Source organism: Artibeus jamaicensis, unplaced genomic scaffold (genome assembly GCF_021234435.1).
Source record: "Artibeus jamaicensis isolate MK-2021 breed Jamaican fruit bat unplaced genomic scaffold, CSHL_Jam_final contig_475, whole genome shotgun sequence".
Taxonomy (NCBI): Eukaryota; Metazoa; Chordata; class Mammalia; order Chiroptera; family Phyllostomidae; genus Artibeus; species Artibeus jamaicensis.
In genome coordinates this window covers 403,774-475,370 of record NW_026521852.1, presented here as the reverse complement: position 1 = coordinate 475,370, position 71,597 = coordinate 403,774, and the positions used below count along the sequence as shown (strand labels likewise).

General features: G+C 45.1%; 1 protein-coding gene, 1 long non-coding RNA gene and 1 other non-coding gene across 4 annotated transcripts in view; 1 reads left to right on the top strand and 2 right to left on the bottom strand.

Annotated features, from left to right (window-relative positions):
• Positions 1–15,120, bottom strand: part of LOC128627842 (uncharacterized) — a 21,715-nt gene extending 6,595 nt beyond the window's left edge. Inside the window, exons 1-2 of the long non-coding RNA XR_008392152.1 lie at positions 14,995–15,120; positions 13,643–13,934 (exon numbers count right to left, since the gene is read on the bottom strand). This is a non-coding gene — a long non-coding RNA (uncharacterized LOC128627842). The remainder of the gene's footprint in view (positions 1–13,642; positions 13,935–14,994) is intronic.
• Positions 15,121–29,221: 14,101 nt separating this feature from the next.
• CD34 (CD34 molecule) lies at positions 29,222–51,952 on the bottom strand. Of its 2 annotated transcripts, none has more exons than XM_037156985.2 (8): positions 51,713–51,950; positions 41,875–42,066; positions 41,017–41,270; positions 39,950–40,030; positions 31,446–31,596; positions 31,145–31,197; positions 30,660–30,824; positions 29,222–29,854 (listed from the first exon to the last, which is right to left on the bottom strand). In XM_037156985.2, the coding sequence occupies exons 1-8, from the start codon at positions 51,789–51,791 to the stop codon at positions 29,669–29,671; spliced, it is 1,161 nt and encodes a 386-aa protein (XP_037012880.2). In that variant the 5' UTR covers positions 51,792–51,950; the 3' UTR covers positions 29,222–29,668. The 2 variants fall into 2 exon arrangements, with proteins under 2 accessions (XP_037012880.2, XP_037012881.2); XM_037156986.2 differs by lacking the exon at positions 29,222–29,854 and adding an exon at positions 29,861–29,995 and having other exon boundaries at positions 51,713–51,952.
• Positions 42,173–42,274, top strand: LOC119058035 (U6 spliceosomal RNA). Its single transcript, XR_005084184.1, has one exon. It is a non-coding gene; the product is annotated as a U6 spliceosomal RNA (small nuclear RNA).
• Positions 51,953–71,597: the final 19,645 nt, after the last annotated feature.

Sequence of the window (71,597 nt, the reverse complement as noted above, 5' to 3'; positions counted from 1 at the left end):
GCAGCCTGTCTGTGTATCAGATACATGACAAACTCCTAGAGGACAGGAAGTCTGGTTTCCTCATTTATTTTTTTAACTGAAGGTACACAGAACTCTTCACAGGAATTTTTGTGAGGACAGGAACAAAAACAATCCCATTTTAAACTATCCTCAACCCAGTCATTGTACTTTCCCAAGTACAGCCCGTGAGATCTCGCCACCTCCTCCTACAGGCAGCCCTCCCTCATGGATCAGCACAGCTAAGGAGTCCTTCCAATCCTGTACCATGGTGACGTGAAACTCTGACAACTCCTGCCCGTAAGCACTATCCCCAGAAATGCAACACACTTCTTCTCTACATCTGTAATTACCACTTGGCTGAGTATCTCAGTTGGAAACCAGGTCACAGAAAAAAGAGAGCATTCCATATTCTGAATTAGTAAGTTTTACAGATTCATTATTTTCTACCTTGACTCAGGTACACTTTTTTGTTCCCCGATAAACAGAGCAAACACTGGAGCTCTCTACTCTTGTCAGTGCACAGAGACTCCCCATTCTCCATGGCTTCCCCAAGCTCATCAGAGACGCTGTAGTGCCTGCCATTCATCAGTGCCCTTAAAACCTGGAAAGTCTACACAGTGAACACTCATCTGAGTCAATCCCCAAAGACTCCAGGGGAGAACAACTGTCTGATCCCGTTTTAAGAGCTGACAGCTCCCCCAGCCTATAGTGGGATCTGTAAATACTCTGATGGCAGATGCCGAGCCGCGCTGTTGTGGGATTTTTTTCTTGGAGAAAGAGACTATGGTTTCCTTGCAATTCCAAATGAGAACTGGCATAAAAAGAGGTTAAGAACCACCAAAATCCAATTCTCAGGAATTTAGTTGGTCAGGGCCCTTCTGAGACCACCCTACGTTTGCAACACATGGCCCCTTCCACCACATACACCCCCTACAAGAAAGTGGACCACCTTCTCCTGAGTCATTTCCTACTTCATCCCTGGGCCACTGCCTTGTACTTTTGTGTGAAGAAGCCCCACTCTTCCCACGCCCAACTGTTAGCAGACACATGTTTACTGAGCACCTGATAGAGACTATGCTAGGCTCTGAGGATTTCACAACAAGGTAGACGAGATGTTCTTGCATTCCAAAAGACACCCTCCAATTCCCAACTGTCCCTTGTGGCTGATACAACACTTTCTACCCTCCCTCTGCATCCCTTTCTCTGCTTTGTCTTTTGGCACAGGCGCCTGTCTCCCTCACCAGCCATCGCTCCCGGAGGACAGAGGCCACATCTTGTCCACACTGGCACATTCCTTCCTTTCCCACCCCAATCCCCACTCCACCCAGAAAGACACAGCTTTTCACACAGGAGGCCCTGTACAAATGTGCCTCAACGAATGGATGCTGATCAGTTAGCTAGGGGTCTAAGCAGCAAAGACTGGCCAACTGGGGACAAGCCTTGCTCATTGAGCAGGATCCAGAGGACGTTGGAAGATGGCCTCTATGCAACAGAAAATGCACAGGGCCTCTGCCCAGCCAGCCACAGCCTGTGGCTGTCATCCCAGACGTTCATCTTTTAAATTGTGCTTCTGGTCACGGCAGCTGAAAAATAACCCCAAGGGAACGTATTCAGCTGACATGCCTCCTGGACTGTCAAGGCAGATGAAAAGTGTATTTGCACAAGCATTTTCAGCATACAGGTGAGCTAACGGAAGACATGCCACAGTGCTTCAAAGACATATTACCTCTCTCTTTCAAAACAGAGGTGGCTCCTGCAGCTGCCTGGGCCATGCCTCCCAGCAACCTCTGCCAGCTCACTTCCAGAGCAGTGCCGAGCACAGTCACCCACCTCCTACATCGCCCGGTGGTGCCTGAAGCAGCCACCATCTCTGCCACCTGTCCGATCCAGAATGAGGCATCAAGTGTATGATGCTGTTTTCCCGAATGTCACCCATGCTTTCAATACTACTGAAGATACGGCTCTAGAAGCCACCGCAGAAATCTAGCTGCTGGACTTCACTGTCTAACAAATACAATTTTATAGTGCTGAGATCAGAAAGTGCATCTATTCCCCAATACTCTTCGGTCAACAAATACTGGTGAAAGGCTGGCCATGAAGGCGAGGTTAATATGGAAGAACTGACCAGAGCAACCACCACTGATGTAGCAGGTACAAGATCCATTAGGATGAAGAATTAGGGTGCCTATTTATTTTTATTTAAAAATAAGGGAGTAAGCTTTAGTATTATTTAATATATGAACTGCCACAGCACACTCCCTCGGTTTGTGTCAGGTGGCGCCCATCATTTGAGGGACATCTTGTGTCTGAGAAGGGAGATCCGAAACACACAGGCCAACCGCGGCTCCCCAAAGGTGTGCGGACTGCACTATTGTTTACACTCAGCCAATTCAGCACATTTAAGATCGCATCTTCGATGGATACAATAAATACGTCGTAGTAATGACAGATGAGCGAATCACCTGGCCACACGGGTGTGGACTACCCCGTGGCGACGTCCCCAAAAGAGATGCTTGACTCAACGACTTTCTTTTTAACCAGAAAACAGGGTTCCAAAATTTGCTGACCTCTTCTGTAACGGGTGCCTGTCAGTAGAAGGCTACTTAAGGAATGTTTTTAAATAAATAAACAAATATTTAATCTATCCTTTTAAGGTAAAGGTGACATTTTAAAACTGGGTAAGAAAGCATTTGGTTTTTGAAAGAGACGTGACGGAAGGAACATTTCAGAAACAGACATTTGGAAGTCATTTCCACCGTTGCATGAGGCCAGTTCCAAATTCAATGCAGGGACGTTATCTCTACAATCCTGTATCTATGCACACACTGAGCACAGCATTCTGGAGTGAAGGGGGGAATGGGACAACTGTAACAGCCTGATCAATCAAATATATTGATAAAATAAAAAAATAAAAATAAAATCCTAAAAAAAACAGCCTCCAAACTTTAAAAAAAAATGTCTCAATGAAATGAATAAAATGCAGTGTTTCCTAGGTCACGAGTGTATTTATACTACGAAGCAAACCCATAATAGCCTCTTTATAAAAAGGTCTGTTTCAAAATACCCTGACTTAAACCAGACCTTCAAACTGCTAGACTGCAAAATATGACCCCAATGTACTGTGAAAAAATGAAGTATATTCGATTGCATGTTCTTACTAAAAAAGAGTAATTCTTCACAATTCATTCCATTTAATTCTTCAACATCTACCGATCTCTTACTGTAGCAGGGAACAAAACGGACAAAAAACCCCTGCTCTCATGGAGCTCACATTCCAGCGGGGTGAGAGAAAATACATGACGTGACAGAAATACACAGTATGCTCAGTGACGACGGTGCTATGGAGAAGGAACACTGTAGGGAAAGGGTGCAGGAAACTAGCAAGGCGTGGGGGTAGGGGACCCCGAGAAGGCAGAATCTGAACGCAGACCCAGAGGAAGGAAGAGTCAGTCTGTGTGAAGGAAAGCGTTCCAAACGGAGGGGACAGGAGGTAAAAAGGCCCTAAAGAAGGATATGCCTAGTTTATCTGAGGAACAGCAAGGAGGCCCGTCGGGCTGGGGCCCAGTGAGAAAAGGGAACAGCAGCGGGAGGTAGGGACACGGAAGTGAAGCAGGGCCAGACCACGTAGCCTGCATTTCCCAGAGGGTAGCCAGTAGGCACATGAGCACGTGAAACGCACCTAGCCCAAAGTGAGATGTTTTATGAGTGTCAGTATGGTAAAAATGAAAACCATGCAATGCATATCAGAAATGACAATACACGGATGGGCAAAAGGAGGTAAGGACTCTGGGCCCAAGTGTGCTGGAGTACAGCGAGGAGACTACAAGAACGTGTGAACAACGAAGGCCAGAAAAGGGAGTATAAACAAGACTGCACCTACTAAGTGCACTGTGCCACTGTGACACTCTGTTAATAAAGCCTCTGTAAAAATCATAACCTGCTTGTCTTTCTCCATCTGAGCTATAAACCTGTTTTTGCCTGCCCCCTGTATACTTTCCATATTCCTTATATATTGGGGTAAATACATTATTAAAATACATTCCACCTGTTTCTTTTTCCTTTTTTTATTTGGCTACCAGAAAATGTTACATTACGTATGTGGCTCTCATGTGTAACTGGTAGAATGCTCTCAGTTTGGAGCATGTTAAGAATGAAATGTCTATTAACACCCAAGATGAAATGTTAACCAGACAGATGGAAACCAGCCAGGTCTATCGTTCCGGGGAGAGGCTGGGCTTGGTACAAATAATTGAGGGTCATCAAATGTAGATTTCATTAACTTTTCATTCTGGAAATTTTCAAATATAAATAAAATTAGAAACAGTATAATAAATCCCCAGGTACCCATCACCTAGCTTCAACCCTTATGAAGACATGGTCAAGCTTCCTTATTTCCCAGGATGACTTTGAAAGAAATTCTATACATCATGCATCTGTTCTAGGTGGTATGTAAAACCTCAAGAGAGAGAGTCCCCCAAAGAGAGAGAAGATGAAGAGGGGGGTGCCCGGGGCCTTCTCATGTTTAGAGGTCAAAGAGATGAGACGCTGAGAAGGAACAGCCAGTAACATGGGCAGAAAACCAGAAACAGGTGCCCTGCAGCCATGTGAAGAAAGCTTCTAAGGAAAGGGTATAACCACTTGGTCAAACACTGCGGAAGCTCCTCTGAGGAAGACGAGGAGGTGACCACCAGATTTAACTCCATGGAAGTCACTACCAGCCTTGTCGGGAGCCCCTTCATCCAGAGTGGTGGGGAAGAGAGCAAGGAACAAAAACTGTCTAAGGGACAGAGAAATAGCCAGTAGTTGAAATCAGAGAAGGCTTTTTTCAAATGATAACAGTATATATATATATATATATAGAAGCAATCCAGTAGAGAAGGGAAAACTAATGATGCGAGGAGGAGGGGGGAGCCCTAGAGCAGCCGCTGAATGTGGAAGGCCAGGGGCTGCCCTCAGACTGGACTTGAATGTTTCCCTGGGAAAAGGCAGAGAATATAGCATATCACAACCTTTTGTGTGTGCGCGCTTTTCTAATGTAGATAACGTATCAGTAGAGCTATGCTATGTATAAATTATAAATATACACACATACATAAGGGGATTTCTCAAAAGTTTTAACCAATTCCTGGTCAGGGCACACACCTAGGTTGTGGGTTTAATCCCCAGTCGGGGCACATATGGGAGGCAACCGATTAATGTTTCCCTTTCATATCAATCTCTCTCTCTCTCTCAAAAAAAACCAAGACGCCCTGCCAGCGTGGCTCAGTTGGTTGGAGTGTCGTCCTGTAAGCCGAAAGGTCATGGGTTTACTTCCTGGTCAGGGCACATGCCTGGGTTGCAGGTTCAGTCCTTGGTCAGGGTGCGTACAAGAGGTAAATGATTGGTATTTCTCTCACATCGATATTTCTCTCTCTCCCTCACTTCCTCTCCCTAAAAACAATGAAAAAATGTCCTTTGGTGAGGATAAGAAATAAAAGATAAATAATCTTTAAAAAAGATTCAGACACTCTAATCCAGAAACTGCAATACAGTTGCATTTGAACTGCAAATGAAAAAAAAAAAAAAACAGAAATCATGATCCATTATCAAAATCACAGTGTCACAGGGACCAAATCTGAGCCTGATTGTTTATTTACATAGAGAAATATAAATTAGTTAATAGTTTTATTAGCAAGGGAGGCCTGAATTGTACCATTGGATTCTGCTATGAGACACCATGGTTACCCAATACCATCCTGCTTGGCAAAGAGCAGCAAACCGAGAAAGTGGGCCCCACTAGGTAAGGAAGCTAAATCAGAACAGGCAGAGCCCCAGACCAACCTGAAGTGTCCACAGAGACACAGAAATATCCAAGTTGCTGAAAGAGCCTGTCAGCACCACTTGGCGTGTGCCAAGCCCTGTGACAGTTCAGGGCACCTTTGAGATGTTTTGGTTCTGCTTCCCTAGAATCTGCCAGTTAAGGAAGCTCTCCATTTTAACTCGCTGAGCTATAAAGCCTCAACCCACAGTGGCTTGCGTAAATGGACAGATGCAGTCAGTCGATGACACTGCTACAATCCCAGTCCCACGGCTAGGAAACAGAGGCCTGCCACAGAAGCCACCGTGAACATTCCAGGGGCAGCCCTTACCGACCACATAAAACAACAGCAAGAGAACATGAACACTAAGTCCTAGAATGTGGTAGATCTCTCGGCACAGAAACGACGGTCGTGGTCGCCCAGTGTGGGGGAAGGAAACAACCAGCAGCCCTGACATGGTCAGACCGGAAGTTCCAGCACAGCAGGGCCCTGTCTGGTTTTTCAAAGCTGCATGCCCAGTGCCTGGCACAGAGCAGGCTCTCAGGAAATATGTATTAAAGGAAGAAAAAAGTGACTAGTTACATTAAACCACAAAGACAAGGTATAATGAAGAGTGCTCAACATTCACAAAATGGTTCAGGGAAACTCAGGAAAACTGGTGACGGCTGCTGATTGGAGGGAGAGGGGGGCAGCTATCTAAACATAAAAGACAGAACTGCAAAACATAAATTCTTTTAAGAATGATCATAATCTTCACGGACAGAAACTCAGATTAATCATCAACTAAAGGAAACGTGTGAATCTTGTTTGTAGCCTGATTCAAACAAAACCAACTATGAAAAAAGTTGAGACAAGCAGGAAAATTTCAGTACTGTTGGGTTTTTGGTGATATTCAGAAAACACAGTGCTCCTGCAAGGGGCAAAAGTCCTACTAGGGTATGTCATTAAAGGATATTGTGTTCTGGAGACACATAATGGAGTATTTATGACAAAATACAATGCCCAGGATTAGCTATAAAATAATCTCAGAAGCAAGTAAGAAATAAAGCTGGGGGGGGCATAAACAAAGCGAGAGGGCCACGTGTTGATACACTGAAGCTGAGTGATGGAAATACTGAGGTTTCTTACACTAACTCTTTCTACCTTCATAGATATGTGAAACTTCCCACGGTAGGGAATATTAAAGAAAAAAGTAACCATGATCTCAAGCTGCAGTTAATTTCTTTGCACCTGCCCCACTGCAGGGCACGGTCATTTCCAAGGAGAACTGTAGATAGAGCTGAGAGTCCTGTCTTTTCTTTGTCACGGCCATCATGTTCGCCTGGGACTCTCACCTGCTCAGTTCTGCTTTAACTGTCAGCCTGGAGACTCCCCTATGGGTTCTAGGTTGTTCCACCATAAATATCTTTGCTGCAAATCTTTTCACTATACTACTAATTGGCCATAAGACAATTTCACCATAAAAGATAAAAAAACTGGTTGACAGTTTGGTTTACATTTGGCAGATTTCATGTACTTAACCTAATTGTCCATTTGGTTTCATTTCTCCACGGACAAAGTTCTCACAATTACTCCCATTTTTATATTATAAAAGTCTCAGCCCTCGTAATGGTTTACATGGTGATGAGGAGGCACGGTGGTCTTACCCTAGCGGATGACGATAACTACATATAAAGCAGACTGCGAAGCTGCATATACGGCCAGATTGCACACTCTGCCAGAAAATGATCACAGATCAGTTTGTAAATCCTTCAGTGAGCCCAGCGAGCTCCCATCCACCAAAATCAAAATCAAAAGTTCACCATGTTATGCAAATACGCAAGAGGCGGCTGCTAATTCACAGCAGTCTTCCCGAGCATTAGTTATCGATTCTTTAGTTGGAAACTTGGCACCTCTCTTCACGAAGGAGGAAGAAATTTTAGTGGAAAAGAGAAAAAGTCCCACTCTGAGATAAATCAACAAGGAAAAAAGAAAATATAAAATACTATGAATGGAAACTTTGAAGACAATACATTTTCATTTTTCACAATAAAATCTTAATTTTGTTATTAATTTGTTCATGCTGCATTATACCCTTTTAAATGTCCCTCTTTTATTTTTCATTCTTTTATATTTTATAATGAAACTGCCCATTAGTTCCAGGCAAACATGTTTGGGGTGAGGTGTTGACGATGAAACAAGATGCAGCCTCTGTCTCCTTTCACGTAGGTTTCTACTCTCGCGCCCCAGTCTCACCTTCCCTGACACTGGCTCGTTCTTCTTTCTTCCCCAGCCCTCTGCTTTCTCCAATGACATGGGTGCCACCAACCCACTTCTTTGTACTGGGTCATTCATTCTCCTCCTCCTCATCATCCTCATGCCCAAGGATTCTCTCACTCCCACCTGGGGTCAATCTTTCTATACCCTTTTCTCTTTAATGGCATTCACATCACCAGCATGTCCAGGTGCGTCCCATCCCCCCAAATGTGTCACACACGAGTGAGCTCCTCTCTTCCTCCACCCACCTCCTCAGATCCCTCCTGCTCGTTTCCAGAGCAGACCAAACAAGGATGGGTGATCCTTAAATGTCTGTGTGGCTACCCAGTGTCAAGCACAGCACCCACGCTGGGTGGCAGCAATGAACAAGACGGACAAAGACATGGGTGCTTGAAGCTTAGGCTAGCACAGATCGTCTTCTAATTGGATCAACTGTCCTTATACCTTCCAGACCAGCCTGTGAACCCTTTATTCACTCTCTGTCCTCCCTACCACACAGTGTTCGACACACAACAGATCCTTAACCAATATTGGGTAAATGATGGATTCTCCAAGTCAGTGCCCTTGTCTCCACATCAGTGCAGTAGAAGGTCACCCTAAACTCTACATAGAAAGGTATCCAGAGGACGGTTTTGATGAGGACCTTTCCCTGCCCCGCCTCGATGGCTGATGGCCTCTGGGGAAGTGTAGGGGAGGTTCACGTTAAGTAAGACTCCTAGCACAAGGCTTACCATTACCAGCTAGAAGCAACTCCAAGTGTGCTTAGCTGCTGTTCTTTGCTATTCTGGGTTGCATGCTCCCTCCTCGCTCTGCCACCCTCCTCCCTTCCAACTGCGATGGTAATAAACCTCAGGCACCCCCTGCCACCCGCTGCTCCCAGCACACAGTTTCCCTCTGCCACCAGCTCAGCCCTGAACAGAAGCAAGCAGATTGTTGTGCTGCTGTTTTGTAAAAGCAAGAGCTTTAAATTAGTCCTGTTCCTGCCAGGAGTTTCAACAAGACTCCAGCTTGAGGACCAAGTCAAAAAAGGTGGAAGCCAGGACACAAGGGGACTCCGCAAAGGCTGGTTACAAGGACAGTGACTAGAGATTCTGGTCCCAAGCCAACACAGACACACACCCCACCAACTCCAAGCCGCAGGGCCTTGTTCCCAGAGTGGATGAGCGCCAGGTTCGGGCCGACACACCAGGCTGGGTCGCAAGCCCTCGCTGCAGCTGCATCTCCAAGGCTTTGGCACTAAAGAGACAATGAGACCGGAAGTGACAAAGCAAAGACATCAAGAAAAACAGGCTGCAGGACTCAGCAAAACCAGTGACCCTCTCCTTCCCCTTACCAGAAACTGGGTTTGGGTTTGTCCACTCTCTGCAGGGCCCTGGGAAATGAGAGAGAGGCCACCTCGTCACATTAAGGCCATACCCCACCCCTGTGAGGAATTCAGGCCTCTAGGCCCAGAGAAGTGTGCGTGGGAGAAGGTTGGGGTGACACCCTCCAGGTTCCAGAGATAGGACTGAAAATGAAAGGGGTCTCCCAGATCCCAGATACTGTCCTCAGGCGGACTACAGAAACCTACTATCTCAACTGCCACATCATCCCCTCATGGGATCACCAAAGTAGACCCAGGGCAGACTCTTCAAGAACTTTAGGAATCTGAACCGGCCACAGTAAGCATCCCCAGTGAAGATGCAAGCACTTTTGTGGTGGCAGATGGCAGGGCTGGCAACCGTTTCTTAAAGGGCAAGACAGTCAATAGTTTAGGCTTGCAGGTCACATGGTCTCTGTTCCAACTACAGCAAGTCCTCACTTAAAGTCACGGATAGGTTCTTGGAAACTACGATTTTAACCAAAATGATGTATAACAAAACCGATTTCACAATAGGCTAACTGATATAAATAAGAGTTAAATCCTAAGACTTATTTCTGGTCACAATATCATCACCAAACTTTAAAGACCCAAAACGCTTCTAATATTAAACATTGAAATAAGTGTGAGCTATACATACATTTAAGAAAGATGAATACAAACAAGAAGGATCATTATTTTCCAACCTGCCTGTTCCCATTCAGGGTCATGGGTGACTGGAGCCTCTCCCAGAAGCTCAGGGAGCAAGGCGGGACCCCTGCCTGGACAGGACGCCCTTCCACTGCAGGGCCACTCACACCCACACTCACTCAGAGTGGGACAATCCAGACACACCAGTCCATCTCAGGGTCACATCTCTGGGATGCGGGAGGAAACCGGAGCACCGAGAAAACCCACGGAGACGTGCGGAGAGCATGCAGACTCTGCACAGGCAGTGGCCCCAGCCAGAAATCGATTTTTTAATCCTCAATGACATTATGATAAAAACAACATCGAACAAAACATTACTACAGGACCTGCTACACTCGACTACACCAAAGCAGCATGAAAGCAGTCACGGACAAATAAACAATCAGCCTGTCTGTGATCCATAAAACTTTATTTACAAAGGCAGGCATCTGGCCCACAGGTTGTAATTTGCCGACTCCCGATCTTCTTGTTTTTCCACTTCCAAGTACCAAGAGGAATAGAGGTCACCTTCCACCTGGAGGGCTCCCACCCACTTTGGAGACAGGGTCCTACCTGGGGACCAGGCCTTCATTTCTGCTACTCCCTGTCACAAGACACCAAAGAAATTCGGGCTGCTTGCTGGAAAAGAAAAGTCTGGCTTGCATCAGAAACCTGAGCTAAGGAGTTATAATAAAAGCTTTGGACATCAAATCCAAAGGTTTTAAAGCTGGAAATAACTGCACCTCTTACACCAGGCAGTAAGGTTTGGAAAAGGAAGTGACTTGCTGGAAGTGACCATGTACCTGGCAAAGGCTCCTGACTCTGCCAGGTGCTCCTACTCCTCTAGAGCAGTGATTTTCACCCTGTTTCTGCTCATGGCACACATAAACTAACTGCTAAAATTCTGTGGCATGCCAAGAAATATACTTTTCACTGATATGACAAAAATAGGTGTAATTTTGATTTACAAACAAAGTTAGTAGTCATTACCTACCCTTTTTGCTCCACTTTTTTTAAAAAAATCAAGTATCTATACTTATATATAAGGATTTCTGGTACCGAGAATTAACCAACCAGATACTTTATTATGCAACATGACCAATAAGGTACAACTCTATTACATGATCTATATACGTATGGTTCAAGACAGAGCATTCCCACCAGACAGCTATTGTTATGTTGGCTGTTGTCATGTTTTTTTAATGTGACAATCTAAGGGAAAAGAGGTCAGCATCCCTCACTGAATAGTCAGGTGTTACATGTTTTAAAAATTCTTGTGGGACCCCAAGAGTGGGGGACTGAAAAAGAACCAGAACCATCAGCCTTGCTGGTGGAGATCACGTACGGACCTGTGACGCGTCTTTACCACATCCTGGGGACTCTCAGCGACTTCTAAGTGAATGGTAGAGCAAAGGCCAAGGACAGAGTTTGGAAGGGGTAATTTTATCTATCTTTCCAGGACATATCCTCCTGGGCATAGTTATTAAGGAAAAGAAAACTTAGAAACGTGAACTTCAAAAGGGGGTGTGGTTTGGTAAAAGGTGAAAGATTTGTTCATTCTGAAGAGAAACCAGAGTATGAAAGGGGCCACAGTTTGATAGGAAACGTGGGTGAGTGTTCCTGAGCGGAAACTGGTCCAGCAGTCTGGGTGGGCCCTGGGGTGGGCCCTGGGATGATAAACAAGTCCACCGCATACAGCCTTACCCAATGCGAGGCCAGTGCCACAGGCCCTGGGGTCTCTCTCTAGATGCTTTTGCTGCAACCTTGCACCTTCAAGGCTTCACAACAATTTCCTCCAAACCTCCTTCCAGAATTGACTTCCCTTGCAAACTTTATTTGCCTGACCATAAGCATATCTGTCCAGATGCCTGGCCACCGTCTTGAAGACAACATGTCTAAAACCAAAACAAACATGACTCCTCCAACGAAGTTTGAACCCTGATTTTTCTATTTCTCTCAATCACTAAGGTTCAAAATTTCAGCACCTGCTCCCCACCATGTCCTGTCCTCAAGCCAAAGTGGCTCTTTGAACCACCTCTTCTCTGCATTCTCATAGGCCCCACCTCATCCATCACTCCAGTCTGGTGTGCTGCCAGTCTTCTGCCTGGGGCCGAGTCTAAGCTTGAAACAAGGCCAGGCTGATCTTCCCCCATATTCCCTTCCTCCTCTTCAAGGTCAAGGTCCAGTCCTTGATCTGTCTTCCCAGCTCCTAGAACCTGACCTAACATGGCAGGTACCCAATAAATGATGAATGACTGAATCCTAGCTTTCATCAGGAGCCATGACCACACAAGAAACCTCAGGGCCTTCCTATTTCAACTACGGTGAGTCCAGAGTGCCGGGCTCTGCAGACCTCCATCATCCCACCCACCCTTCCTACCCACAGCTCCTTCCTACCCACAGCTCCTACCATCTCAGAAACAAGTTGCTTCAAGCTGATGGGTGCCTGACCCTCTTTGTGTGCCCATCACTCCTGCATCCACATCTCTGCTCTCCTGCTCTGCAATGACGTCCACGCCCTTCCCCCTCCATCCACTCCAACTCCTATACAACTGCCCAGCTCTGGGGGAGACAGGGGATGCGGGAAGTGGGGAGATCATTTTTAAAAATTGGGGAAAGAGGGTATGACGAAAATATGCTGAGGTCTCTGATCTCTGGAGCCATCACCCACCCAATGGGTCACAGGCGATTAGAGAAGGCAGAGGCAGGAGGAGGAGCCAGATTTTTCCACTGAACGAAAGGCATGATTTTCATCACTGCTTCTGTTGCCCTGGTAACCAGGGACAGCCCAGTGGAGAGTACAGTAAAAGAACACCATGTTTATCTTTGCTTTCTGATCCACTTCCCTATACACCCTTCCCTGACTTTTCCCCAGCCCCAAGGCCTGCACCAAATTTCTTACACTGCTACCACCATCCTTCTAGTCACTCTTGCTCAAAACCTCAAAGGTAGAGCTAATTTCTGCCTCTCTTTATCCACCACTATGAACCACATATGCTTCCTCAGCAACATTCTGAGGGTCACCACACCCATGTGCCACACCAGGGGACCCCAAGAACAAAAAGCTGACCTCAAAGCACAAGAGTGGCATCCACTCCACCTGACAGTCCCTGGGGCAACAGGGACTGGAGAGCAAGAAGGTGAGGAAGCCTGCCCAGCCAACCCCTCTTCCTTGGCCCCAGGCAGCTGGTGTGGAGTGGGCACCTGTTCTGCATTCCCCCTCCTATGCCCGGGATCAGGAGAAAAGCCAGGTGGGATTGAGAATGGAGGGAGTATATCCACCCAGAAGCTTCCACAGATCCTGCCTCCCCCATGGACACAGTGTCTGTGTGACCTGAGAGCAGAGACAGAGTACATGCCCTGGGAGATTATATAAGCGTTATATAACATGGTGGCACCAATAAGCACATAGCGCCAGAGACAGGCCAGGGGTGGAACCAAACCCAAGGGGCTGGAAGTAACAGCCTTCTTACCACCAATGCCAAAGCAACACCAGGCCCTGGCTGCCCCGGCCCTGTCTATACCTGCTCCTTCCACCCCAGACGACACAGAGAGAGACTTGCCTGGCTCTGCATTCTTCTTCCCACGCTGGGCAACAGGGAGGGGCCGCGGCACCATCACCACCCTGGCCCATGGCAGTCTCTATTCATTCAGCCTACGGTGGCCAGGCTGCCCTTCCCACAGGGGAGCAGCCAGGGGGCCACAGGCAGGAGAGGGGGTGTGAGCCAGCAGCCCCCTCCTCTCTGTCCTTGCACTAGAATGGGTTTGTTTGGGGAAAAGTGCTGCAGCAGCTCCAGGATTGGCTAGGCCAGCCGTCCCTCTGTCCCTCTGGTCTGTCATTTGCTGTTCCTCTAAAAAACAAAACAAATCGAAAGGGAAAGAAAAAAATTGTACACATTTGGAAAATAATGAATCCCAAATTTTGTGTCTATGGCTACAAATAAAGCTAAAAGGAGTGGGACATAAGGGCATTACCCAATTTCCACAAGCCCCCTGTCTCCCACCATATTCTGACCAACCCACCATCTATGGACTTGGGGCTGTAAGCCTGGAGACTGCCCCCGGCCTCCCTCATTCTCTCCCTCCCTGTCAGCCCCTATCTCCAGAGCTGGCTCTATTGCTAGAGCTTGAATCTACGGCATTCCCGCCCCCCTACCCCAAGTCCCTGTACAGTGCTCTGAGTATGGGGCTCCCGGATATGCATGCAGGAGCCAGGCATCTGGCTTGGGTAGTTTGGGCAAATTCTAGGCGAGGTCTTCATCAAACTCCTCCACTCTCACCATCACACCCACTTTATTAATATTTGGGGGGGCGGGAGGGGGTGCCGGACAGAGACAGAGCCAAATGGCATTTCCCGCAGCACCTGCCCTCTCCCGAACTAAGCCTCTGGCCTTCCCGCCTCCTCTTCCATACGCACCTCTGCACCCCCTGAGGAAGGGGGGGAGAGAGAAATACGCATTAGTATCACGAGCGCTTTGCGCACCATCCCTCGCCCCCTCAACCACCTGTCTCTGCGCTCTCCATCCCCCACAGCCTTCCACAACTCCGGGCGCCCCCTCTGCAGCAAAGGGGCACCACGCCCACTGCGGAGCGAAGCAACGCAAGGTGGGGAGTGGGTACGGGCTCTCGGGCCGCCCCAGGGGGCTGTCCCTCCACCACCCCCGCCCCGCTGGCCCCCGCCCCAGAGCCGGGAGACCTCCGGAGCCTCCTCCAGGCCCGGATCCACATCCCCCACGCGGCAAGGGCAGCTGCGCCCGGACGCGCACCGCAGCGGGGGTGGAGCACGGCCAGAGCTCAGCCCTGCCCGGAGCATCGCCCCCAGGGGCCCACCCCTGCCCCGGGGCTCTACGAGCCCGCCTGCAGGCCTGGCCGGCGGTGCACCCACCCACCTGACCGAAGCTCTGCTCTCACCTCCTGCAGCGGCTTCCTTCCTAGGGTACTGCGCCACCCGTGCTGCCGTCCCGCGGGCGCCCCGCGGGAGGTGCGAGATGCGCAGCCGCTGCGGACGCCAACCCCACCGCCGCCGCTGCCCCAGCGTGTGAGCTCAGCCCGCTCGCGCGCCCGCGCTTCCCACGCTCGGCGCCCGGCGCCGCGCCACCCAGCGGCCGCGGTTGGGCACGGCACTCTGGCGTCCGGGAAAATCTGACGCAGCCCAGCCGACTGATTTGGACGTTGCCAGAACTTCACCATCTGTTTGCTGAGGGTTGGAGGACATACTGGCCGTTCTGACCATCTCCAGCCTTAGGGCAGAACGTCTCCCACCCACCTTGTCTCTGAAGGACGTTCCCTGATTCCCCCACCCCTTCCTTTGACCTTCCTTCCATGTCTCTCTCAGGGCAACGCAGACTGGTGAGGGTGGTGACTACTGTTACAAAATGGTGGGGATCAGCGCGGGGGCAAAGGGCAGGAAGCTGGGGAGGCTGACATTCCAGGGCCTCCTCGGTCCTGTCTAGAAATATGAGGTGTGCACAGGTCACTTTCCCAGACAGCATTACTTTTAAAGACCCAGCCCACCTGTAAATTCTAATTTGGGAGATTTAGAGTACTGTTTCTGAAACTTTTTTTCAGCTATATACCCTTTGAGAAATGGAAAAGGGCCGTGGGCCCTCTCTCCAAGAAAGCGCACGTGCATACATCAGTACAATTTTGCATAGTCAGAATTCTCACAGCTCAAAGCTCCATGGACCCCAGCTTAAGAACTCCTTCTGTGCAGATGCCCTGAAATGGCAGGAGACTGAGCTGGTGACTACCCGAGTCTGCTATCTTTGCTCATGCTGTTTCCTCCTTCAGGAACTTCTGCTCCATACCCCAATCCTGCATTTCTGCCTATAGAAACCCCACCTCTCTTTTAAGACCAGCTCTCAGTCTTTTCCTCCCTGATTTTCCCACTCAGAAGGCCATCTATGACCTGTGTTTTCTAGGAGCATGTCCTTTATGCCATTTAAGTCTGTTAACGCTATACGTGAGAACCTATAGCTATTTTTGTGGTTGGTTTTCTTATTGTTTCTTCTAGATTATAAACTCTTTTAGAGTCAGTTTCCCCCTTTGCAGCTACTAACGTGCATTACATGGTATACCCTTGACAAAAAGCTCTTAAATACTCAAAGGAAGTTGGGGTGCAAAAATAGGAGGTCCACAGGAGGCCTAGGGAGATGAATGACTTTATTCCAGAGGAACCCAACACTCCTCCTCTGCCTTGATGCTCCACCACCACCATCTACCCATCACAGGCACACCTTGGCAACTGGCAAACAGAAGTCTCAAGTTGGCAGCATCTTTCTATGCATTCCTCTTCTTCTGGGTAAGACAGCCATAATTTAGAGGTCCCTGGATGAGGTTGGGCTACAAGTTCATGCAGGATACACCTGCCAGATACCAGATGTTCTACAGCCAGTGTCCTCTAGTCCAATAAAGAACACAATCACCCACCAGTTGCACATGCCAGAAACAAGCTGGATGTCACCCTTGACTCCATCTCATTTCCCTCCCTCCATGCACATTCCCATCAATCACCACAGTCTGATTTTATGAGTTTAATCTATTTCGAATTCTTTCCAGGCCCATGGCCCCATCTTGAGCTCAGACCATCACTGTTTCTTGCCTGAATTTCTGCATCTGCCTCCATCCTAACTGGCCTACCTACCTACCTCCAGTCTCACCAGCTTAGATTCAGTCTGCACATCCCAGCCAGAAATATCTTCCAAAAATATGACTCACTTTCCTGCTTAAAACCCGTAGGTACCTCCACATTTACTAAGAATGAGGTCCAAACTCCTTCACCCAGCTCACTACGCCTCCAAGCTCTGAGCCTCACTAACCCTCCAGCCTCCTGCCTTACCACTCCCCTCTTACTTTCTATGCTTCCCTCATCCAAAACATCATGCTCTTTCCCACCTTGAGGTGACAGCCCTTTCCTGACTTTTTATGCGGCTACGTACTACTCATTCTTCATGTTTCCCCACTGTCTCCTCTTATGCCACCCTGTTTTTTTCCTTCTATGGCATGCATTGCACAGTATTATGCCCCCCTTACGTATGTCTACTTTCCCTGTCACACTAGGAGCTTTGCAGTAGTATCCCCAGTCCCTAGAAAAATGCCCAGTGCCAGGTAGGAACACAGCACGTAATTATTGAGTGAATGAAAGCTTTGAACGTGACACAGACTCAGATGAGAATGCTGGGGTAAATGCAGTGATTTTCTCAACTGAAAAAATGGGGATAATAATCCTCAGTTTTCCTGTGAAAGTTGCCAGAGATATATGTGGAAGTGCCTATAATTTTGACGTTCTCTCTATCATATATATGTACTATATATTATAGATAGCAGCATTATATTATTATATGTCACATATATTACATATAATAGCAGTGTTATATTACTTCCCTTGATCCTCACAATAACACTTTAGATAGGCAACTGTCATTTTCCCACTTTGCATAAGAGGAAACTGAAGGAGGACAATGTAAAGCAATTTGCATAAGATCACTTAGCTAGCTGCCAGGGAACAGAGGCTTGTCACTGGGTCCCAAGCCCAGGCTCTCTCCACACATCCCCACTGCCCCTGCCTTCATCACCAAACTAAGAAGCAATGTTGTGACACGTGCATGTTGACATCTTGTGGATCATGCAGCTTGCAAATGTCACCGCTTACCATTTCTGAAGGGTCTTTGGGTGGTGGTGGTGGTGATGATTTGTTGGTATAAAGTAATAACAACAGCTTTAGGGCAGAAGGGAGTGGGGTCAAAAGCAATTGACCTTGGGACTGACTTTGTACTCCCCATCTCTTCCGTTTCTCCCACCCTGGCAAGGTTACCTTGACTGATAGCCATTTCGCACCATGTGTTTGGACCTCTGCTGGCTCTGAGGTTCCCAGAAGCTGGACACCTTCATATTTCTGATACCGCCTGTCAGAAGATATTTCCTGAGCTCTTGCTAGGTGCTTTGTCACTGCCTGTGGAAGCCTGACCAAATGACTTAACCCCTCTGAGCTACAGTTTCCCCATTCTGCAAAATGGGATCAATAATCACATGGCTGTTGTGCAAGTTACACAAAATAACAGAACAGCTGCCAGTGGGCCATTGCTAGTGGAGACACCTGCCTCCAACACTCCACCTTGTGTCTGCTAGTTTTCATTTGAGTGCATGGAAATGTCCGTTTGGTAACTGGGGGAGGATGGAGAAGAGCTGAGGGGCCAGAAAAGATAGGAAAGGACTACGAAGGCCACAGACCTCCCTACTGTGACCTCCCAGGGACGTGGAGAGCTGTGGGGCTCAGAGCCTGTTTGAACTGTTCAAGAATGACTTGTGAGTTTCAGAGTCCTTTGAGTTTATATGACACAGTTTGTATGAGTCCCTGTGATAAGAAGCTATTCCAAGCTCTTGGTGGGCAGGGGACTTGGACCATGGAGAACCGGGAGGAAGGGGAAGAACAGAGCAACCATTTTTGCTGACCCCAGCTGTGAGGGCTCATCTGAGGCTCCTTTTGGGGACCTCACAGTAGTAACTCTAGGGCACTCTAAGAATGTCAGTGAAATAATCAAACAGGATATTAGCAACATAAAGTATGAAGGTGGTGCCTGGCACATAGTAGGAACTCAGTATGTGTTTACTTACCTAAGATGTGCACTCTTCAGCATCAGGGCATAGAGTCCCCATGATCCTGGGTCTTCTAATAACACTGCCTTTGCACAAAGCATGTTTGTTTCTCACTGTGTCCAATGCCCCAGGGAACACCCAGTGGAACTGCCCTTCACAGGTCCCCTGTGTGTGGTTATGATGGTTCTTCTCTTTAAAGATTAAATCATTTTTTTCCCTTTTCTGTTCAACAAAGACAACAGCCTTTCGGTTTTTGATAAACGTTGCTTTTCTAGTAGCAGGTGGATTTGCCCCAGGCACTAAGAACTGTGCTTTTAAAACATACACATGCCCAGCTGTTTGAATCTGCTGCTTCTTATTTCTCTTATCTTCTGCCCTGGGGGCTGAGTTTTCTCTGCCTTAGCAGGCTGATAACTTGCAGAAGGATGAGAACAGTTTTAATTAATAGACTAATTAGTGATACAAGCCTTTAATAACTGATTATGGGAAAGCCATTCCCCACCCCCCAAGTGATTGATTTATTTATTGCTGTTGTGTTTCATTATAGCACAATAGTCAGCTTCTATTTATCTGTTGGTCGTTTCATTGGGACTTTTCCTCTCTTCATTTTCCTCCTTCCCCTTGCTAATGGTGGACACAGTCATTATGGGAGAACTCAGATCAGCTGACAAGGAGCTTTGCACAGAAATAAATGTTGGGATTCTGATGCCACTCCAGCTTGAGAGCCCATAGCTAGAAATGGTATAGAAGGTATCAGAAAAAATAAGAGACAATCCTACCCATATTGTTGGCCCCATGACCCTCCTCTCTGGATTCCTCCTTGTTGGTATGCAGTAGTTCACACGCATGTCAGTTACATTCAAACACAGCCTGGTGTGGAGCTTAAAAGCGTGCACCAAAACCGACTACCTAGGTTCAAACCTTGGCTCTCCCACTGGCTAGCTATGTGGTCTGAGCAAGTCACCTAACCTCACTTCGCCTCAGGTTCCTCATTGGTAATGTGGAAATATAATCGTTCCTTCCTTAGACTGTTGTGAAGATTGAATGAAACAAGACCAGTAAAGCAGTTAGCACAGTACCTAGCATATAGTACACCCTCAATAACATTGGCTATGAAAATCACTACTGCCTGAAATTATTTAACTTACCTAATGCATAGAAGGAACTTGATAAATGTTAGTAGAATAAATAAATGATTATATCATTATTTGCAAGTAGATCGTGAGCCCTTGAAGTTCAAATAGGTAAAGAAGGGTCAGGAAATTGCTCCCTAAATTATAAAAGAGACTACCTTTAGTTGAGTGCTTATCCTGGGCTAGGCTCTGAGATAACTGCTTTATTCTCTCACTTAGTCCTATAATCTGATTTTTATCAGCCTTCTTGGATCATGTTTTACTTAAATAGCCCCAGTTCCCACACCAAATTTTTAGGGATGTCTGTCTTTCCCCCAAGATTTCTTGGGTGGTGGGCTGACATTTCCATGATTGCTTTTCTTTATGAATTCCTACTCTGTCTGAATTCCAGCTCTTTCACCTGCCTCCTGACAATGCCAGCCTCCCATCCCATTAATGTCACTCATAGCAAGCTGAGCCCCTTCCTTTTGTCCTTTCTTCTATCCCTAAAGCCCCCGGAACATAGGGCCATATTGTGTGGGAGATGTTTACTGAAGGTCCAAGGCTATAAAGGATAGTTACAGCATCACTTAGAGTGAGTGATAGCTAGAAATCACCCCACTGCAATGCCCTACGTCCCTTGTCCCAGTGCCCACTCTCCTGGCTGTTCCACTACTCAGAGCCCTGCCTATAGTCATTTTCCCTCCCAATGTCCTTCTCCTCCATCTTTCTGCTGTCCCCGACCTTCCCCTGAAAACGGAAAATTGCTATTACTTTATAATACATAAAAATTTAGCTCTTTGGAACAATATCTCCATCCTGGGCTCTTTTCATTCCCAGGTCAGAGAAGAAGCTAAGGAGATGGATGAATGTGAAGGTGCTCGGCTGTTTTTCTTAGTCACAAAAGTTTACCAAAGTGTTTTCCTCCACAAAGGAGCCAAGCACCTCTGAGATGAGTCCTGTCCCAGCCTAGAATGAAGAAATATGGTGGGTCATATTTTTACACAATTTTTTCCTCCTGTTACACTTGAAATAATGCTATGAGGTAGATATTATTATATCCCCACTTTTTATCCAGATGAGGAGACTGAGAATTATAAAAGGTTTATGTTATTTTTTTAAATAACCTACTCAGAGTCGCATGGCTCATATCAGAGCTGGATTCTCAATACAGGCCTCTCTGATCCCAAAGCCGGAGAGAATGACCACGACACTGTGTGGTCACTTAATGCAGCTCAAGAGAGTCTGAAGTAGGTTGCACTCACAAGGCAAAGCTTTCTCAGGCAATTTTTCTGTGGGGGAGGTATTGTGGGTCGTAGAAAAGTAAATTGATTGACTGAAGGCCAAAGACATTAAAACAGAGTTAGAGGTAGAAATAGCTGTATGTACCTATAGCTTCATGTAGGAGACCCAAGGAGTTGTGCTATTAATCATGACTGAGTGATTACTCTGCCTGTCGTATTTGTTGGTGCTGCAGTTGCTGGTTTTTGTTGCCTTTTACTCAACCTTGGGTAGGGGTCTCCTCTCTAGAAAAATAAAGCTGATTTCCTTTGTCTGTAGACTGCTGACTTCATATGTAAAACATCATGTTGGTTGCCCATCCATGTTTAATTAAGAAGGCTGGCCTGGTGGCTGAGGATCTTACAAATAACAGTAAATAGTGGAATAAATGAAAGAATGGCTCTTCACTCACTTTGTCAATTTTCTCCCCAGAACCTAAGGCAAGAGGGATGAGTTAGGCAGATGGAGGCGAGTCCTTTCCAGCTGGGCAGATGGCTGAGATACCAAAATTTTCAGGGATGCAAGAACCTCCCTGGGAAGGGTGAGGTCACCAAAGTGGAGGGGGAGGTGGCAGAATTTACCATGACATAGCAGTGTGACCTTGGTTATCTCATCTCTAAAATGGGGATTATGACCTTATCACTTGATTTTCCCCCAGTTGAGTGTGGTAATGGAAATATACTGTAATAGCTTTTATTATTACTTCTTCAGTCTACTATGATCTGGTTTCTGCCTTCTCACACTCCACTGATTGCTTTCACCAAAATTACCAACCAGCCCCTTTTAAAAAATTATTAATCAATTTGAGAGACAGAGATTAATTTTTTGTCCATAATTATGCACTCATTGGTTGCTTCTTGTAGGCACCCTAACTGAAGATTGAACCCACCACCTTGGTGTATCACAATGATGCTCTAACTAACTGAGATACCCAGTCAGGGCCTCACTCCTGTTTTGAAAATTCCCTTCCCCTACTGCTTGGTAGCATTTCACGGTGTATTCCAGGCATGCTTCCATGACACAGTCTCTTCACTGGTCTCTCATGACCACATTCTCAGGGTTTCCATATCTCCATGACCGTTCTAAGTCTCCAGTGAGGCATCTTTATTATTTATCTGCTTCTGCATAACAAATTACCCCCAAATGCAGCAGCTTGAAACGGTATTGATTACCTCATGTAGTTTCTTACAGTCAGGTATTTAGGAGCAGTTTACCTGGATAGAGCATCTCAGCTGGGTTGTTTTGCTCTGAATCACTCATGAGATTGTAGTCTTATTCACTCATTCACTTATGAAGGTCTCCATCCAAGCTCACTCCCTCATGTGGCTGTTGGCAGGAGGTTTCAGTTCTTCACCACATGGAGCTCTCCACAGGATTTCTGAGGACATGACTGATAGCTTCCCCCAAAGTGAGTGATCCAAGAAAAATGAGTGTATGTGGCCATGATGAAAGCCACAATGTTTTTGTAACCTAATCTTGGGAGTGACGTAGTATCACTTCTGCCCTTGTCACACGAACCAATGCTGCTACAATGTGAGAGAGGCTTATACAAGACTGTCAATACAGGAGGGCAATACCAGGGGTCATCCTAGAGGCTGTCACCATAGCATCCTTCTTTGTTGACTCTTAAAACTCAGTGTTCTCCATGGTTCCATCCTCACATCTCTCTTCTTATTTTCCACACACATTCTTGATACCACAAAGCTCTCCAGAACCTTCAATTACTATTACCAGATTCTAAAGACACCTAGTCCACATCTCTAGCACAGTTCCCTTTGGCAAGCTTTGGCTCGTGCACTGCCTATTGTATCCCAAAGGCACCTCAAGGCTCAGACATGCTATACTGAACTTGACATCATCTTCTTGATTTTGTTTCCCCTCCTGGGTTTCCCTCTCTCGAATAATGACACAGTCCACTCTGTTGTCAAGCAGGAGGCCAGAAGATTGTTCTTCACTATCCTTTCTCCTTTCTCTCATATCCAATCAGTGTGGTAAGCTTCTTTGTTTTTTTCATTGTTCTCTCCATCTTTTTCTTTTGAAAACTTTCAAACCTACAGAAAGGTTCAAAGAAGAGTAAACCGATCCCTGATTGACCAGATGACTTCATGTAGATTCCTAGGTGCTGGTTTTTTGGTGTCCCCTTTGCTTTCTCTCCCATTTCCCTCTTTCCACACACGTGCTTCATTCCTAATAATACTGAGGTGCTACTTGCTTTTTCACTCTCATTTTCTCATAGATGTACAACATTTGTGTTGTTTGTATGCAGATATGCCATATTGTGGAGATTATGACACTTCATCCCTGAGTACTTCCACGCATATCTCCTAAGAATAAGGATATTTCCCTATGTAACCACAATGCCATTTTTACACCTAAGGACCAAAGCCATTTGCTTATATCCTCCTCCCTCCCCCCCCCCCCGTGTCTCTGATTTCGCCACTTTTCTTCAGGCCCCAGGCGTCCCCTTTCTCCCATAGCTCAGTCAGTCACCTTCCAGGTGGTTCGTTCCTCCTTCATTTGGGCTCCATCTCCTGCCACAGTGAACTTTCTAAAGTGCGTATCTGATTACGACACTTCCCTGTGTCAGACTTTTCAGTGGGTCCACATTGCCCTTTATTACTTTAAAAAACACCCACACTTCACCTGGTCCATGAAGCTTTCCTCATCTAGACCCACCTGGAGCAGCGCTACTCCATGGAAATATAATATGAGCTACAGATGTAACTTTAAATTTAGAGTAGCCCCATTGTCAAAAGTAGAAAAACAGGTGAAATTAATTTTTGAAAAACATTTTATTAAGTCCAATATACTCAAAGCATTATCATAGACACATAAACTAAATATAACAAAAATCATTAGTTAGATTCTTTTTTCTAAGTCGTCAAAATCTGGTCTATACTTAACATGTACAGCACACATCAATCCAGAGGCTAAGTCTTCAGGGGCAACAGTAAAATGTGTTTTTACTGAACAACCAAGTTGTATTTAACAAAACGTTTTTTATACTGTTCCTGTTTTAAAGTTTGGATTAATCAAAATGAAATCAAATGGAAAGTTCTGTTTCTCTTTCACACCAGTGGCGTTTCAAATGCCCAGCAGTCGTGCGTGACCCTGGGCCACTGAAGGAGGGCGACTCCTGAGCGCTTCTCCAGGTGTGGTCTGGGGCCTTCCCAGGACCCCTAAACATTTCCAGGGAGGCTGCAAGGTCAAACCATCTTCATAATAACATGGAAATGCTGTTGCTTTTTTCATCGACATTCTTTCACTAGAGGTCACCTCACATGCAGTATGACAGCACCTCACATGTTGTATGACAACAAAGTGAACACAGACAGGTAAGAGAATCAGCAGTTTTCTATCCTGCCAGATATTGAAAAGATTTGCCCAAATGTAAAACAATGCCACTCTTCTCCCTAACTGATTTTACTTTGGAAAAACTTTTTTTAAACTAAAATATGTTACTTCTATGCTCACATAATGAGATAATATTATTTTAATGAATATTAGTTTTAGGGAATAATTTAAATTTTTCTTAGTTTTAATTTCAGGGACAGTAATTATTTATAGATATAACTTTCAAAATCAGAGGCTCTCCGAAGTCTTCAGTAACTTTTAATGGTGTCAGAAGGCTTTGAGAATAGCTGGTCTAAAGCCTGCCTAACTCTCCAGCCTCATGGCTAATAATTCCCCCACCCCGTACCCCTCATATTTTTTGCATGAATGTCCAGTTTCAGACAAGATGAGGCAGATGTATTTCTTCCTATTTCCCTGGCTAAGTACTTCTAAAAAACCCTGGGCATTTTATATAAAACAAATATAAGAAGACACTGAAAGGTAAAAAGAAGGTGGTCGGCAACCTCTGGGCTCAAGGCATTAGAGGTCACCAGGTGGCATCAGCAGACACCTAGTGGGGAGCCCCAACTTTCTCTCAGGCCCTGAAATTACAAGACACCCTCCCCCAACAGGTGTCAACTGCTGAATAGGGGAGCCTGGCCTTCCACCCAACCTGGTGGTAACCCAATGGCACTCCACCCGTGCAGTCTGAAAGCGACGTGCTGCTAAAACAGAAGACTGAAATAAGCTCCAGAGTCTCCTAACATCAAACTCCAAACGTCCAAGACACAATTGAAAACCACTTGTTCTACCAAGAACCAGAAAAACTTCAACTTGAGTGAGAAAAGATCATTAACAGACACCAGACTTGAGATGACAGAGATTTTGAAAAGGCCTGACAAGGCTTTTGAAACAGCTATCATAAAAAGGCTTCCATGGGCAGTTATAACATGCTTGAAATAAAAGAACAAATAGAAAATCTCAGCACAGAAGTAGGAGATATAAAGGGGAGTCATGCTCTCCACTTGGACCTTGAGGGAACCACTCACATTCCTGGAATGACAGCCCTCTTGTTGCCCCTGGGCCAAGGCTCCTTTCTCTCCCTGGAACACCCTTCTCTATCCTCTTTTCCCTGTTAAATCCTGCTTGTCCTTTAGGGTCAGCTGAGATGTCACCTCTTCTGGGAAGCCTTCCAGGGCTTTCATGCCTTCCCCACTTCAGAGTTGCTAAACCGTAGTACTTACACTCAGTGCTACTTCTTCTGTCACCTGTTCCTCCCACTGCCAGTATAAGGTCTTGACCGAAGGGATTATGTCTTATCCCAGGTGCCTGGCTTATAATAAGTACTTAAAAATATTTGTTGAAAAAAATGAATAAATCAGTGAGTAAATGGGAACTCTTCCATGGCTCTCTCTTTCCTGCTGCATAAAATCAACCCCCATGGCCTGCCAGTAAATGCCCCACATCTGACACACATCTTTCCGGTACTCCGTCTCCTCTCTCATCCTTCTCGGCTATACTGGGAACACACTGTTTTTTGAAAGTGCCTTATGCCTCCCATCTCAGCATATCATGTGTGCTCTTCTAACAGCCTCAAATGTTCTCACCATTTTCATCGCCCAAGTCTTATCTATTTTTGCAGCCCCACTCAGATGGCCCAGCCCCGGATCTTCCCGGCTAGGTGGAGTCCTGCCCTTTTCTGCATATAAAGCAACGTTAGTCTTTTCTTGTGTTGTTTCTCACTTTCCGTCTTGCATCTGTTTCTGTTTATTTATTTGCTTGCATTAGTGCATTTGTAGTATTCTGGGTTCAGATAAATTCCTATCTTACTGATTTTTTGCCTCTGCCACTGAGCTTCTAGCACAGCCCCTTGTTACTCTCTGAGTTTCAGTTTTTTATTCTGAGATAACAGTACCTACTTCATAAGGTTTCTGTGAATATTCAATAAGATACACTATTTATATTTTGGTATAGCCTCCATTTTGATACAGTAAGTACTCAATAAGTGTTAGTTATTATTATTATGATGATGATCTGGAAAAATAAGTGGACTGAGCAAGTCCCTTTAAATTCTACCTTCAAAACAGCTTTTAAATTCTGCATCATCTCACCGCTTCCATTACTATCATTCTGCCTCCAGCCATAAACATTGTTCTCGCTGTTACCACTGTAGTCCACCTGCTTGCCTTCCTTCCACTCGTGCCTCTCCACCTCTATTCTCCACTAAGCAATCAGCATGATCTTTTCAAACAATAAAGCAAATCATATTACTTCCCTGCTCAAAATCCTCCAATGGTTTCCTGGTCTACTAATAAAATCCAAACTCCTTACCAAGGCCCAAAGGTCTAATGTAACTGGCCTGCGTCATTCACGCCCTCCCACGTTCTGATGCAGCTGCGATGGCCTTGTTGCCGCCTTCATTAGCGACACTTCTTGCACTTCAGGCTCTACATCACAGGGCTTCGAACTTGCTACTTCCTCACTTTATTTCAAGTGAGCTATGCTCTCCATTCCTACCTCCTTGAGAGTAACTACTATGTGTCAAATACCAATAGTTACTCTCAAAATTTTTTATATTTTTTGTAGCTCTTAATACTTGTATATTTACTTAGACAAATGTGTTGGTTGATTGTCTTTCTCTTCCACTAGAATTGTAAGCTCCGTGAGGATTTGTCCACTGCTCGTCCCCCACCTCTAGAACAGTGTGTGACCCACACTAGGTGTTCCCTCAGTCAGACTTGCTGAGTGGCTGAATACTGGCTGTGAACTCTTCAGATGGGGACTTAAGGAACAGGAACAGCATTCTGTCGCTGGCAGTTGCTTACCTGCCCTGGGTCTTTATGAAGAGGAATAGTGGGGTTGATCTACTTAAAGGGGATGGGACAGGGAAGACCCATTTATCCAGACCTAGAGGACATTCCTATTTATCCACTTAGATGAAAATACAGCAGGAGGTACTTCCAGGTATGCACTCCATAAATAACGATGCAGTAGGTACTCTGTAGTTAGTACACAGCACAGGTAGCTGAGCCTCCCAGCTGCCTGGCATCTTCAGCTTCTCCTTTGTCCCAAGGCCTCCGGTCCTGCCAGGCTGGCCAGGCCTGGAAGGCTGCACATTGATGAAATGTTCCAGAAGGGAAGCCCCCAAAGTATCTGCCCTCACTAGGCCCACATGATAAGTATCTGCCCTCACTAGCTTCATTACATCCAACTGGAGGAACCCGGAGGCCTGGCAGAAGCGTGGGGTGAAATAATGAAGGGAAAGCTTTGAATTCAGGACACCAGAATGCCAGGTGATCTGGGGAAGCCACATGCCCTCTATGGGCCTTATGTTGTCTTCACCTGTACTATAAGGGAGTTGAGTTACTGCATATTTGAAGTCCTCTCCAACACTGATTTTCTGAGTGTGCTTCACATATGAGATCGACTGGACTAGGCTGTTGGAGGGTGAGGTGGCAGGGGACAGAAACCAAACACGGAGGCAGCTGAGCCGAAGCTTAGCAGTAGGAGCCCAGCAGGGCCAGCAGGTGGAGCCATTGCTGCACCAGGATGCTTAGGCCCAAGGGGAAAGTTTGGAAAGCTTGTAAGACCCTTCAGTGCAAGCAGTCTGGCGGTGGGAGGGAACCAGCCTTCACCCTACCCCATCCCTTAAATACACGCGAGTGCACCCCTTCTTCCCAAACCTTGTGCACTCTAACAAACTCAGGATAAAACACCATTTAGGTGGCTGGGCCTGAGGCTGGAGGCCTTTCCAAGATCCAGGTGCCTTTTCTCCTCCTCTCCTGTTTCCTGGGAGCCTGTACGTGTACCCACCCCTTCACCCTGCCACCTCTAACTGGCCAGACGCTCATCTGGCCACTCTCCTGTCAGGATGTGTGACTAGACAGATGAAGGCCAACCTGACTCCTCTTTTCATGTTACCACCTTTCCCTTCTCCCAGGCCCACTCTGCCATTGCCTTCTGGGTAAGGCTGTAGATCTGCCCCCTCTTCCCCGGGGGAGGAACCTCTGGTGAGGGCAGTTGGAGAAAGCAAGGGGGGAGAGGAGGTGGGGCAGGGCTCAAGGGAAAGGTCTGGCTCTGGTCAGATAAGAATGGAAGGATCCTTTGTTCGGCCCCAACTGCCTCTGCCACTGTTGACACACTCGGGAGGGTTTCCTGAAGCTACTCAGTTGTGTCCGGCAGCTCAGCCTCCCCCACTTCCTACGGTCTGAGGTGGGGGTGGGACGTCTGGGCAAGGGAGGCGCTGGTGTGCCCACACAAGATTTCGCAGTTAGGCTGCTGTCTCGTGCTGATGGTGGAGACCACCCGTCCTGGAGTCCTGCACTGGCCGCCTACTCTCTACTGCAGAAGCTCCCCACGGTTCCATTCCACCCCCAGCTAGGGGCAGGGGAGTGTGGGATAAGAGAGGGTGCACAGGTGGGGCTCCTTTACATCGTTTTGCATATTTTGCATCCAGTCACCAAAACGCACCTCTTCTCAGAGAGGTATTCACGAAGAATGGTATGGCTCCTTCACCCTCAGCACGCCACTCCCCGTCCTGAAGGCCCCTGCTGCATTTGGGTCTGCCTTTCTGTGACTAAAGATGGCCGGCTTCCCTGTGAACCTTCCCGGTCTCCCCCCAGAGAGGGGAGTCGTTGGTAGGTTTACCCCCAGGGGTAGCACCCTGGCGGGTACCCGTGTTCCCTGAGATGGTCCTCGCTCTTCCCTGGCTGGGCCCTCCCTGCTGCACCACGGCACAGTCCAGTCAGAGCTGATGGAGACACAGACCACTCTGGCACTCAGCACACACCCAGCTGGATCACAGCCACAGAAGAAAATGTGTTTCACTATCACTTTAATTACATTATTTACACACCATTTTTTATTCAGAAAAAAATCCACCCAATCTTCCTATCTCTGGAAATTTCTATTTCCAACCGTCATTGAAATCAGGATCCCTGCTCACCCCTCTGGAAAAAGACAAAAACGAGGACCTGGGTCACCCGCAACAGAGGCGGCTTGTGGTGGGGGTGCTTTGGAAGACCAGAGTCTGGGTTCAGGAAGCTGAATGTATAAGGGGCAGGGTTACCTGCCTCTCCCCAAGGTGGAGAGAACCCCTCTCTGGTGCAGTGCAGGGCCCCAGGAATGGCCTTGGGGATGGGGGGATGTGCAGTGGCAAAGGATAGAAGGCAAGGGGTGGCACCTCCAGCAGGGAGGCCACCTGTGGCCAGATGCAGGGAGGGCCCCTTCCAGGACATTGCCCAGCTTTGTCCCACCCAGCCGAGTCACAATTCGGTATCAGCCACCATGTGTTGTCTCGCTGAATGGCCGTTTCTGGATGTGGCCTGGCCGGTCCCGTTCTCCTGAGCCCCTCGGTTGACACTGGCCTTTCCCTGAGCCTCAGGGGAGGCCCCAGGGCCTGAGCTATAGCCCTGGCCTCCACCGTTCTCCGTGTAATAAGGGTCTTCGCCCTAGACGGTATATAAATAAAGGAGCATTATCTGGTAAGCAGGGGAGTGAGACACTGGTGGGGGAAAAACAGGAGGAGGGGAGATGTAGCTGCATGTGCAGACAGACTCCTTCTTTCCGGAGAGCAGTCAGGGTTCCAGCTCCTAGAGGAGAAAGGACAGAGGCGAGGCACCACACCATGCCACTGCAGCTGAAAAGCCAGCTCCCGTCAGAAAACAGGCAGTCCCAGGGTGGACAACCTCCCCAGGCCAGAGACCGCAAGTCAAGCCCCAGCCTCATCCTTCCTTATCCAGAACACTTCAAACATTGGTTTTCCCTTCACATAGCCCCTTGTGAGCCAAGCAGTGCCCATGGCCGTTTAAAGCTGCAAATAAGTGGCTGCTTCAACAGCCTGTTCTGGTTGTACCCAGATGAACTAGCCCAGGGAAAATAATAACTTTGTGACATGAACTGTCTATTACCACAGTGAGGTGGGCCAGTCCCAGTTAGTGTCCCCTCTCTAATCTGCTGTACAAGGTGGGGCAAAGTAGGTTTACATTTGTGAGTACACAAACGCAGTTTATTTTTGTATTGTTATGTATTCACTGTTGTATTATTTTCCATACAAACAACGGTAAGCCTACTTTGCCCCACCCTGTATATTGTTTTGACTCATCCAAGGACATGGTACATGCACACATGCGTGTCTCTATGCAAAGGCACAGACAGCCTTTTCCGGGATTTCTCCTTCCCCAACATGACATTCCTGGACCTCCCCAGAAAACCACTCTCTTCCTCATTTCCTTTGGCCTGGGCCCCAGAACTAACCAGCCTTTCTCCCGTGGGGCTCCAACTGCGGCGGTTCATCAGGAAATAGCCAGTGGTACCCAAGACAGCCAGCAGGATCCCCGAGGTGACCAGAGCAATCAGGGTCTTTCGGGAGTGACTCTGGTGGCTCCCGACATTTTGTTCAGTGAAGTCTTGGATCCCCAGCTTGAAGAGAAGATGCAGAAAATACAACCGAGTCACTTGCAGAATGTGGGTCCTAGAAAGGAGTCCAACCCACACCAGACCTCTGTGTGTGACCAAACAATGAATAAACACAGGAAGACACCGACCTCAGGGATTTTCTAAAACAGGATTTAAGATTGACATCTCTAAATTAAGCTGCACTGTAAAATTCGGGTTCAAGCACAGAAAAGTAAAGACCGTTGGAGAAGGGATGGAGAGGAAGGAAGGGCAGGTCTGGAGAAGGTCATTATTTTCTCCCCTACTCCAGTGAGTACTCCGACCCCTCATCTGAGAGAACTTACCTTTCTCAGGTCAGACTGGTGATTTTTGAGAAGTTGGAGCTTGCTGAAAAGTTCTAGAATTAGAAAGAGGAGGTGCTGAATCTAGAAGCTGAACGAGCTCATCCTGCTCTATCCTCCTAAGCTGTTTCAGAAGATGCTCCTATGGCCAAATGGCTCATCTCAGGAGGGCCTCTCCCAAAGTCAGCCCAGCCCCTCTCCCCAGCACCTTCACTCTCTGTGCTAAGATGCCTGATTTCCACCCAGCATCCTCTACCCTCAGCCCCACTCCCTTCGTAGGCCCCAAGACAGATGTGCCCCTTACCTGTTCTGTTGGCCAAGACCAGCAGCAGACAGTGAGGCCTCACCTCCGACTGTGCAAGGAGCAAGGAGCATGCACCGGCCCCTGCCTCAGCCTGGTCCTTCCCACACAGGACTTGGATTAGTTCCTCTCCATTTTCCTTCTTAAAGTCCTCCTGGGAAGATAGAGAAAAATGACAAGCAAGAGATGTGTCTAGAGTCTCAAAAATGATTCTGGTTAAATCCTCTATAGAGAGGTTTCTTTTTTCTAAAATTTCAGCTGGAAAAAAAGCCACTGTCAACTATATGTATGCAAGCACACAATAAGAAAAAAAACACTTAAAAATTTCTCAGCACCAAACCATATATCCATGTTTGATGTAAGATGTAAGATTCCATGTAAGATGCCAGCGAACAACTTTATGAAATACTATACCATTTTATCTAAGGATTGTCTATGCCCCCATAGACTCCTCAAATTAAATTCAGAGAGATTACCAATAACAAAAAAGTATTACTAGTGCAATGCTGAGGAGAAAATGCTTTGTTTCTAGGCTACCACAGCCCCAGGTGTTAGGAGAAAAGCAAAGAGGTGAGGAGTGGAAACCAAATTTATGACTGTAGACTCCAAAGGATCCCGGGTCCGCCCCTTCCCTCTTACTCTCCAAGGGGTCTCACAAAAGTCATGGGTCAAATAGAAATGGTCTTTTTTCATAGTCTCCCATCCCCTTTTCCCATTGAAACCATTGCACCCATGCTGTTAGGGTTAATAGATCTTCCTCCAGGTTGCTGACTGTCCTATATTCAGGAACTGGGTCCTGCTTGGGAACTCAGACACAGAAGACAAACTCTAGTAACTCTTCAGCACTGGCTGTGCCCTTCCAACACCCTGCTCTCGAACCTTGCAGGATTTATTCCAGCAGCCTCCAATCACAGCTGCCTCCCCTGCACAGGCAAGGAACAGAAACCAACTCTCCCCTCTGTCCGGATGGCAGATGGTTGAGGAGGAAATGCCTGAACAGCTCTGACAACTTTCCCATTGGGGGAAAACTGCTGGGGCATGTGAGGGCCATCAGAACTGAGCCTCCGTGGAGGAGAAAGCTTCCTGTTTGCAGGCAGGACTGCTTCTGCGGCAAGGCCAAAGGGCCCTCCCAGCTTGGAACGCAGCCTGGGTATTTTCCTACCGCTGTGGCCCAAGGCAGGAAAACCCAGGCTCCTTTGCTCTTGCACACAGCAAGGTCAAGATTGGCCTCAGGCCCCTGGTTTCTTCCATCAGCTGGAATTGTAGGGAGCTGAGTGAAACTCACTGGGCTTGGGCGAGGCCACGAGAGCAGGGCTAGCTAACCTCCAAGTCACAGAGAGGTGAGTTCAACGGTAGTTTTGGAAGGCCGCCAGGAATTGAGGTCTCAGAGAAATGAATTCTCAGGCCACTGCTGCTTCACCCCTCAGGAAATGGATTAATTCTGCAGGTGTCCCTTATTAAGCCCTTGGATAGAGGCTCTGCTTCTGGAAAAATCTGGCTTTTAAAATGGCAGTTGCTGTAGGTATCTGGACTCCATACTGGATACAATCAGCACCCTCCTTCCTCTCTAGGCCTGTCTCCCTTCTGAGAGCTGCGCATGGCTTTCGCCTGAGCACTAGCCCGCCCTGGCACGTGCCTTCCGAGTGAAAAGGAGGGAAGTCCTGCCTGGATGACTGGGCTTCTGACATGTCTCTGATCAGAGTATGTCTCCTTCCTGAGAGAGGCGGAGGGGCAGGGCTCCTGTCCATCAAAACAAGCCGAACAAAAGGGCACCTTCCTCAGTTCACTGAGTCCTAAGAAGCTGCGCCTCAGTCAGAGTCAGCTGTCCTGCAGTGTATCAAGCCCTGAGTATAAGACACTGTGTGAAAACCTGTGTGTATGTCTCATGTTGTATGTGTGGGGAGGAGGGTGGCATGAAGTCTACACGCCCAAGCTCTCAGTTCGTGTGCATGGCAATGAAAGTAAGCAAAGTCTACTATGTTTCAGGTACTGTTTTAAGTGTTTTATACATATTCATTCATTTACATCTCACATAACCCTATGAGTGGGTACTATCACCTTCCCCATTTCATAGATGGAGAAGCTGAGGCACAAAGAGACTAAAAGTTCACAGAGCTAGTTTACCAAAGAAAGGTACAACTAAGATCTATGACATTGCTCTGACCAGGTGACTCAGTGGGTTAGTCATTGTCCTGCAAAGCAAAAGGTCGCCAATTCAGTTCCGGGTCAGGGCACATGCATGAGTCGCAAGTTTGGTCCCCCATCAGGGCACATAGGGGAGGCAACCGGTCATTGTTTCTCTTCCTTTATTTCTTCCTCCCTCCCCCTCTCTCTAAAAACAAAACAAGATGTTATGACATTCAAAGGAGGGTGAGCACCCAGCTGGTTTGGGGTTGTCAGAAACATCTCAATATAGGCCTTGAAGAAAGTATACAGGAGGGGCTGGTGGGGAAAGACCTTTGATTGGCGGCACCACCATGAGGAGGCACGAGCCTGTCCCAACCCCGGTCACAAGGGAAGAACACTGCCTTTTCCCTTGGATTCCCACCCCTCAAGAATCCACTCAAATCCCACCTCTTCCATGAAGCTGGTCCTACCCTCCCCACCATCAGAATGGGCATCAACCTTTGTTCTGCTCTTTAATAGATTCTTTGCACATCATGCAACTTGTCTGAGAATCAGGTTCCTTAAAACACTGAAGACTGAGCTGTTGAGGTGAGTCAGGTGTTGTGTGAAGAGTGCCTAAAAAGGTGTTTGAAACCCCACGGGCACTGGGAAAATGTCACTAAAAATAGTAATTATTATTACTGTTAATAATAGTAATCAATATTTTATATACTATAACATCTAGCATCCACATGTTGATGTTCAGTCCTATTCTGCCTTACCGTTATTGCCATTTCTCTCTGACTAGACTGTAAGACTCTTTAATGTTGACAGCAGGTGTGTATTACATCATTTGGAACCCAGACTCAACTAAGCATAGCACCAAATAAACAAAAGAACTCAGTGCATTGTTGTTCAACCTAACAGCCCAACTGGTTTGGCCTTCACATGGAGTCCCTCCGCTCTTTGCTTAGTTCTTGGACTAAATTCAAGGGAATAATAGCGGCCAGCCTCCCACTCTGGATTCCAGCAGCATCAGTGAATTGTGTTTGGGCCTGGGGAGGAGCAGGTGGATCCTGAACAAAGCACAATGCTTCTCCGGATGCTTGAAATAAACATCCTCCCCCAAGAGAGGCTGTGGGCAGACATCATGGGAGAGTGGGCAGGAGGAAGCCACAGCGTTGCTATTTTGCTCATGAGAATCAGGTTTGTGAGCCCCTAACTTTACCTGCTCACACAAGTTACTTTGCAAAAAGAATAACCACAATAATAAAACCATCCGACCTTTCTAGAGTAACACCTTCAAACTTTGCAAAGACTCTTAACATGTTGAAGAAGCATGTTAAGCATTAAAATGGGGAGAGGACAGTTATTTTTCTAAGGTATTTCCCAATGCTGAGTCTCTCAATCTCTCTCTCTCTCTCCCTCCCACCCTCCCTCTCTCTGTTTAAATAACTTTATCTACTTTGGTGTGAGTTTGACATCTGACAGCATGGGTTCAAATAGGTTCTAACCTAATTAAAGGACCTGCTAAAAGTTCCATAACAAGTGGGCAGTAGACCAAGGGCGAGAAGTTAGGCTGTCTCCAGATTTCAGGCTCTTTTCAAGCCATATGCTGTCTTCACCAGTCCTCCATCTGTAAGCTATTTTTTCTGCATGAAAAAAAAACTGACATTTAGTGCTTGGGCATAGGGCAAGGAAGGCATGGGCTGGGGGCTATGATGTGGGGGCTGGAGGCGGTCTGCCTCAGATGAAGCCAATGTGACAGAATAAGGGTGATGTGAGCTGGCCAAATAAATAAAAGCCTCTGCGTATAAACAAATGTGACTCTTAAGAAAGGTAGTTCTAAAAACCATGTTGGTGGGTAAAGGACTTAAATGGACATTTCTCCAATTAGGTATACAAATGGCCAATAAACACACGAAAAGATGTTGGACATCTTTAATCATTAAGAAATGCCAACCAAAACTGCAATCAGATATCACTTCATGCCCATTAGGGTGGCTACTATAAAAAGAAAAAACAGAAAATAACAAGGGTGTGAAGCAATGGGAACCCTTTTGCACTGTTGATGGGAATGTAAAATGGTGCAGCTATTATAAAAAATATGATTATCTTATGACCCAGCAATTCCATTTCTGGGTATATAACCAAAAGAAATGAAATCAGGGCATTGAAGAGATATTCGTGAACTCATGTTCATAACAGCATTATTCAAGATAGCCAAAATGTGGAAGCAACCCAAGTGTCCATCAGTGGATGAATGGGTAAACAAAATGTAGCATATACATGCAATGGAAAATTACTCAGTCTTAAAAAGGAAGGAAATTCTTACACATGTTACAACATGGATGAAACTTGAGGGCATTATGCTAATTGACACAAGCCAGTCATAAAAAGATAAATACTGTATGGTTCAATGCATGGGACATTCCTGGAGTACTCAAATTCATAGTGACAGAAAGTAGAATAGTTGTTGTCAGGGGCTACGAGGGGGGGAGAATGGGAAATTGTTTAATGGGTGTAGAGTTTTAGTTTTTGAAGATGAAAAGAGTTCTGAAGACTGGCTTTCAACAATGGGGATCTACTTAACACTACTGAACTCTACATTTAAAAATGGTTAAGTATATGTATTTTAATGCCATTAAATATTTTTTTTCAGTAGATTTCTTTGGACAAATGGGCATGCCATAAGAGAAAAAAGTAACCTCACAATTTAGAAACAATTTGAGAAGCCACAACCACAAAGACTTAATTAACCTGATGTGGCAGCGGAGAAAATCAAAGTCAGAATTGGAGTGACATGTTCTGCTCATGAGGGTTCGGAGACAGGGTACCAGGTGCCTGAGAAGACTGTGGGATTTCCTTACCTCTCCCTGGATGATATAGGTGATGTCTGCCTAGAGATGAAGGATGGGGAGCAAGTGAAGATGGAGTGAAGTGACTGGAGTACAATGCCTACAGAATGCAGGTATGGAAGACAGGTCTAAAGAGTCCACATAGCGAGAGCTAACATGTTGGATACTCAGTGTACCAGTGCAGAATGAGTGTCTGGTTAGCTGAGAATGCACTGAAATACATGACTATTTATCTTCTGGGAATATAGATGCATGCCAACATTACGTAAGTGCTCCGGACATGATGTTAGGGGAATCCAAACCCTCATGCTTCTCATTAGGCTGTGAGTAGGGCCTAAGTTTCCCACAGTTAGAATCAGTACATTAATGCCTCTGACACCAAAAGTACCAATGCAACCTAAGGAAAATTCATGCTGCACCACTCAACCTTTGGAGCAGACCGATCATCAGACAATCACATAGGACTTGAGAAAAAGAAACCTGGGACACCATCGGGAGCTGTGGCCAAAAAGTCTAGGCCAAGGATGGCTGACTAAGGAAGAATGACCTTGCAGAGTCATAGGAGGCACTGCTGCTTGGGGTCTGGGCAAGAGGGGACCTCAAGAAGAAAAGGGGATCAATAGCAGTGGAACAGCCAGGGAAACAATAGCACTACATAGGTGCTACCATAGAGTTGATTCATTGCAGGCAGAGCAGAAGCCTTCTTTATGTTAGGGGAGCTGTTCTCTTTCTACATTCACACTCCCAATGTAGATCTCTCATATCTCCCCTGAGTCTCAGAGCAGAGGGCAGACCCTCTCAGCTGTGCCACAAAATAGATTAGACAGTAAAGACCACAGGGTGAAAGAGGCCAATAGCAACATAAGATGAGTTATTTCTAGAGTAGCGGTAAGTTTCTGGGATTTGCCTTGTATGATGATCTTGGTTAAATGTGAACTGTGAAGAGCAATGGCCAGACACCTAGAAGGCTGTGCAACTAGCTCTAATTCTTTGGTGCAAAGAATGAGCATCCTGGCAGAGACCCATGTAACACACAGGAAAAAAAGTGCTCAACCAAGATGATAGAGAAAAGAGAGACACAGAGATTTTTCTCCCTTACCTATAATTAGCAAAGTGCTTGGCATTAAAAAATGAGTAGGGTTGAAAGTCAGCATCAGACACACATGGAATATTACTTGTGCATTTTATGTTCACATATAAGTTAACTATTTTGCAAATTGTACTTATTTGTTCCATTGTGTGAACTCAGGTCTTCACAACTTTTGTTTTTAAAAGTCCTAAGTTAAGTAGTTATCTTAGGAATAATTTTAAAAGATCTGTGAATCAGAGTCCCTCAGCTGATAATCACAGGTAGACATCAGTAGTCAGAATGGACAAAATAAGTAACTTAGTGCACTCTACAAAACAGTTTCTCCCAGCCCTTTTCCAGTCTACGCATGTCACTTATCACATACATGGCTCCCTTGAACGAATTCTCAACTTGTAGGAAAATGGTTTTTTTTTATTGTGAATAAATACCATTCTCCCTGCCATTCTATCCTTCATCCAGAGCCTTATTACAGTCAGGAAACTAGATTTACTGAAACAAAGCAAGGAGGTCTGTCATTATCATTAAAAATTAACACCATGCTGATGGTCTTCCCAATGCAATAAGACGTGAAACTGAAACAAGAGGCATAACTACCAAAAAGGGGGAGAAAAACAATATCTTGTACCTTAAACACAAAAAAGAATCAACTAAAAAGCTCCTGGAATTATTAATAAGCAAGTAAAACAAAATGACTGACCTCAAGATAAATATTCAAAACTCAGTTATGTTTTTAATATACCAGCAATAATCAATTGGAAAACATGATGAAAAGTATATATTATAAATATATATTAAGAAATCTATAAAACACTTAAAAATTTTAAAAACTAAAAAATCAATATGCTGAACAATACAAGAGAAGACCAGGAAAAAAATGAAGAAATTTTAGACCAGTTTCAATGAAAATTTTAATGTTTTTTAAAAATCTTGACAAGATGTTCCTAAAGTTTTCTAAAAGCATAGAGATAAAAAATACTTTTCACTTTTTATAGTGTAGTGAGCAAAGAGCTGCCTGGCTAGATATTAAAAGTATTGTAATGTAAAAGTACAATCATTTTTAAACATTTAAAATAGGCTTAGTATTTTGGGTTTCTTTGGACACGCTCCCAGAAATGGAATCACTGGGTCATAAGGCGTTCCATTTTTAATGTTTTGAGTTATCTCCCTGCTGCTTTCCACAGTGGCTGCTCCAATGTGCGTCCCCACCCCCAGTGCAAAAGTGTTCCATTTAAGCACCCCCATGTTCACTGCAGCAGCATCTGCAATTGCCGAAATGAGGAAGCAGCCCAAGTGTCCGTCACTAGATGAGTAGAGAAAACAACTATGGGACATTTCCACAATGGAATACTACTCGGACATAAAAAAGAAGAAAATTATACTCTTTCTGACAGTATGGATGGACCTGGAGAACATTATGCTAAGTGAAATAGGCCAGTTAGAGAAAGACAAATACCATATCATTTCACTCCTCCATGGAATCTAATAAACACACTGAACTAACAAGGAAAACACAGACAGACTCCTAGATGGAGAGCGGATGACAGCTAGTGGGGTTGGGGGAGCTTAGCGGGTGGAGGGATTGAGCAAAAAGGAAAAAGGACTCATGGACACAGACAGCAGTGTGGTGATTGATGGGGGAAGAGCATATAAGGGGGATAGACGATAATGGGAAAAAACATAATAAAATAAATTAAAAAGCAAAATCTTAACATTTTTTACATATTAATTACATTTTATTGATTATACTATTATAGTTGCCCCAGTTTTCCCCCATCCACCCAATACCCTTACTCCATCAGGCAATTCCCACAGCACTGTTCATGTGCATGGGTCATGCATGTAAGTTCTTTGGCTACTCCATTTTCTATACTGTACTTTACATCCTCATGGCTATTCTGTAACTACCTGTTTGTACTTCTTTTTTTAAATAGGCAAAAAAAGATGAACTGAACAAGTAAACTATGTCAAGAATATATCCTGTGAAATGTCAGAACAATATAAGCTAAAACAAGCATCCTGTCAACACGGAAAGAAATAATGTTAGGAAAAATGGTTAAGTGGAAAATAGAGCTTTACAGAAAAAAATTCTATAAGGATTAAAGTTATATGTAAATAAATATAATAAAGGAATTAATATTTTAGGTGACTTATATTTCATGAAGGACTTTCTTAGCATAAAAACAAACTGGAATATGACTATGTATGTTAAATGTATTACTGAGATAAGAAGTGACTACTAAATTTAAATAAAATTGTCTTTGCCTTCTTTGTCCACCAGATGGGGCCTCTGACACCCTAAACCCAAAGCTGGGTGTTTTAAGTAGTCTGACTCTGCTAAGCTCCCCGCCCCCCAACAAAATTAGTTGGAAATGGCTTAAGGAGGTTGCAGAGGGGATTGTGGGAGGAGAGGGACGGGCAAGGAATGGGAGTGGGGTGGGGGGTGTTTGACTTACACAGCTGGAGGTCTCATTCAGTTCCAGGCAGATAGCTTGGGTCAATTTCACTTCTTTGACTCCAGAACATTTGATTTCTCCCTGTATTAAAACACAAGCAAAATAAATAAGCCAGCATTTCTGGGTCTCATTTGTTCCCCACCTCTTTTCCAGTGTGATTTCTGTGAAGTTCGTTCTCAAGAGATTTTAGAGAAAAGGAAACTTTTTAATTTGTTAGGGGACTAGCGTTTTATAATAGCCATGCGCTCTTCCTCCACCTTACCTTCTATCCCCAGGAGATAATTAAAACCTTTGTTACTAGCCCGGGCTTGCAGGCAAGTAGCTATTTGCAGACTTGGTAAACATTGGCATGGGTGGTGCACAGATGGTAGAAGACAGAATCTTATCCCATTGGGGCTGCTTTTCATCCAGTGAATTATTTACTTGCAGTACCAACATCCATGCAGGCAAACAGATAATGGGGTGGCTGGGCAGATACAGGGGACCTTCATTTTCCTCCTGGCCCCTAGAACTCTACAGATTCCTTTTCTGGCTCCTTTAAAAAATGGAAACCAGGATGGCCCCTAAATGCTTGCTCCCAGGTTCCACAGGAGCTCACTATTCCTAGTCTATTTAGTTCCTCTCTGCCCGTATATGCCTGGCACAACCACCAGACCCTCTCACACAGAGGAAATGGTATTTGTCCTAGACATTTTGGGAAAAACAGCCCCATTAAATGGAAGATGGTTTCCAGATATGGCCAAAGGGGAATGGTACCCTGGTCAAAGTTCAGATCAGGAGGTACTAGAAAAAAATCACTGAGGATTGGATGGATCTCAGAGAATTCCCTTTATTCTCTATTCCCTGGAAATGCAATTTCCATGGCATAGGTCAGCCTCGCCACCTTACTCCATCCCTCCGTTCTCTTTTTTACCCCTTCCAGCAATATTTAAGCTGCATGTTTTTTTGTGCTGATTCTTAACTACTTAAACCTCATTAATTGGGATGAGGAAAAGTTAAGGAAGCAGAAAGCTTGTATACATATGAAGTGAAGGGGCAATCTGCCGTTTTTGGCCTAATTCACCCACCTTGATGGTACTTGGGGTAGGAGAAAATGATGTATAAGGTTTAGTGGGAAATGTCACAGGACTGGTGCTACTGTATGGGGGGTCTGAAATATTTCCATGTGACATGCTGGGCTCCAAGGTCATTGCTGAAGTTGAAAGGTTGGCTGGGGTGGAAGACACTGTGATGATTAAAGAGGTCTGTGTCTGGACAGAGGAGTTCGTGGTTCCAAGAACTGGGGTGGTCCCAGAGGTAGATGTGAAGTTGACTGTAGTCTCTGAAAAAGACCAAAACACCAGTGTGCATTTGGGCACATTTGCATAAACACACACGCACACATATCTCAGTTCACTGTCGTGAGTGAAGACTTTATAGACAATGACATAGGCATGGACTTCAACCCCGAAAAGGGAATTTTGGGATCTAAGTGTTACCAAACTCATTTCAAACCAGCTGTTGGAACCAGAGCCTTCATCTGGAATGTACTAGAGATGCCCTCGGGATTCTGAAACTTAACTGGATGCTGGTCCACCCTACAGAAGTCAAAGACCCCCAATATGAATCTGTACATACCTTCACTTAGAAGAGATGAGAGATCTAAGGAGTTCTCATCTAACCCTTATTGTATCATTAAGCTGAACTCATTACTGATCAAGATCAGCTGCCAAGGCATTGGCCTGAGAAAACTGTCTCTGTGGGAAGAATTATCTAGAACTTACTTCAAGGAACCCTAAACATGATGCCCTAGCCATTACTACATGGGACTTTTATGTTTCTATCTATGGGGGCGGGCAGGGAAGGAAGGGTGGCCTGCCAATATCCTGATGCTTTACCCAGGCACCAGCAGCACCCTTTGGGGGCCCAAGACAACCCCTTTTTACCTGAGATGGCTGCTGTGGTCCCACCGCTGTCCTGAGAGACAGTGTACAAGGTGGTATTTTTTTCAAAAGTAGTTGGTGTTATGACTTCCTGGTTGTTCCTGGACACATTTACAGGAGCAACTGACGGTATTTGTGAAGTAGGTGGCTCTGTGGCAATTGTCGTCGAGTTATCTGTATTTGTGAATCCAGAGGCTGTGGGGAAACAAGAGGAAAAGTCAGAACCTAAATGGTCCTTGAGATTCATGGCATCACCTAATTCAATTTCTTGACTTCAAGTAGAATCCATCTAGAAGATCTTGCACTCACTTCAGCAGCACAAATGTAAAAATTGAAACGACAGAGATTAGCACGGCCCTTGCACAAGGAGGACACAGAAATTGGTGAAGCGTCAGAACATCTCCTGTCTCCTGGCAAGGTGACAGCAACAAGAACATCCTCCTGGACAGGCAATGACCGTAACCTCCCACTACTAGATTTTTCTTAAGGAAATGGGTAAGGAAAAGCTTGTGTGCACCAAGTGTCTTGGGTGGTGTTATCTACCAATAAAGGAGGATTATCTACAGGAGGGAGAAGTTGTAAGCAACTAAATAAATTACAGCAGGATAAACAGCATGTGCACCTAAGATGCCATAATCATTACAAAGAAAAAATTATGGAAAAATCTATAGCAGCATGAGTATGTGAGCCTTTGTTCACAACATGTTAAGTAAAATATTAAAATACCAAATTATGCCTGGAACAACATGGTGAAGATCTAAATGTACCTCTTTTGCCTTTTTAATGTATCCTCCCTTTTTGTCACTGTCCATGCACCATGTTAATTTTTGGAGTAATCACTAGGTTCACACCATTCTGTTTGCAATCCCCTTAAAAATCTTTCATTCTTCCTAGGTTTTCTCATTCCCAAACTCCCCTCATTCTTTCCTGACTGGCCTTTAAACCTATTCTGCTTTCCTCTGGCTGAAGAACTGCAGCAAGCAACCCCAAGGTTTCTTTCAGGAAGTGCCGCCCTAGAAATCCAGCTGATGAACTAGAGAACATCAGGCCCAGTTTCTCATCAGATGCATTAAGAGGAGAAAGAGCTAAATGTTGGCTCTGCCAGTAACTCTGCAATTGTGTGTGTGTGTGTGTGTCTGTTTATGAATCTCTAAAATGAGGGGTTTTCTTTGTGTAGATTCATGGGATAATCAATGAGATAAATGCTAAATTGCTATAATATAGGTGTCCCTGGATCTAGTTGTTCTTGGCAGATCTTGACGAGGGACCTTGACCTTCCATGTTTCCTGGGGTACCCTGCAGCACCATCCTTAGACCCAGAGAGGAGAACTTCTCTGACTGGACCCTGATCTTGGGAGCCCACACTCTGTTCCTCCTCCCACCCACCCTTCCCCAAACCACAAGGAGTCCATGGCGCCAACGGGGAGCTGTCCTCTCTTCCAGACCATATGCCGGGGACCAGGAGGCCTGGAACGTCTCGCTCACTTGAGGACCCGCATGGGCCTTTTCCCCCAGCCCATCCCTCTGAGGGTGAACTGTAGTACCAGAGAGTATACCAGGGTTGTGAGAGTCTCCATTCAGACCTGGCCTTTCAGGTGGCTCTGAAGACATGGTTTTCAAGGTCTGAGAATAGAACATATTCTATCTACCAGTTAACTGGCCTGATTTATAATTTTGAAGTATTTAGACATACAGTATGTGGGCCTCCACTGTCCCCTTGGCTTGAATCCTATAAATGTCAGCGGTGGACTTGGTACCCACAGCTCACACTCAGCCGTACCAGCCTCAAGAGAAAGCTCTTGAGGATCCCTAAAGCTTGTCTCTACATTTCCTGACTGAGAGCAAGGTGTTTATTTTTCAGAGGTTTCCAGGTAAAGAGCAGTGTACAATGACACCTACCCTCTCCCTCAGCAACAAGAGGGGAGTGAGTCTTCAGTTTCAGAGCAGTTAACCTGGGCCAAGAACGTCTCCCCTAGGTGGTAACAAGGCTCACTGCCCCATATATGCCCGCAACCTGCTGCAAGACTGACATTAAGGGTGAGGACAACAATCCGTGTTAGTATTATGTGGCAGGTGAGCAGGAGGACAAGTGATATTGCTATCTCCACGTTAGAGAGGAGAGCCTGAATCACCAGGGTTTGGGCAGAGCGGGAAGGCCATAGTTCACGTGGGGAGGGGCAATAGGGCCACAGCGGGTTAGCTGACTCTTAAGTAGAGGGTCAGGGAGTCTAAACTGCTAAGGGCCAGTATGCATCCTCCACACTCTGAAGACAAATGGGGATACTCTTGTCTGCCTTAGGCAGGGGGTAAATTTAACAAAATAAGATAGATGGGGAAGGAAGCACATTCTGTCTTCTGCCCTTAAATAGGGCCCTCTCGGCAATCTGACCTGAAGGTTTGGATTCCCTGTAGGGGGCAGGTGGTAGGAACTGAGCTGAAGGGTCATCCTCTCAAGGTACCATTCCAAGGCACCACTGGAACTCCCTCTTGATATTATCCTTCCTGCCCACCCTTTCCTCTTCTTCCCCTTAATACATCAATTCCTGGGAATCCCATCTGGCCCAGCCTGGCCCAGCCCTTTTCTCTTCCCAAAGGAAGCTGGGCCTCGCTGACGTGATGTCATGCTTTTGAACCCCCTCCCCCAGGGCCTCCTTCACCCAGACAACGAGTTTTGAACTTTTCCAGATGTGGAGAGAGACCTACTGCTAGTTCTGAGGACAGAGGTGCCTGTGCCAGATGAGTGAAGCAACCCTGGGCCCAGGCCAGGTACCAACCCACTAGGGTCAGGCTCCCAGCTGCAGCAGCCTCCTCCCACCCACCGTCCAGCCAAGCACTGAGGAACTTGTAGCAGGGTCCATCTGCAAATGACAAGGGGACCCCAACCTCAGACCCATGTCCCTGGGCTTAGGGTGAGTAAGGAAGCTTCTGAGACTAGAGAAACTGGAAGGGGAGTGTGGGGGAGCAGGCAAGGCTGAGTGCAGGGCATGGGAAAGCTGGGGTAGGGATAGAAGACACTATTACAGGGCCCTGGGAGACAGTCCTGGCCTAGCTGTGCAATATGGGGACTGTCAGTGAGGAGTCTCTTAGTTTCACAGCCGCTAGGGCCCCCTTTAAAGAGTCCGTTTCCATGGAGAGACTGAGGTCTTGAAGAAACAACCTTTATTACGAATCAAGATGGGCCACAGACGTCTTCTTAATACTACTTCCCACACACATCCGTGGCATTCAATGTTCAAACCTGACCTTTATTTTTTAAAACTTCTGATCCCCTACTCTGCAGGGCAGGAGCAGTAACCCCCAGTCAGATTCTAAAACGTGACTGATGACACCTGCACTCCATTCCATTCTAGACCGAAGGCAGAGCTCTTACACTAAACGCAGCAGACCACATGATAGTATAACTTAAAACAGAAGGAAAGGTTCTCTCTCTTGTTTTCTTTTCATTCCATCTGTATTAACTGTGTCTCCCTAAGAACCCAATTTAACTCTAGGTACCCAATTTTATCTCAACTCTTGAACTTGGAGCAAGGGGAGAAGACAAGGTCTCCAGAAGTTAGCAAAATGAGGATCCTAAGAAGCCAGAATAGATGCCGCACAATTTATGCGGTAAAAGTCTTCCATTTAACTTGCAGGTGCTTCTGCAGAGGCAATCATTCTTGCTTTACACATAGTGCTATCAAGCTTGGTTATCTGATATACTAGCTGAAGCTCAAAATTAGAAAGAGTCTCTTAGGAACAAATAAGAAGGAAAAGCAGCAGCTAAAAATGAAGGAACAGAAACAAATGAAAAACATACATGAGTATCAAAACCCACACAAGTCTGGAATCATTTATGGTAGGAATAAACAAATATGTACACCTCGGTAAGTATTCCAGTGTCGCAATGACCAAATTATTTTCATGATACATCTGATTCACAAAGGTTAAAGTCCTCTTTTTGGGTGGGGGGGTTACACTTAAGGAAGCAGAGGCTCATTAAACACATTCTTATAAGATTTCTAACTACAACTAGCACATTGAAGATACTGCTACTCTTTGAAGTGGGGGTGGAGGGAGGTTGCAAATCCTCAGCAATGCAGAAAAGTCTGCTACCTGAATAACTCCATTTCTGTACTTTCAGAGACTGGATTTTCCTGTAGTTGGTCTTGCTTTTCATAGACCCTCAGTTTTATCTTTTTCACTGGTGTTGTTTTCTGATCTCCTAGCCAGCCAGCCCCATTCTACCTACACTTTTTAATGCTAGCACTCAGCCCGAGAGGAGTTTCTTGGAGGAATTCCTGGCTGTCTTAGCCCAGAGAGGTACAGCACTAGGAAGAAGAAACGTCCCCTGGGATCCCCGGCCCGTGCAGCGCCTGGAAGCAAGAGCCAGGCTCTGCTGTTTGGCCAGGACGGAGCGAAGGGCTCTTTCCCTACCACGCTCTAGCAACACGGCCTGGGGAGTCCACTTCCACTGTTCAAACCTCACCTGTAAAACAGGGATAGAAATAGTCCCCACTTCCTAGTTGTTTTGAGTAATAAAAAAGATAAGGGGTGTAAAGCAGTCTGTCTGGTAAACACTCAAGAAATAGCGGTTATCTGTAGTGCAGGCCCCTTTCCATCTGCTTCCCCAAGAACTTAAGACATGTCCCTGCAACACTTATCTAGCACAAATCATGCATGCTGCTTCCTGCGTGTAGAGCTTGTCACTTCAGTTCCATTATAAATTTCTCCAGTGCCACAATCATCTCTTCCACTCATTTGTTTTACTCAGGGCGCTGAGCACGGTCCTCTGACTTCAGAATAAATGCTTGGATTGAGTGGCGACTGCATCAGGCGCATTCACACCAACCACCTTGAGGTAGAGGGGTCTCACCACTCGAGGCTGTCTTTTAAGAGGAAATTTATTAAAATAGGGAGTGTCCATGGGAAGATAACCAGAATTAGGAGAGTTCCAGGAACCAAGTCATACGGTAGAGAGCCTTAGTGTTGTTTCGTCTAGATCAGGGGTCGGCAGCTACAGATGGTGAACCAAACCCCACCTGCGGGCTCTTTATTGTACAGATGGTGAACCAAACCCCACCTGCGGGCTCTTTATTGTAGGGCCAGTGAACTAAAAATGGCTTTTATATGTCGAGGGTGTTGCAACATAAAATAAAGCAGCATATGTATCAGAGACGACTCTGTCTTGAGAGTCTAAAGTATTTACTATCTGGCCCTTTACGGTAAAAGTTTGCTGACAACTGATCTAGAAAAGAAGAATTTGGGGAGGGAGAATAAATAACGTGTTCAAGGTACATTTCACTTGTGTATTCATTCTTATTTTCATAAGTACCAGTGATGTGCAAAGGACCACGCTCAGTGTAGTGGGAAGTACAAACTGAGAGAACATGCCTTCCTATTATTAGGTGTGTCATTAGAATATAAATATATCCCTCTCCTCAACCTGGCCAGGTTGCTCAGTTGGTTGGAGTGCCATCTGGTAGAACAAAAGGTTGGGGTTCAATTCCTGTTCAGTGCACATCCCTAGGTTGTGGGTTCAATCCCTGGTTTGGGTGCATACAGAAGATAACTGATCAATGTTTCTCTCACATAGATGCTTCTCCTTCTCTCTTTCTCTCTCCCTTTCTCTCTCTCTCAAATCAATAAACATATCCTAGAGTGAGGATTAAATAAATGGACAAATTCCATCCTCAAGGAGTTTATAATCTAGAGCAGTGACTAGAAGGTTCCTTAAGGATTATCATGAAGAAAGATAAGAACAATTCTGTGAATTAACAGAAAGAACAGAATTGGAATTAATGACTACAAATTATAGAAAAGCTTATTTTACTGCAGGGCAAAGAAAAGCTTAAAATAATGGGTAGTTTTTAAAAAATGGAATGAACTACGCTGGGAGATAGTGAGCCGCCATCTTTCCTGGGAGCATCCAGGAAGCATCTTCGTTGCAGGTCTCTGGGAGTTTGAGCCTCGTTGAATTAGAACAAAGAACTGGGCTGTTGCCTTCCTGTGTGTCAGAGGTTAAGCTGAAGTGTGAGCGTAAACCAACTGTCTGTGGCCTGAATGTGCCCAGTGTACTTAGACTTCTTCCCTTTACTATTCGAATGGTGTGTTTTGGACCCCACCCACTTACTATGGAACCCCAATATCCTGAGTTTTCTCTGGGGCCTGCATTTCTCCCAGTCACCCCTTCCTCTACTTTTCTGGTTGCCCCTGACTCCTGGATGGAGCTCTGGGCCTCCCCATCCTCAGGCTGCAGCAGTTCTTCCTCAAAGTCCTCGTGGGCTAGCCAACCACCCATTTTTTTTTTATCCTCCCAGGGCACTGCTAGCACAGGGCTAGTAGGTGCTTACTGAAGGTTTGAGAGCCTGAAGCCAGATCACACAGCACAGGCCAGAAAAGATGACATAATTTTGGAGTCCTAGACACTACTATGTTAAACATCCATTCCATAAGGACTTTCTCCTAGCCAGGTCTTTTTCCACCTTCCACTCACCACTGTCCCTCAGCTGTTCCAGAAGCCCCCCTTCCTCTATCTTCTTGGGCTCTGGAGTCCTTCAGCCTTGGCCTCTTGCGCCCATCAAAGACAAAGTTCCATTTTTAGCATGCTCAGCAATTCAACCTCTTGTTGAATGGCACATCCAAAGTTTGTCCAGGGGTCTAGGTTTTCTCATCGAAAGACTATTTAAGGAATTTTCTTAAACATAGTAACTGGCTACCTAGAGATGCTGCCCCACTGGGAGGCATCAGTTATGGGTTCTTTAGGGATCCCCCACTCCAAATCAATAAAGTACAGCCTTTCTAATTAGGCCAGAAGAAGTCTTCCTTTCTTTACACCTGAAGGGGAGTGGTTCATTCCCAGGTGGGCTCTGGCTGCAGGTCCTGGGATACCTCCCTACTGGTCTGTCTTTCCTCCTCCCTAGATGCACACATCCTTCTCTTTAGGAAAGTCAGGGCGCTTGGGACTAAAAGTCGTAGATAATGTGTTTTTATTTCTTTGCTGAGGAGGGAAGAAAATGTTCTCATTAGAGAAGTCAAAGCCCAGAAAAATATGGAAATTCTGTCCTGGCGACTCTGAGCATTTTCTTCCGGAAGGTGGTGTTTTTGTTCTGTTTCCATACCTTCACATTTTCGGTTCTCCGCACTCGGGCCATTTAGTTAGATCAGGCAAAGTCAATGAGAGAGGGAGGCCCAGGCACCCCGAGGGTGGAGCTCGGTCACCATCCAGCCCTGAAAGTCAGCCCAGGCTTGTCTGCCCAGGGTCTAAAGGAAATCAGGCAGTGAGACCATACGAAGTGGAATTTGTTCCTCCCTTTTATTTGTTTTTGTAAGATGGCGCAGGAGTTTATCTGCTGCAGTTTGGCACGCTTTGCCCTGAGCATTCGAAGACAAAGACTCGGGGGATGAAGATGAGGACAAGTGAATGGGGTTCCCGGGAGGTGGAGCCAATAGGATAATAAAAAGACACCCGGTGGCTCCTTTTATCAGTCAAAGGGGAATGCTGCTGAAGACTTGCACTTGCAAAAATTGTGCCAACAGGGTTGGCCCTATAAGCCAGAGGACAGGGGGCCTCTGAGTTAGTCAGAGGTCCCCAAGGCTGCTCCTCCTTAGTCGCCATGTGGCAGAGATTCAAAGGGTGGAGTCCTCTCTCCTCTGGAAAATATCTGATAAAATTCTTTTTCCTTTTCTTTTTTCCCCTCTTACATGTAGCCCCAGACAGGATATGGGTGTGGGGTCTGCATGCACAAAAGGTCCAAAAGGAAGAAGAGGAATGTGAAGGGGTGGGATTGGGGGTGTCACTGGGGATCAGAAGGATGGGCCATGGAGGGCCTGGAGGAAACCTTCAGTATGACACATGAGGTTCCTTAATGACCTCAGAGTCTCCTCTTCCCAGCTGATGGCCTCTTATTGTCCTCCCGGTTCTGGTCACCACCCGGAGCCACCCCACTGCCAACTAGAAGAGTCTACGTTTGGTGGGCGGCTTTGCCCCTCCCCATGCCAACTTCTCACAGGGACAGAAAAAAAGAACTTCCCAGAACAAAGCTCTGTGTCCGGTTAAGTGACAAGAAAAACCACAGAACCCCTTTCTGCCCTAAATTTCACAGTAATAACAGCACGGGATTTCTGCGATGTCCCTTCATTAACGTTTCAAGGCACAGTCACTCATTTCATTTACTCCACAATATATCCCATGACAGAAAAAGACTGCTGGTATTGAAAAAACACACACCCTAGAACATTCTCAAGGAAGGCATAGAGCTGACAAACTAGACCACACAGTCTGGCAAGATTAAGTAAGAATAGGGCCCCATCCCTCCCTCACTCCCCCACTCCCCGTTGAGATACTGAAATTCTCAACATATCAACCTGAGTTTGTGAAGAGGTTAAGTTGTTCCCCCCACCCCCACTGCTGCAGGGAGGCCCAGACCAGCCAGCTGAGGAAATAAGGAAAGGGTGGGCCTCGCTGGGCCCAGGACCAGGTCACCATCCCAAGCTGTGTAGTCAAAGCAGAGAGAAGCATCTGATCGACATCAGAGCCTCTGATCAACTCACCCCTCTTACGTGGGTGCGGTCTAGCACCCAGGGCAGTTCCCCTTTCTAGGGCTTTGACACCTCAGCGACAACTTTTTCCCTGCCCCAAAGGGCAAGTCTGGAGCTGCCAAACAGGCCAAGCCAGAGCCCAGCTTAGAGCTCTCCAACTGGGTGGACCCAAAGAGGGGCAGCAGTGGGGGGAGGGTGAGAGCAAAGAGGCCTAGCTTGCTGGCCCACACTTCTCCCTCGGCCCCTGCTGGGTGGCCCTTCAGTAAGAGAAGGGAATTGGGAGCCCTAGAGGGCTGGAAGCAGAATTTTGAACAAAAGAGAGAACAACTTTCAATGTTTAAAAAGTTCCAAGTGCAATGAAATGAGTTTGAGGATGTTGTCCCAAATGAAAGTAATAAGGAATAAATATTGATTGAGTGCCTTTTTTTTTCCTAAACCAAAATGAGAGCAAGAACTTAAGAAGTTAAGATCCTTGTGGATGAGGAGGAGCATCCACTATTCTTCTGACCTGTCCACTACTTCTAGAACTTGGAGGGGGCAGGGAAAGAAAACCCCCAAACCTAAGGATCTTGAGTTGGCGCCAGGTAGAGGAGTTGGGGTGGGAGAAGGAGCCGGCGCAGAGAGCAAACTCCATCCTCCACCACCTTCTCTCCAGTGGAAGGGGTGTGGGTGTCGGAAGAGCGAGTAGTGACTTAGCTTTGTGATACTAAATGTAAAGATTTTTGCACGGATTGTTCTCCATTCCAAACTTCCCCGTTCACCTAACTCAGCCTGCCTCCTGGGCCTCGTCCCAGTTTGGCTTTGCTCCCTTTCCTTAAATGTCCAACTCTGGCTTCCCCCATCGGGGTGGTCTGTGGACGCCTGGCCCCCTTCCCCACAACGCCCCGGTTTTCTGAATCAACCACCAGCCAAAAAACTTTGCTGCTTCTCTCCACCCGTCTCCAACTTCGCGCTCCGCTCCTTTGGTAACACGGAGAGACACGGGCACCTTCTAAGTGCTTTATATTAGAGACAAACTCGGGCGAGTCGCATTGTGCGACTCCGGAACGCCTAGGGCTAGCAGCGGGTTAATACCTGGGTTAGTCGGCTTACGCCCGTCGTCGCCTTCTCTTTCCCTCCCACCCCCGCCGATTCACAGGTGAGAGGCCAAGCCATTCACACCGGGCCTCGTCCCACCAAAGCCTGGAGCAGTCATGGGCGTGGGAGCGTGGGTTGAGCCAGGGGTCCCTTTCCTCGGTGTAGCTGGCTGAGCTCGCTCGGCCTCCGGAGGAGCTTCGACCCTCCCGGCCCAGCTCCAAGAGCCGCGCGCGCGGCGTGTACTCACGCAGCAGACTCAGCAGGCAGAGCGCAGTCCAGCCCCGCGGCATCCCGCGTTCCGCGCGCGTGTTCCTGCGGCCCAGCATCCTTCCCGCGCCGCTCCAGAGAGATGCACAGAGCCCAAGACGCTGCTCGCTCGGTCGGGTACCCTCTGCTCCCGCCCCTCCGCCTGGGATCGGGGTGGGCGATTCTTGCTTTTCCCCTCCCCTCCCTCTTTAGTCCTGGCAAGGCCGGCCCCTCTCCTTGGCTGCCACTACGTGAGCTTCCCTGCTCAGTCCCAAAGGCGGAGGACATTGGGAGGGACGCTAGGGTTGCCGCCTTCGAGGCCAAAAAAGGTGGAGGGTTGTGGGGGCCCCAGATGCCTTGTTCAACTTTATGTAGAGGCCCCATCTTACTTTTTCAAGCGCAACATCCACTTAACTTTTAACCCCTTTGCGTCAGCCTTGCAGGTTGCCAGGGCAGGGCCCATTTATATATATATATATATTTTTTTCTTTCTTTATTTTAAAGTTCTAAGCTGGGAACAGTCTTGCAGAAGGAATCTGCTGTGAAGACATGAGTTTACAAGTGTGAACATTTTGCTAATCAGGTAAAACATAACGCGCGTCCAGTCCGATGCATTTAATGATAGTCATCTGGAGACTGTGCAGTATGGTAATGAAGCATAATGAGTGAGAAGGACACATAAATGACTGTAATTACACATTTTTTCCATCCACACTATCCTTGTCAATTTTTCTTTTCAATTTTTTTCCTGCAAGGTCTATTTGTGTTCATTTAAAGGGTTTTCCTGAGACCAGCCCTATTTCCCCACATGGTTACATTCTAATTGTCACCATCTTTATGAAACTAAGGACTCCCTTAGCACCTACGTGCTTTTCTCCAGGCATCCTCTGCCCAGCCCTGGGTCCCGACTCTAGGGACTTCATCCTGCTCTCCCATCAGAAATAGGACTTTGTCTGACTCCCTCCTCTACTACCTGGTTGATCTTGGAGCTCTCTGTTCTTCACTAGTGGTTCAAGGCTTTGGGATACTGAACTGCAGAAACTGAGCTGGGCAGGCAGCCTTGTCACGGATTGGACTGGGGAGGTAGAGACTGGAGGAGAGGGGGCCAGGAGGAGCCAGGAGGAGCCAGGAGGCCAGGAGGAGCTGGGAGGAGCTGGGAGGAGCAGATGACGGCAGCAGGGAGGCAGGGAGGGGACAAGATAAGGAGCGAGTCTGGAGAAATGTGCTGAGATTCTGAGTGGACGCACAGAATTATAAACACCCAGTCCAACCTCCTTCATGATGTCTGCACCACATAGCCCAAAGGGGGAGAAAGGAAGCCAGACCAGCACTCCCTGACCCCTTCTGATTTACTTCTCTGCAGACCCCTTTGCATTATGAAAGTAGGTTTACTTTTACTTGTATGGTCCTCCTCTGACTTACTTGGTTTGCATAGGAGAAGGGTGTCCAGCTCCAAAAACAACCCCCAAACTCTCTATTCTGCTTTTGTTCCTCCACTTTCCTTTAGATAAGAAACAAGGACGTAATTTTACGCAATAAAACCATGGGCTTAAGATGTGAATTGGATAAAACACAATGGTATGGTATGAATCTGTTTCAAAGTGAAAATGGTGATTCCAATTTGACCATATTGTGATCTCAAGGGCCTGCAGCTGGGGGCAGAAAGAGCTGCAAAATACATTTTAAAATCAGGCCTTTATCCTTGGGACTCCCAATTTAGCTCCCCACCCCCTCAAATACATACGCACACACTCAACTCACCACCAGGAGCTGGGTCTGCTTTGCACGGAAACCCAGTTTGGTCCACTTGGCTCTTCCTTCATTCTCTGAGATTTTTTTCTGGTTACTTCAAATGAATGTCATTTGTCTCCCTTAGCAGGATCATGGGAAGCAGAAAAGGACTTGTCTATAGCTCCCAAATTTCTTAACTAGCTTTGGGAGCAGAGGACAGAAAGAATGATCCTACTGAGCAGAGCTTCTCAAAGCATGGCATTTGCAGAATCAAGGGGGAGGTCTGGGAATTTTCACTTTTAATAGGGGTGCTCCATGAGTCTTATGCATACAAAAGTTCCAGAAACCCTGGCATGGAAAGAAGACATGCTAGGTACAAAGTGGAGGTCAGACATCAAGGAGGGAGAGCAGGAGTGGGGGGTGGGGAGCCTTACAGGTCTCTTCCCTTAAGAACTAGAGCTGTTCTTCTCTGCAGTGCTGTGGCACCAGAACTGTGACACTGGGTGATAACTGGCTGCACTGACAATTTCCTAGAGGCCCTGAGACTCATCACTCCAAGCACACACAACCTATCTCCACCTGAGGCAGGATAGTAAGAAGTCAGGAAAATTCCTTGGCAAGTAAAATGGGGAAACTGAGGCAGACAGCTGATTCAAACTGCCTTTATCTGGCACCCTGACTCATCTGCCTCTTTCTCCCCTGCACAACCCCTCCTTTCAGCGTTAGCCCTCAGGACAATGAGGTTCTGGTCAGCATCAAACAGTCCTAGTGAAAAAGCCTCAGGTCTGTGGACCAGGGACAGAGTTTTGGGCAAATTAGAGATAACATCTAGGCCTTGGTTGTAGTTCAGCTCTAGGCCCAGAAAAACAGCAAAATCAGATGGAATGCGTGCATGGCTCTCATCAGAACCAGATGCGATGACCAATGACCCCCCACCCCCACCACAATGCCAAACAATTAGTAGTGACCACTACCATGAAAGGATACACCTGGAAAGCTGATGAATATTTTACTGAGGACCCAGTCCAAGGCCTCTCTCTAGAGCACTTCCACGCCTTTCTTCCTTAGGTGTATATCTTTGCTTTCTTTCTCCTAAATTCTTAGCCCCCCACCCCACCTTTTTTTTTTTTTTGCCTCTGTAGCTTTTTCTCCTGAGTCCACGCAGCCCAGATGGCTCACTTCTTCTGCCTCTGTGACTTTCTCTCTAAAAGGCCAAGGCAGCTGTCTGAGCAGCCTGCTCAAATCTTCTCTTCAAGTGTACTTTCATTTTGCATGCTAAATAAACTTCCTTTTGCACTAGAGTTCTTGGCTCTGAATTCTTTCTTTGCTGAACTCAGTAACTGAGAGCCAACATCACCGGTAATACAACCACCCACGAACTCAGCTTTTGGCCACTGGATATAAGTCCACCCTCAGACCCCAGTGTTATGTTTCCTCATGGGCCATATAGTATTCAATTAGCAAGTCTCTTCAAAGCTCTAGCCTTTCTAGGCTGATCCTCATAGTCTCTGCTTTCCTACTTCATTACATAAGCTGTTGCCAGATTACCATGTTAACTACACTGCACATAGCGGAGGGTGCAATAGAAATGTATAGAGTGAGGGGCTCTGTCAGGTTCTTTATAGATCTCCAGGTCATGACCACCCTTACCACTGAACATCCCACCACCTTAGCCTTAAAATACACACATACATCATATGAATCAAGTAAAAACAGGTCCTTATCCCATGTTAAATATAACTTCTTTGATGTAAAAAATATTAAGTGAAATTATTTAAAAATCTTTTTAGCTTTAAAATATATTCTTCATTTTGTTCTTGTAGTTCAAACTTTATTACATTTATACAGAACTGTTAAAAAGTTGGGTTGCAGTTTATAAGTTGGCTAAGTTTATCATTTGTAAGCATTTAATAAAACGTTTGTTCATTTTGAAACCAAAACTTTTTTCCCATGGTGTACACTTATTTTGTGTCTTTCAAAGCTCTCAGGGTTTGGATCCCAGTTTGGCAGAGAGGGGTCTTTGGCGACAGAGGTGTTCAGATGCTAGAGAGAGGCAAAGAGAACTTGAAGTTAGAAGTGAGTTCCTTCTTTCCTCTTTCTGCCTTCCAGTGTCTCTCTAGTGCCTCCTCTTTCCAGAACTTAACCAGAAACCACCTAACAGGGGAGCCTGGGAAATGTGGCATGTAGGTTCCCAGCCCAAGTACCCTGTGAGAAATTAGCTCCAGGCAGTGGTAGCCTCTACATACACTATAAGCAAGCTGTAGAGACCACAGACCAAGAAGACCAGACCAAACCATACTGATGAAGTCACAAAAGTTTTTGAGTCTGTGTGAAACACACAGTGAGAATCAAGAGGAAAGATTTAGGTAGGTTAACCCACTTGGGAAGGAGACAAGCAGGGTGAAAGGACCACACTATCTAAATCTTGTGTTATGCTCTAACAGTGTGGTCATGAGGACAGAACTGAGGTTAAATAAGGGATCAGTAGATGGAAGACGCTTGGAACAAATGTAAACTTGCTCTGCTGGGATGCTCAACGGCATGTAGGCCTGGCCACAGGTCTGTTCACACAGCTTCCCTTTTGTCAGCATTTCTGGAAGAAAGCATACAGAAACCAGGATGGCATCACCAACAGGTAGAAAACTTAAGGATGACCTGGCTGTCAGCCCTGGTGTGGCACGCACCGTACATTATGATTTCATTTTTCCATCTTTTTCTACCTGCAAGGAACATTCTTATTCACTCCATTCTTTTTACAATATATTCCATTTACTCTATTCTTACATGTTTTATGGATTACAAACTTACTACTTATTTTTAGCACATCTGAATTTTGCCTGTGCCTGACAAGTGACTTGTTTATTTATAATCTAAAGTTAGCATATCTGATGAATTTCGCCCATCCTGTTTGCTTTTCTTGTCCTCTGTAGCAGAATTGAATATTCTCATGTAATAGAGCAAACACACAGTATAGCCAGCATTACAGAGAAGAGTGTGGAAGCTCGGTGTTGGCACTGAGAGACACTAGGTTTATAATTGGACCTGCTACAGTTTCATCCATTTTCACACAGATGTAACCACTTTTCCAGCTCTGTTTATCAGTAGTCTGTCTTTTCTCTACTGACCCGAAACGCCATTGTTGACATATGCCACATCGTACCTACGTGAGACCGTTTCTGGGCTCTCTATCTATTGATCACCATGTGTACCCCAGTGCCTTCATCATTGTCTTAATTACTGCAGCTTCAAATAAGTCCCAATGCGGGTAGGGCAAGTGAAGTCTCTCATTTTCTTCAGGAAAGTGGCTCGGCTATTCTTGGCTCTTATTCTTCCGTGTATGTTAAAATCTCCTTACTGGGTTCCTCCCCAAAATATCCTTGTGTGTTTTGATTTTAAAAATTTCTCTGTAGCCCTTACTGGTATGGCTCAGTGGATTGAGTGCCAGCGTGCAAACCAGAGGGTCACTGGTTTAATTCCCAGTTAGGGCACGTGCCTCCCTTTCTCCCTCCCTTCCCCTCTTTCCAGAAATAAATTAATTAATTAAATCTTTTAAAAAAGAATTTAAAAAATTTCTCTGTAGATTAGTTTGGAGAGAACAGAATCTTTCATTCACCAACTTGGCATAGGTCTCTACTGTTTGGGTCTTCTTTCAAGTTTATGACTTCCCCATAGTGGTTTTATTTTATTTTTTTGTTAGGTTTATTTCTAGGTAATTGATGTTCTCTAATGCTAGTGTAAATATTATTTTCTTAATTATTTTTGTTGCTCGTGTATGAAAATGTAGGTTATTGTTTTATTTAATCTTATTGAGCTACCTTGTTCAATTCTATTATTTCTAAGTATTTATAGATTCTTTGGGGTTTTCTATGTAAATATCATAGCAACTGCAAATAGTGATGAATTTATTTTTTTCTAGTCCATTTCCCTTTGAATTATAATTTTTTAAAGTTAATGTGCTGGCAAGAACATTCACTACAAGGATGAAAGATCTAGTCTATACATCCTTGCCTCATTCCAGTTTTTAAAGGTTAATATTTTAATGTTTTCCTAGTTAAGACTACATTTGCTTAATATTTATATGTGCTTTTTATCATCCTGAAGAGATTCTCTTTTACTACTAATTTACCAGAAGATTTCTTTCTTTAATAATAAATACAATTTTAAAGGTCTTATCTCCCTGTTGAAATAATATATGCTTTTTCTTTTCTAATATGTTAGTGTAGTGAATTGCAATGATAGATTTTGCTTAAATTAAACCAACTTTGCATTAAACCTAAATTTGTCATGATTTATTATCATTTTTATACACTGTGGAATTTAATTTGTTAATACAATCTTCTACCTATGATTATTGCTTCTATATTCATACACAAAATGGACCTGTAATTTTTCCTTTATTTTTGTGTCATTATCTGATTTTTGGTATTGGGTTATGAAGTCCTTATAAACTGTTTGGAGAGTATTTCATTTTTATTCTCTTTTTAGGAAGAGTTTTTATAAGATTTGGATGATCACTTTCTTAAAGTTTTGTTAGCAAGTGGTATTTAATGTGGGACTACTTTAAAAGATTGTTTTCATTTTTGTAATTATTCTGAGAGTTCTCAGTTTTTACTCTTGGGTAAACTTTGTTATTTTCCTAGGAAATGATGTATTTATCAAAGTTTTCAAATTATTGTTGAAATTATTCTTTTTATCTCAACCTGTATTTTATCTAGTCTGTTTTCTTGTTCAATCATGTCTGTAGTTGTTGTGAATAATTTGTCACTAATATTTAAGTTACAAAAGTTTTCAACTATATATGTGTATATATATATGTGTGTGTGTATATATATATATATATATATATATATATATATGCGTGTATATAACTTCAAGTGTGTTGGAGATTATTAGTCTTATGCTGGGATAACATCCCAATCTTGCCCTTGGCAGGTGGGGCTGTTTCTTAGAAGGGAGAGAGCTTGGACTGATCATGAGTGCAGGCACCGAAGATAATCTGCTGGCATCTTTCATAGGCCCCTTGGGATATTATTAAAGACAAAAATGTAATGATGTTTAGAAAAGAGGCAGGAAATGCAATGCCTCATTCATCCCTCCCCTTAAGCATCGGCCCAGATCTACCATCCCAGTTTTGCCTCCTGAGGGACAAGCTTCTGAGTGAGAGAAAAAGATGTGCTGGTTCGGCTAGATTTGCACATAATCCACAGCTTTTCTGTGCATGGCTATTAAGAACTTGTGATATTGCCCTGACCAGTGTGGTCCAGTTGGTTGGGTGTCATCCCACAAATCAAAAGGTCACTGGCTGGATTCATGGTCAGGGCACATGCCTGGGTTGTGGGTTCAGACCCCAGTCAGGGCGTGGGTCACAGATGAGAGGCGACCAATTGATGTTTCTTTCTCACATCAATGTTTCTCTCCCTCTATTTCTCCCTCCCTTCCCCTCTTTCTAAAAACGAGATAAATAAAATCTTTTAAGAAAAAGAACTGATGGTAGGACAAATGAGTGGGGAAAAGGGGCGCCACAGTGAGATGCTGTTTGGTTGTGGGGAGGGGAAAAGGTCAGGGTGTGACATGATGACAAGCATCACACACACATAGTTATCTCCGGGGGGTGGTTACGGGTATATTTCCTCTCTTCATTCCTGTATGCAGCATGTCAATTTTTTTACAGTAACTTTTACTTTAACAAACAAAAACAATAAATAATGCTGCTTTCATTTTGGAAGGAAAAGGGTGTAATGATTATTTGTTATTGCCATTCCTTTTTTTAGATTTGTGAAAACCTGGGTTGTCTGTGGGAGCAGTGGTATGATAACTGAGAACAACTTGGCTGAAGGATAAAGAAGTCAGCAATGAGGGCAGCTTGGGTTAAGAGCCCTTAAACCTCGGGAATCAGCTCTGCTTCAACTCTGCGAATGGATCTCAAATCCACTGTTTGTGAATGGGAGTGTGTCTGTAGCTCTGGTATAGTCCCTTCTCATTCCCCGTGTGTCTGTGCTAGGCTTTCAGTAAACCTTCTCGATGGTGCAGGCCTGCCTCAACATTGCTCATGAGTACTCCAGACAGCATTTATGCTTCCACAAAAGCCAGACTATCAAAGGGGGTCCAGCTTGCTCTGGGACTGAAGGAATAATTAATTCAAGAAAATTTCCAGATGAAGGATTTATTCAGAGAAACAAAAGTAGATCTACTTGACAAACTGTCCTTCCTCACTTGGAAACTCTCTCTTTGGTGCTACCTGAAGGTAGGTGTAGGGAAGCAGTTTCCCTCACTAGATGGTGCAGGAATCTTCTTCCAGGGGTTGGATCATCTTGTACCTGATACTGCACCTAATTCATGGGCCAAAAGGCTATAAAATCCAGGAACCTATCAGTCTTTGTCTTTGGAAACCCAAATGCAGACCTTTAATGACATACATTTTATGGAAGTTGCAGCAAAGAAGGTAGTTATTTTTAACTCGGGGCAGGAAAATGTGGCTAGAAAGGAAACATCTGTCCCAAACTATTGACTCTTGTGCTTTGTATAGAGGTCTTCTCTGTCTTGAAACCATCAAAAATAAAATAACATGGTTGGTCCAGGCTTGGTTCTGGGAGAAAAAAACAAAGTGTTCCTTGATTTTTGTGTCTCCCACTTCTTATCTTCTGAGTTGGACATACGGCCTGAGAGAGACTGCCTAGGAGCGTAAGGAAATGGCTCAAGGACAGCCAATTCCTATGAATTTTTGAACCCCTCCTAGTTCAGCATCTTCATTCAAGGTGGCACCACCCTTTGGGGTTTAAATTTTGTAGACTCCCAAATTATGGGTCGCCAGGGGCCTTGTTCCAGGACCATAGGACATCTGAGTTCCAGACACTTCCCTCGACAGTTCTGGTGGCTGGTCTCTGAGCAGTCGTTCTTTCTTCAGAGGCAGCAAGAAAGTTTCCTTTCCTCTAAGACATGCTGGCCTCCTGAGTGCCTGACTGGGAAAATGGGTGCAAGTGTGAGCCTGCAGTGTTTCAGAGACATATTTTTTTTTGCCTCAGCAGAAGCATTTCTGAGCGCAGAGAACAAGACTGAATTTACACTTCAGAAGCTCAGGCTGGATTACCCAAAGGAGGAGGCAGGGTTGCAGCAGATAGCATTCAGCCTCTGCACTGCACAGATTCAGCAGCAGATTTACACAGCTGTTGGGCTTGTCAATGGCTCCCCCTTGAATGGCTGGAGGTGGAAAAGGAGGAGCAAGACAACTGTGTGTAGTTGGTTGAGGGTCTCCCGTCTTTGTCTTGGAAAACTGACCAGAATAGTTTTGTGTTCCATCTTACTCACATCTCTCTCTCTCTCTCTCTCTCTCTCTCTCTCTCTCTTTCTCTGTTTACAGGCAAAGACTGGGCCAGGAGAGAAATGATTTTTGTTTTCCAGATTGAGTAGAGGGTTGCCAGGAGACATTACAAGGAAAGAGGAGAAGAAAAGAGCCCACACAGACCCACTCCGACCCGTTCCTGGTGCACTCCCAGCAAAGCAGTGTCGGAGCGGCAGGATTTGGAGGGTGTGAAACAAGGCTGCCAAATTGCATGAGTCTCTAAAAAGATCCATATGTCTGGGCTGCACCAAACTTCTGAGCTCAGAGAAGCGGCTGATAACATCATCTTCTGGATGGGAGTACAGCTCTTTTCCTTTGGGGAAGATTATATGTCAGCTTGACTAGATGCTGTCAGACTCATGATGACCCATGTTGGGAACTCAGGGTGCAAGTGTTTGGGGTGTGGAGGAAGGGAGAGGATCAAGGAGTGGAGTAAATAAGAAAGATGAAGTTTCTAAGCTAGAGTCTGTGAAACATTTAGTAAGGAAGGACTTTGGAAGCTTCAGAACATTAAGTTTTCTTTGAAAATTCTTCCCATGCCAGGAGGGTTTGTGGGGAGGCATTCACTTTGCAGACAAATACCAGACCATTGGGCTACTTCATGGGAAGTTGAGACTCCCTATATGCATGACTCATCCTCTAGAGCCAAGGAAGAGCCTGTCTTCCTCCTCACTTCTTTAACATTCAAACTGTAGTTTCCTCGGTGCTAGAGGGTAGCAGATGGTACACAGCTGTTAGACACATCTGGTCTCACAGGGATCAGAAGAAGGCACAAAAGCCAGTAGAAATTCTAATGGCCACCCTGGAGGCATGTCTCCAAAGATTTGGGGTGGTGCCCCTGACACTCTACCCAGATCCCATCTTGGAAAGGCTTCATGTTTTCCTTTAGTTTTCCACGCCTCTTCTCTATTCCAACTTCAACTGGATTAGATGGAGATGATTTTGTGAGAGTGGCCAGGCAGCTGCTTCCCAGATGTGTGCTTTCTCCAGAGATGCTTATGTCCAATCTAAGGAGCTTTGGGAGAATTGGTTGGGGACAGTGGGGACAGGACCAGATAGATTCCTCTGAGCATGTATTGACCTAAGAGGGGAAACACAGCAGCCTGCTGGAGACCCTTGCCAGAGCCAGAGGATTAGAACTAGAGAGGGAGTGGGAGGGTCTGGAGTGTTCTCATCTCTTTCCTCCAAAAATCTGTGCCCCAGCAAACATACAACTTTGCATTTGCCAATCAAACAGGTTTTAGTGCATGCATGTGTGTGAGCTCATGCACACACGTGTGTTCATGTATATGTATGTATGTGCATATACACGTCTGCATGTATTTGTGTGTTTCATGTGTATGTGTGTGTTTGCTTGACAAGTAGAACACAGTTTTCCCTAGGGAGGTGTTGAATCTACTACTTCTCTACTCTCCATTGCTTCTGCATTTCTCACCTAAAGTATCAATAGCCCCTGTGCCCATACTTGAGCTTCTCCTTTTCATTCTTCAAACAGAGGCAGAGATGATGTGTTCAAAATTAAAACTGGGCCATTTCATTCTTTTGCTGAAAACACTTCAATAATTTCACTTTGCTCTAAAATAAAATCCAAACTCTTCATCATGTCCAATAAGACCTGAAGGGACTGGACCCCAACTTGCCTCTCAACCTCCTCTCTTTTCTAGACTCACCTCCTTGCCCAGTCTTTCCACCATGCTGTCTGTTTTGGGTTCCACAAACACTACCAAGTTCTCTGCCAACCTCAAGTCTTTACCAAGCTGTCCCTGTGCATGTTCCCCTTCTTCCTTGTTCACTTTTTATAAACTGGCTCCTCATCCTGTGGTCTTTCCTAACTGCCTGATTGAAAATAAGTCCCCATACCAGTCCCCTCTATTAACAGCATCTGCTGTTAAAAGCTCATTCATGGTGTGAATCACATTTTACAGTCATATGTTTACTTGCTTGTTATTTGTCATCCCCATGTGACTGTGAGAAACACAACAGCAGAAACCTTTATATTCTGTGCCTTATGATAATTGACACTCTGAATAGTTAGTGAATGAGTGAATAAATGAATGAAGGTATCTTAATTTAGAGTATTCTCCACTCTATTGGTTCCTTTTTTTTATACATCAGTATATTATCGTATACTATTATAGTCATTTAATAAACATGAGTTTATTTTTACTACATCCAGATAAGAAGAGCATAAGCTCAAAAGAAAGCCTTTTCCATAAAAGCACAGTTGGTAATCTCATTCTAATTTGTTGTCACAGGTAGCCCATGTCTTCTGACAGGCATTTGAAAACCGGAGCCTAATCTTATAGCTCCCAGAACTTTTTAAAAAATCCTCACCTGAGGATATCTCAACTTGGGAGAGGGAGAGAAAGATGGAGAGAGAGAGAGAGAGACTAATATAAGAGAGAAACATTGATGTATTGCCTCCAGTACATGCCCTTACTGGTGATTTAACTGGACACCCAGGTATGTGCCCTGACTGAAAATGAATCAAGATCTTTTTGGTGTACAGAGGATGCTGCAACCAATTGAGCCACTGGCCAGGGCATTCCTACAACCTTTATCTCCATGCAGCCATGGTTAGAATTCTGCATCAGACCCTCAATATCCAGGTGGACCTGTGCAAATCACTGTTCCTCTCCGGGACTCACTCTTGGCATTTGTAGAATGATAGTGTTCTAAGAGATGGCTGCTAAAGTGCCCCAAAACTCAAACTGTACTCACAAACTGACCTCTGGAAAGGAGGCTGAGCCATGTTTACTGCTGAGGGACCAAAGGGGTGGTCTGTGTCTGAGCCCTAAGAGGTGGTCTGTGTCTGAGGGTGAGGGGCATGTGGTGGTCATTTCCTTGTGTGAGGGACAGCCAGGGGAGAGAGGGGAAGCAGCCAGAGTGGGTGGCTAATTCCTGTCTCTGACCCTTGGGGCAGTGCCTGTGGCTCCTGCCAGGCTCCCACACCTTGGATAAGAATAGCTCAGCTCCTTCCTGCTGGTCTGCAGTCCTCTGGAGCCCAGAGGAAAGTGAGCTGGACTATCTAACCTCAGGCTGGGCTGTCCCTTCCGGCGATTCTCTCCTCCGCTCTGGGGATCAAAGGGCCGTCAGGGATTGCTGTTCTAGTTTCTGATGCTACCACCTAATAATAGTGCTGTGGTGTGCATTCAGGCCACTGCTGAAGGGCAGTGGGAAGCTGGGGGCCTTGGAACTGAAAACTACCATTTCTAGGTGCCAAAGGTTGGGAGGATGCGTGTTTTGGGGAACAGAGGGTTACTTGGGGCCTTGCAGATGAGCTAAGTTACAGCAGAGCATGTCAAACTAAGGTCCTGAGGGAACAGAAGCTCCTGGTTCTGACCAAGTGGACCAAGGTGGTGCCTGGGCACCTGCAGGGAATCCAGCCCCACAGATGCCTGAAGCAGTTGGCCTGGAGAACCAATCAACCATGGATGAACCCGTCCAGAAAGCAGATTGCTGTGTCAGGCACTGGCCACATTCTAGCTCTCAAGGTGACTTGAGGACCATTACTAGACCCCAGTGACTGAGTAAGCATATAATGTATCAACCCAACAGGAATGACAGCAAAAGAGGACATTGTTAATAACTATGCCAGGGATGCAAGCATAAATAAAGTGTATCTCCAGAAAAATTAGAGTCTGTTTTCTGTAATCACTTGGATGTCCATATTTCCCTCTTCCTAGATTTATTCATAAGAAAAGATGAGATGTAATAGATTTTTTTTAAAAAAGGAATTTTCAAAATTGATGGACTACAGAAATCAAGGGATTATGATCAAACTTCCCTTCATTCCACAGGTCCTGTTTTTCATAAATCAAATGGTAGGTAACTATTGGGTTGGCCAAAAAGTCCATTTAGTTTTTTTCCATAAAATAAAAGACACATTTTTCATTTTCACCAATAGCTTTTATTGAGTTGGATATTTTGAGTATGTTGGCTATCTCCAGTGTGGTATAATGTTGATTGTTCTCAATGTCTTGATTTGATCACTACCAACTTCAAGTGGTCTACCCAATGGTGGAACACTGTTGAGCTGGAAATCTCAAGCATGAGACTTCACAAACCAGTTTTCACACATTCAATCACAGCACTGTCTCCATCCACTGTACAAATCTTTTTTTGCATTTAAGTTGCATTTTTACCTTTCTTGAAATAATAAAGCATACTATGCTGAAAATTTATATTTTCTTCCATCTTCAATATTAAAATGACTACACAAAAATTCACCAATTTGGTAATTTTTTATGTGTGCTAATATGACAGCTGTCACAATACAATCTAAGAAAGTTATTTCGAAAGAAGCTAAAAACAACTAAGCACTACTAGAGCCAGTTTATGGAAAAAAACAAGCAAACTTTTTGGCCAACTTAATATAACCAACCTCAAGGAGCCGTGCTCCAGACCTGGGAAAGAAAGGAGGCCCTTTCTCAGGAAGTTGCATCGCTTGGCTGGGTTGGGGGCTGCCTGGAGGGAGAGATAAGCTGCACTCACAAGCCAAGAAAGAGCAGCCTTTTTTGTTGGTTTCCTGCAGCTGAAATCCTGAGCTTGTAGCAAACCTCAGAGAGAACCCGAGCACCTTCTTCTATTCCAAAATAATGTCAACTGCCAGCGAACTGTCCACAATCTCTACCACTCACTTGAACAAATAGGTCCATTGTTGATTCATTAATGAGTGCATCAGGAACAGATCCTATGTTATGTGCCAGCTTCTGTGCTCATTTCTGGAGAGCTAGAAACAAACAGGATGATAGCCCCAGCTCTTAAGGAACTTTCAATCCAGCAGAGGAAATAGGGCTAAGAAACGTGCCATGGGATGCCCAATACTGCTTTGATGGAGAAACCTATTTTTCAGAATTACAGAAGATTTGCCCAACATCCTTTTAAACAAATGACAGTTGTCCACATAGCAAGAGCCTTGTTAATGTGATGATGAAATTTACTAAGAGGCATTTCAGAGTATTTAGGAAAGTAGCTTTTGGAGCCAGTCAGACCTGGATTCGGATTCTGGTTCTGCTAACTCGCAAACTGTGCACCCTTCAGTAAGTTTCTTTAGGCAGAGAGTAATAATGCTGACTTTACAATGTGGAATATCTAAAACTTTAATGTATGTGCAAATTGTTTGGGGATCATGTTAAAATGCAGATTCTGATTCAAGAGGTCTGGGCTGGGGCCCAAAATTCTGAATTTTTCATAGGCTCCCAAGTGGTATGGAGGCTGCTGGTCCCGAGGACCACACTTAGAGCAATAAGGGCATAGAACACAGGTGGCAATCGCAACGCCTATGGGCCTCCTCCGGCCCTCCACCTTGTTTTATCTGGCCTGGCACCTTGTTTCTACCTGGCAGCAGAGCCGAGCTCCTTGCCTACTAGTTAAGAAGTAGTTACATTTATACATTTTATACTAAAATTATATTCAGCCCTTTGAAGGCAACCACAAGGCTGATGTGGCTCCCAGTGAAAATGAGTTTGACACTCCTGGCATAGAACATTAAAAGGTCAAACATAAGTGCTGAGCACAGTACTGAAAATGGAAGTTAAGTGCCCAATAAAGGCACTGTTACTATTCAAAAGAAATGTTAAAATGTTCACTTACTTCATTTAAACTTCTCCCCCAAAATTACTTATTATCATAACTTAAAAGAAAATTACATGTGGGGGAAACAGTCCCTGTCACATGTCTTAAGTACCATATGATACAGGCCAGTCTTTTCAACAGGGATGTGAGACAATCACATGACAATGCAAAAATGGAGAGAAATGGAAGATTTAGAATTTAGGTCTAATACTGTTGAGGTCCAAAACAGATGTTGAAAAGGGACAATCCCGAACGAGCCCCGGATAAAGTTAGGCTGACCAGGAGCAGGGAAATTTTTACTTCCTAAAAGGGCTAACTGCCAATTTCCCTAATAAGCCAATGGCAATCAGCTGTTTAGAGCTAGCCAATAGCTAACAGCCGCATCTGCTTCTGTTCAAAGCTTGCTTGCATACCCCTATATAAGGACATAGCTGTAAGCTCCGGGGCGCGAATTTCATCTGCAGCTCTCCTGAGCATAGTGTCCTCGGACACTCAGAGAGCTCGCCCCTGCACAGGTAAAACTTGGCCAATAAAGTAACATCTTGAAAATTCTGAAAGTCTCCGAATCTCTGTTTCTCGTGACGGCAGATGCAACAATACCACCCCTAAATTCTCTTGGTGTGAGGGGTGATGGGAACTCCTTCTGAAATGTCACATCTCTGCTGCAGAACTTGGATACTATGAAGGCGTTGCTTTTAGATCCAGTACTAATTCTAAAAAGAGAAACAAGGATGAAGACATCAAGCATGATTAAAGATTGTTTCTTTGGTGGTTTTCAGTTATGGTCCCAAATGCATTGACAGTCCTACCACTGAGAGGCAAGCTCCACATCCCCACCCCTCAAATCTGAGCTAGCCTGTGACTGCCTTGACCAACAGAGTATGGTGGCTGTGCCCTTGTGTGACTTCTGAGATCGGATCAGAAAATGCCCTGCAACATTTCCTTTTTCTCCTGGAATGTTTGTTCTTCTGACATGCTCCCTCCCTTAGAACACAGCTGTCTCATGGGAGGGCCCCATGTAGCCCCTCTGGCTGACAGACTCCGTTGAGCCCAGCCTTTCAGTCATTCTGGATCAGGCACCAGGCATACAAATGAAGGAGCCTCCAGCCATTCCTGTTTCCCAGCTGAGGCCCCAGACATGGTGGAGCAGAGACCAGCCCTTCCTGCTGTGCCCCGACCCACATTGTTCACAAATATCATAAAATACTAGTTGTTTTTATGCCAATCCATTCTGGGGTGATTTGTTACTCAGCAATAAATAATTCAAACACAAGCAACATTTCAAAATTTAGAGTAAAAATGTAGATATAGTATTAAAAATTAAAGTTTACCTTGAGCCCTATTTACAGATGTTAAGTGTTATTTGCTATAAAGTGAATAAATAATCCATTAGGTTTTAAAAAGTAAACATCAACTCCCCAGCACATTAAATTTAAATTCTGTGATTAATGATTATATCATTAGAAGAGGAGTAAATAGTAGGAGAAAGTCAGGCTCTGGAATCAGACAAACATGTATTTTTTTTAAAAGATTTTATTTTTTTATTTTTAGAGAGGGGAAGTGAGGGAGAAAAGAGGGGGAGAAATATCAGTGTGTGGTTGCCTCTGTACACCCCCTACTGGGGACCTGGCTTGCAACCTAGGCATGTGCTCTGCCTGGGAATTGAACCAGCGACCCTTTGGTTCACAGGCTACCACTCAATGCACTGAGCCATACCAGCCAGGGCTCAGTTACCTAATCTATTAAGTGGGACAATAACATGTACTTACTAGGGTTGTGGAAAATATTGAATAAAAATAACTATAGCATATAAATAATAGTTATCATTCCCAAAAAGATCTTTGGAGAAAAATATGCCCTGGGAATTACAAGTACATGTAAAATGGGAATCTAAGCAACTTGTGGTGGGAAAGATAGAAAGGTTTCTGAACAAGCTGCCCCCTAAATTAATTCTTCAAACGAGTAAGAATAAGTAAGTTAGATTTTCTCAAGCTTCAAAAATTACCAAAAAAAAAAAACCCCCACTTTTGGGGACAAATCTAGGGGAAAAACACTTTGAAAAAGCAAAATTTTTTAAATGTATATGTAAATTCAAAGTCAATAATAGCCAAGACAATCTTGAAGAAAAATGAAGCTAGAGATCTTATATTACTTTATATCAACTGTACAGATGTAGTAATTAAGATCCTATGATTTTGAAACAAGGAGAGGCAAAGTGATAAATGGAACAGAAGAGAGAGTTCAGAAATACACACACATGCATTTGGTTACCTGGTCTGTAAGGTGACAACTCAGATTAATAAGAATGTGGCAGAGGAAGAGACAGGTGTGAGGAGAACAGGAGAGAAGAGTATCACAGAACCAAGGAACTAACGAGCTTCAGGGAGAAGGGAGAGATAAGCAGTGTCAAGTACAGCAGATTTCCATTAAACTGAAAACTTACTTTGAATTTAACTTTCAAGTGACTGTTGTAACTCATGTGTGAGCTTGTCTGGCAATGTGGACGTGAACCAGAATGTAGGGGTTTACAGAGTAAGTAGAAATGATGAGTTAGAGGGACTTCTGGCCAAGATGGAGGTGTAGGTAGATATGCTTTGCTTCCTCACACAACCAAAAGGAGGACAATAACCAAGGTAAAAACAAAAAACAATCAGAACTGCCTGAAAATTGAATTGTGTGCAAGTCCAACTACCAAGGAGTTAAAGAAGAAACATTCATTTAGATTAGTAGGAGGGGCGGAGTTGGGCAGCTAAGGTGGAGAGGACGCATGGCAAGGCAGCAGCTACTGGGCTGCGCAGTCCCACATTCACATGCAGATAAACCAGGAGGAACAACAAGAGTGAGACAGACCACGCACACCAGGGTTCCAGTGCAGGGAAATAAAGCCTCAAAACCTCTGGCTATAAAAACCTGTAGAGGTTGCAGTGGCCAGAGAAACTCCCAGTCTCACAGAAGAGTCTGTTAGAGGGAACCATAGGATCCTAGAATGTACACAAACCCACACAACCAGGAATCAGCACCAGAAAGGTGCAATTGGCTTGTGGGTAGTGGGGGAAGTAACTGAAAGTGGGGCAAGAGCCGAGTAAACAGCACTGTTCCCTCTCTGACCCCTCCCCCACATGGAGCACCACAACACAGTGAAATGGGTTGCCCCATCCTGGAAAATACCTAAGGCTCTGCTTCTTACAACATAACAGGTGCCCCAAGACAAATAAATATGGCCCAAATGAAAGAACAGATCACAACTCCAGAAAAAGAACTAAGTGACAAGGAGATAGCCAACCCATTAGATGCAGAGTTCAAAATACTAGTAATCAGGATGCTCACAGAAATTATTGAGTATGGTCACAAAATAAAAAAAGAAGTAAAGGCTATAAAAAGTGAAACAAAAATATGCAGGGAACCAACAGTGAAGGAAAGGAAACTGGGTCTCAAATCAATGATTTGGAACAGAAAAAAAAGTCAACCAAACAGAAAGATGAAACAAGACTTCAAAAAAATGAGGAGGGGCTTAGGAACCTCTGGGATAACTTTAAACATTCCAACATCAGAATCATAGGGGTGCCAAAAGGAGAAGAGGAAGAGCAAGAAATTGAAAACTTATTTGAAAAAATAATGAAGAAAACTTCTACAATTTGGTGAAGGAAATAGATATGCAGTCCAGGAAGCTCAGAGAGTCCCAAAGAATTTGAACCCAAGGAAGCACATACCAAGACACATCATAATTACATTACCCAAGATTAAGGAGAAGAAGAGAATCTTAAAAGCAGCAAGAAAAAAGGAGACAGTTACCTATAAAGGTATACTCATCAGACTATCAGCTGATTTCTCAAAAGAAACCTTAAAGGCAAGAAGGAGCTGGAAAGAAGTATTCCAAGTCATAAAAGGTAAGGACCTACATCCAAGATTACCCTCTCCAGCAAAGCTATCATTTAGAATGGAAGGGCAGATAAAGTGCTTCCCAGATAAGGTCAAGTTAAAGGTCATCATCACCAAGTCCTTATTATATGAAATTTTAGAAGGACTTATCTAAGAAAAAAAGATGATCAAAACCATGAACAGTAAAATGACAATAAACTCACAACTATCAATAACTGAACCAAAAAAAAAAGCCCCTAAGCAAACCATTACAATAGGAACAGAATGACAAAATGGAGATCACATGGAGGGTTATGAGCAGGGATGGGGTGGGGGAGAATGAGGAAAAAGGTACAAGGAATAGGAAGAATAAATGGTAGGTACAAAATAGACGGGGAGAGGTTAAGAATATTATGGGAAATGTAGAAGCCAAAGAACTTATATGTATGACTCATGGACATGCACTAAGTGGGGGGAGTGCAGGGTGGAAGGAGATAAAAGGAGAAAAAAAAACGGGACCACTGTAATAGGATAATCAATAAAATATTCTTTAAAAAAAGAAATGATGGGTTAAAGATGGGAAGTATTAGACTGCTCCTCCAGGAACTCTGGGAGGGAGGGAAGGAAAAGAACTCACAGCAGGTATTCCCTATTTATTTATCAAGGATAGTAGATAACTTAAGCATGTCTAAAAGCTGAGGACACAGTGAAAGTTGCCAGGAAAAAGTAGAACATACATGCCATGAAGATATATTATATTGCTAGTCCAGAGGAAATTCACTGGATTCCAGGGAAGAAAGAAAAATTGTGTCAAGAATAACATGAGGTTAAACTATATTTTATGAATCTTTAAATGTCTCCAGAAAACTATTAACATTTCAGTTAAAATAGCCTCACTTAATAGACAACCTCAGTTATATCTTACAGGCTTCTTATCTGCTTAAAATATATATTGAAATATTTCAGGCAAAAAAGGCTATAGAGTAATATAAGGGACTTGTGAGTCTTTCTCTCACCTTAACAAATAGAACACTATCAAAACAATTGCATACCCTTCTGGACCCCATTTATTATCATAACTCCTCTTCCCACTTTCTCTGAAGGAAATTACCATTCTGAGTTTGGTGCTTATTTGTCCTGAATATTTCTTTGTACCTATAATGCATTCATATTGATCTCTAAGTGATAGATACTGTTTTATACATTTGCATATACTTTATTTTTTAAGATTTTTTTCACTTACAGTTGGCATTTAATATTATTTTATATTAGTTTCAAGTATACAACCTAGACAATTATATAATTTACAAAGTGATTCCCCAATAGTTCTAGTACCCACCTGGCACCATACATAGTTGTTACAATATTATTAACTATATTC

Bases quoted from the DNA above. Each gene is read 5' to 3' on its own strand.
- CD34 (XM_037156985.2), bottom strand. From the start codon at position 51,791: ATGCTGGGCCGCAGGAACACGCGCGCGGAACGCGGGATGCCGCGGGGC. The intron at 42,067-51,712 runs GTGAGTACACGC...GTTTCCCCACAG, and splicing joins CTGCCTGCTGAGTCTGCTGC to CCTCTGGATTCACAAATACA. The intron at 31,198-31,445 runs GTAAGGGGCACA...TTCTAATTCTAG, and splicing joins GGTCTTGGCCAACAGAACAG to AACTTTTCAGCAAGCTCCAA.